General features: G+C 43.3%; 2 protein-coding genes across 4 annotated transcripts; one reads left to right on the forward strand and one right to left on the reverse strand.

The window, feature by feature from the left end:
- The first annotated feature begins 29915 nt into the window (after positions 1-29915).
- Positions 29916-44805, forward strand: HSF2 (heat shock transcription factor 2). 3 transcript variants are annotated; one of them, XM_064170200.1, is made up of 13 exons: positions 29916-30130; positions 33359-33467; positions 33665-33792; positions 34593-34717; positions 35128-35203; positions 36771-36832; positions 36931-37015; positions 37862-38031; positions 40464-40733; positions 41269-41374; positions 42784-42837; positions 43430-43514; positions 43651-43856. In XM_064170200.1, the coding sequence occupies exons 1-13, from the start codon at positions 29990-29992 to the stop codon at positions 43719-43721; spliced, it is 1482 nt and encodes a 493-aa protein (XP_064026270.1). In that variant the 5' UTR covers positions 29916-29989; the 3' UTR covers positions 43722-43856. The 3 variants fall into 3 exon arrangements, with proteins under 3 accessions (XP_064026270.1, XP_064026268.1, XP_064026269.1); XM_064170198.1 differs by lacking the exon at positions 43651-43856 and adding an exon at positions 43865-44805 and having other exon boundaries at positions 29925-30130; XM_064170199.1 differs by lacking the exons at positions 42784-42837; positions 43651-43856 and adding an exon at positions 43865-44805 and having other exon boundaries at positions 29925-30130.
- A 910-nt stretch (positions 44806-45715) lies between these two features.
- SERINC1 (serine incorporator 1) lies at positions 45716-58299 on the reverse strand. Its single transcript, XM_064170108.1, has 10 exons — positions 58146-58299; positions 54113-54274; positions 52262-52455; positions 51609-51688; positions 51280-51417; positions 49870-50039; positions 49659-49749; positions 48473-48614; positions 48157-48387; positions 45716-47282 (listed from the first exon to the last, which is right to left on the reverse strand). The coding sequence occupies exons 1-10, from the start codon at positions 58182-58184 to the stop codon at positions 47144-47146; spliced, it is 1386 nt and encodes a 461-aa protein (XP_064026178.1). The 5' UTR covers positions 58185-58299; the 3' UTR covers positions 45716-47143.
- Positions 58300-71302: the final 13003 nt, after the last annotated feature.

Here is a 71302-nt window from a genome sequence, read left to right on the forward strand (position 1 = left end):
TGCCCCTTGGCTCTGCTCTCCTCAGACCCCACCTGGAGCACTGTGTGCAGTTCTGGAGCCCCCAGCACAAAAAGGACATGGAACTGTTGAAGCCAGTCCAGAGGTGGGCCACGAAGATGCTCAGAGGGCTGCAGCAGCTCTGCTATGAGGACAGGCTACAAGAGTTGGGGCTCTGCAGCCTGGAGAAGAGAAGGCTTTGAGGAGACTTTATAGTGGCCTTCCAGTATCTGAAGGGGACCTACAGGAAGGCTGAGGAAGGGATTGTTCACAAGGTCTTGTAATGACAGGACAAAGGGTAATGGGTTTAAACTGGCAGAGGGGAGATTCAAACTACATGTTACAAAAGAGTTCTTTGCAGTGAGGGTGGTGAGACCTTGGAACAGGTTTCTCAGGAAAGTGGTGGCTGCTCCCTCCCTGGAGGTGTTGAAGGCCAGGTTGGATGAGGCCTTGAGTGACCTGTTCTAATGGGAGATGTCCCTGCCTATGGCAGGGAGTTGGAACTGGATGATCCTTGAGGTCCCTTCCAACCTAAACCATTCTAGGATTCCATATAATTTATTATGGGTTACTATTACATTGGGAGGGATGAAAATGAATCTGTCCAGGATATTTAGAAGAGGTAGGAATAAAGCAAGTCTGGGGCAACAGCAGGCACCATTGGAGGAAATCTGTATCCTACAACATAGTGATTGGTGAATCACGAAGCACACTTTCCACTCTCCTGAGCTCCATTGAACAACAGATTGGTAGGGATTGGAAGGAGATAGGAACAAAGAAATGTCAATCACACTCAAAGTACATTTTCAAGGTTTTTTTTCCCCCAGAAAGGTGCTTGCTTGGTTGTATTTATTGCTAAGCCACAGTAGATAGATGCAGTGAATAGCTGCTGCATTTTGTTCTCACTTTGTTGGCCCCACCGAAAATTTGTAGCCTATTCCTGCCAAGGTCTGGGAAGAATCAGACAGAAGGTTGCATAATTCTGTATCCAGTAAAACCCAAAATAAAAGCATTTAATTGACCACAAAAATTAGTTTTGTCCTCATAACATCTTTCCAAAAAATACTGAAAGGAAATTATGTCACTGAGGATATTTTGTATTCAAATGTGGGTTTTTTTGTTTAGCTTCTCATCACAGCCAGCTAACTGTCACGAAAGCACTTTGATATTTACAGTGGTTGTTAGCATGAATGATCCCAAAATGCTTTGGTTTGGGGTGTGTGTGTGTGTGTGTGTTGTGTTTTGGTTTGGTTTATTTTCAAATGGGAAAATATTCACCACTGAAATGGTGAATTTGGCTTGGATGAAGGCAGGCAGCTAAACAAATGGGATATGAACAGGCTACACAGATATAACATGGCCAGTGCTTACAAGCAAAGCTGTGTGCCATGAAAGTGGGACCAGAATGGGTTTAATATCCTTACACTGTTCCTATTTTGAGGGTTTTCTGCTGAGTGAGGTCTGTACACTGAAAGCTTAGCAGAGATACACCTACGAAATTACAAGCCTTGGTCTAAGGTTCCAGGATATAGCAAACTTAATTCATCAGCCTTTAAGCTTTCATTGCTCTTGCCCTAATCAGATGTAAATTGAACTTGGGAAAAAATTCAGATGTAATTCTCCAACTTGCAATAAATTAATTAATTCAGCAGTATGCTGTCCATGTCCTCTGTGTAACTATATCAGGTACCTGGCAAATGGATGGTATAATTTAACTTCCATGGATCTGAGACACTAATGGCTAAACCTACAGGACTTAGGTTCTTCTCACACTTTCAGCTCTGACAAAAGCAACCAAGATGAAAACTTTTCACATATGACCTGTAGCCCTTCAAAGACATACTTAGACTCACATTGTTCTTGATTCTAATAGATTTAAATCTCCACTGGAAATTGTCCTGTCAAGATGACAGCAATCATATTATTATAATTTCTGAGGGACCAGCTCCACCTGGCTACAGCCTCCCTTCAGGTAGTTGCAGACAGCAATGAGCTCTGCCCTGAGCCTCCTCTGCTGCAGGCTGCACACCCCCAGCTCCCTCAGCCTCCCCTCACAGGGCTGTGCTCCAGGCCCCTCACCAGATTCAGCGCCCTCCTGTGGACACCTTCCAGCACTGCAATCTCTCTCTTGCATTGAGGAGCCCAGAACTGGACACAGCACTCAAGGTGTGGCCTGACCAGTGCTGAGTCCAGGGACAGAATAACCTCCCTTGTCCTGCTGGCCACACTGCTCCTGATCCAGGCCAGGATGCCATTTGCTCTCCTGCCCACCTGGGCACACTGCTGGCTCATGTTCAGCTACTATCTATCAGTACCCCCAGGTCCCTTTCTTCCTGGCTGCTCTCCAGCCACTCTGTCCACAGCCTGTAGCACTGCTTGGGGTTGTTGTGTCCAAAGTGTAGAACCCTGCACTCGGGCTTGTTAAATCTCAATGTTCAGATTCAGTCCAGTCTGCCTTAAAGGAAAGGCTGTAGATAACAGCAATCACTTGTGAAATGTGATGTCCAGTTTACCAAGCAATGAAAAGTTCCTAGTACTAAGCACTACCTAAAATCCCATTCAAGGATTCACTACTGAAACCAAGCAGAGGTCAGCAGCTTGTATGATCATGAACTTTCTGGACAGAAAGTAGTTCTGCTCAAAAATTCAACAGCTGCCCATTATGAAAGTAAGAAAGATTGTGATGACAGGATTGAGAATCTGAAACAAAAAAAAACTGCCCTGGAAAGAAGTTATCTAGAGAGTTGGTTGTATTTAATGGACATGAAAACTCTATTTTGTACAAAGAGACATCGGATGCTCCTTTAACTCCTAGTCTTTTTAAGCCAATAAAAGACAAAGCTAGGAAAAAAAGCTTGGTGTCCAGACATCTGCTATCTCACCCTGTCATACTATTCCTTTTAGAAATGCAACCTGATGTTCCTGACTTTATTTCAACCCTCAACCTCCTCACTCTCTCATTTTCCCTATTTTCTCCCAGGTCCTGCTGCTGAGGCAGTGAGTGTGTGGGTACAGCCCACATTGATGCAAACCCTACACAAGATGCGCTTCTGATCACCTTTCAGAAAGTCCAGTTGAAGATTTAAACATTTAATCTTTACCTTCTTATTTGTATCTGCCTGTGAAGGCCTAGAGGAGAAGAGTTTCTGTCTTCCGCAAAAGCAAATGGAGAGGACTGACAGCGATGACTGCCAGTCATCAAAGGCTGGTTTGGGTGCATTACACACCTAGCAAGGGAGTCTCCTTAGGCAGTAGACAGAAAGGAAAGGTCAGAAACAGAAGAACCTGAAGGTAACATTACTTACTCCAAATTGTAAGCAGAAAATGTCCAAGTTAACTTGACTCCCAGTGACGCATCCTTCAGATCAGAGACAGCACAGATTAAAATGACCTGGTTGATTATACAAGCTAAAGGTAAAGCTTGCAACCCCCAGAATATGAAAGGGGAAGAAAATGCAGGGTGGAAATAGCCTTGAAATGATGTTCATATAAGTTACATATTTTCAAATCTGCTTGGCCTTACGGAGTTGCTTCCAGGATGCCAGCAGAGCAGGCAGCTGCAGCAGAACTCCTGGAGGGGGAAGCATCAGAGGCCTAGAAAATTTTAAATAGAAAAGCAAAGCCTATCTCTAAGAAGGAGATAAAGGCTTAAATCCACAAAACTTCAGTTCAGTTTTCTAGTGTGGCACTGAGGGACTGGAAAGATAATGACTACAGCTCTGTAAGGGTCCTCCCTGGGTGCAGGATGTTCAGCGTTTAAATTAACCACCCAAATGAGACAAGACAGAGTAGGCTTCGTAGGAATCCCACAGCACAAACCTGGAAGGGATTGCAACTGCATTACAGGATAAAATAGCAATTAAGAAATTAACTTCTTCAGGAAAAGTAAAAGGTTATTTATATATCAAAAATGCAAAAAGTAATTTCTTAGCAGCAGAGAACGGGAAGTTGCTGTTGGAGTCATAGTTCTGCTGAAGCTGACTGGAAGGTTACAAAGGATCACAAGCTAAACAAGTGTTAACAGGATCATGCTGTTGCCATAACAAACTCTCTAAAAGGCAGAAACCACACTAGACTTTTAATTGAGATTACAGATGGCAAGATTTATAAAGGGATCCTTCTGTTCTGCCCAACAGCAGCAAGAACACTGATGTACAGTACAGCTCTTGACCATAACTCAAGGAAGATGCAGAACAAACAGACAAGCGTAGAGCAAAGCAACAAGAACAAAGAGAGCTAGAATGCACCTTTGGCCAGGGGAGATGGACAAAATTAGAAGAGAAACTGGGGGTAGACACAGTAAATGTTTCAAAAGCAGAAAAAAAAATCTAGCAAGCAAGCAAGCAAACAAAAAACAGGAAGGGATTTGTTTATTTTCTGATGTCATTTAGGTGCCCTAATGTATCTCACTTGGCCTTGGATGCCTGCCCTGCACAGTGTCATGTAAGGCTTGTTGCAAACAGGTTAAAACTCTAGAGAAGCCAAAGAGCATCTAAAATGTCACTAGGCACCTTTCATACCAACCTCTCCTACATGAGAGATGGTGACTGGCACATAGATGATGCTGTGGGGAACAGACCTCAAGGCTAAGTTAATATTGAGCAGTGTGCTCTCTCCATATGCTCCATTCACTTTGGGAATGATTTCTTTCACCCAAAAGTCTTCTGTTTCAGATATATTAGATGATTTGCACTCTAGAAGCACCTCCTTGCCTCTGTTCTTCACAAGAGGAGAGTGACAAAAGCAGGTGTAGATGTGTGTAAATATCTAGAGTTATATGAGATTAATTCTCCCATTGTACAAATATTAACTCCCAGGTCACCCAATATTTTCACTCCATCACAAGTAATGGTCTCTATGCAAGAAATAGAGAGGGAAGTTCTATGACCTATGCTAAAAAGAAGGTCAGATTGTAAATCCCTTGTTTATTCCTTTAACCTGCTCAGTATGAGCACCCTCTACTCTTCTGTACAGTGTGCCACTAAACTTCTTGAACTCTGATAAGAATCACCATTACACACTACAGAAGTCATAAATCAGGGAAACAGTGTGCCTGCTCTGAAGGCAATGTCATTTCCCAAACCAAAAGAAAGGGCAATTTTAGCTGTTATTCATTCAACAGAGAAGTCAACAACTGCACTGTAATATGGTTAAGCTTGGCATTTGATCTCTATATTGTGCGTTAAGCCTCATTGTCAAATGCTCTCAAGAAGACCACATAAAGACTGCATTTCAGCCTCAGTAAAAGGTAAGAGGTTTTCCATCTCTGGAAATGGAGAAATTCATCCCCAGTAATTGGCCATCCACCTAGCAGGAAATAATTCAAAGTTCAGTTCCATCTTTGTTTTGAAGGAGGGAAGATAACATCTAAAAGATGGCAAGCCATTGCTTCTCTGCAGGAATTTAGTTTCAGCTTTTCCATCTTGCCTGTTTCCTCTGTGTCAGACACCATTTAAGTGAAAGAATGCGAGACCATTACTGTGACTTTTTCTTTCTCTTCTGGCAATTAAAGAAAATGAAACCCAGTACACCTGCCACTGCTACTGGCAACAACTTAGAATCATAGAATCAACCAGATTGGAAGAGACCTCCAAGATCATCCAGTCCAATCTATCACCCAGCCCCTTCTAGTCAACTAGACTATGGTACTAATTACCACATGTAGTCTTTTCTTGAACACCTTTAGGGATGGTGACTCCACCACCTCCTTGGACATCCCATTCTTCTTCAAAGAAGCTCTCAAAGTAGTCCACAAACTCTCCCATCTTCGTACAACCTCCTTTATTTTCAGTCTAAGCAGGGCTTTAGCAATAAAAGAATCACCTGCATTTTCTGGAGACTTCCACTGTCCCTTAGCAACACAACACAGAGCATATGTAGAACGGATGCACTACAGACTTGTCCTGGGTATGGAATCATAGAATCAACCAGGCTGGAAGAGAGCTCCAAGCTCAGCCAGGCCAACCTAGCACCCAGCCTTAGCCAATCAACCAGACCATGGCACTAAGTGCCTCAGCCAGGCTTTGCTTGAACACCTCCAGGGACGGTGACTCCACCACCTCCCTGGGCAGCCCATTCCAATGCCAATCACTCTCTCTGCCAACAACTTCCTCCTAACATCCAGCCCAGACCTCCCCTGGCACAACTTGAGACTGTGTCCCCTTGTTCTGTTGCTGGTTGCCTGGCAGAAAAGACCAACCCCACCTGGCTACAGCCTCCCTTGAGGTAGTTGTAGACAGCAATGAGCTCTGCCCTGAGCCTCCTCTTCTGCAGGCTGCACACCCCCAGCTCCCTCAGCCTCTCCTCACAGGGCTGTGCTCCAGGCCTCTCACCTGCATTGTCGCCCTTCTCTGGACACGTTCTGTATCTGTAGGCTACTACTTGGCTTGACTCTGATTCCTTGGAGACTCTTTGGTAGACACACTTATGAAAGAAATAAATTTTCTGACACACTAAAAGATGACGTCCATAATATTTTTGATTATCATTGTTGCAATAAGTAGAAGTAAAGGCATCCAAGCAAAGAAATTAAGTGAAGCTGCATGTCTTATGCATGCAAATTCCCACTAAACATACAGTAAAAATATTCAGGCGCTTATAGATCTTTGGATCTTTGCTCTCTGCATGCATGTGAGTTTTGTTCTTTACATGAGCCATTTTAGCACCATGCTATTAGGCAGCTGAAATGTTCCTGCTAGCATTTGCACAACTCACATCATGCAATGGAAAGATTGATATACCAATAACTGCACGTTCAAGTTTCTGTCCTTCATTTGTACCTCTTCAGTACCTACAGATCTGAGCACAGTCAGAAATTAGACAGGGTCTTTGCAATGTTGTATGGAAGTGTACAACAAGTGATGGCAACTGAAACAAAACTGATTTCACTCACATGGATTCTCTAGCCAGACCAGGGTCACTTCAGTGAGCAGGTAGACAAGGGACACCAGCTATCCATCACATCACCTGGCATTTTAAACTGGCAATCACAGTGGGTTTCTGGCCTGTCTTTTGTACCTGCTAGGGCTTGACAGGGATGGTGATACTTTGCTTTTTCCATTCTGTCACACCTATGTACATCATTATATAACATTCCATTTCCAAATGTAGCCTACTTTCTAGCTTGAGGAAGAGGAGGCTGAGGGGAGAGGCCGTTGCTGTCTACAACTACCTGAAGGGACATTGTGGAGAGGCTGCTTCTGGTCTCTTCTCAGAGGTAATAGGAGATAGAAAAAGGGGGATGGCCTCAAGCTGAGGCTGGGAAAATTTAGATTGGACATTAGAAAAAAGTTTTTCATGGAGAGAGTGGTCAGGGACTGGAATGAGCTACCCTGGGAGGTGGTGGAGTCCCCAATCCTGAATGTGTTTCAGGGTGGTTTGGATGTGGTGCTTAGGGCTATGTTTTAAGGTGAATATTGTAGAGTAGGGTTATAGGTTGGACTTGGTGATCCTTTTCCAGCCTGGATGTTTCTGTGTTTCTATCCTTCATTCTCCTTGTTGGGATTTCTAAGAAGGTGGGAGTGAACACACTCTGCTCTTCACCAACTGCTAACCTGGGTGCCATGGACACACAGCAGCCTTTTACCCTTTCTTGTTTGCCATTTAATTTTTCTGGTACTTTGATATCCAGACATTCTCATTCATGTCAGTCTTAACATTTCCAATACAGATCTCTACATTTCTAATGCTGAATACTAGTAGGGTGAGGTAAAGATAAATAGTCTTATCAGCCCTTTGCCTGTTTAGCTACGAAACAGCAGATCAAAATCCTTTCCTCACCCAAATGCTTAGTTCAGAGAGCAAAAACAAAACGAAGACATTAAATGACAGGGCCAAAATGAGAGCTAAAATTCAGCTCTATTTCATATATTGATATTCCTTTGACATTAAGAAGAAAGGACAGAAGCAGTAATGCTGAATTATCACAATCACTAACAGTAATTCAAAGTCTAGGATAAAGGAAATCCATTTAAACAATAAAATATCACTTACATTCATCAGCATGTCTTTATAAAAGGCATTACCACTCCATCAACATGATTGTAACAAAACTACATCCAATATGATCCACATCACCTGCCTGATACTCTAAAACAGCACAAAGAAAGCACAGACACCCAAGGCATTCAGGGCACCTTGCCACAGAAAATGTGGAAGAGTCAAATAGAGTCTTGAAAGATGTTTTTTTTTCCCCTGGGGCTGGTAATTCACTACATCTCACAGCTGCTCAAGTGCACTGTGTGTTGAGTGTCCCTGTAGATAACAACTCCAACCATTTCCAAATAAAGCAAATGAATGATGGACTAATGGTCTAGTATCAATCAACAAACCTTAAAAGACTTTTGCCCTTCCATTCAGCCTTTCAGACAGGAGTTTTTATGCCACCCTCACACCTTAGTTACAGTGCATGTGCCATTTCAGCATTTAGAAATGGTCAAAGATGTTCACAGCCTGTTCTTTAAGGGACAGGCTGGTGGTTTTTCAAAGCACAGCTCAGTTCTTCAAGCAGTGTCATATCTGAGACAATTGTGCCATCTCTTTCACAAACCCAAAGGTGAGGGGTTTAAAACAGCCCATAGCACCAGTGCTCCTCATTCTTTCTGCCAAAATGGTAGAACAGGACTAAAGAACATCCTGGAGCAGTGGAGGGAGGAAAACTGGCAATTCTAGGAAAGTAAGCGGAAAGGTCTGCTGGGTTAGCATGTTCTTCACTTCAAAAAGCTACTGGGGAGTCTGGATGCTCTCCAGCAGAGAGAAAAGGGAATTTTGAGAGAGAGAAACTTACCTCCTCTCAGGGTGAGGGAGCGAAATTAAGCCTAGCAAGCACAGTACCATTGTAAGATGCTGTCCTCCACCACACTCTAAAGTGCTAAGAAAAGACCTGACTGCACAAAAAGCCTCAAAGACCTCAGCTTGCAATATGTGGTGCAGATCCTTGATCACTACTGTGGAAGATTCAGGCATTGTCTATCATTTTTTCATACTTGTACTAAGAGTACACTTGAAAATAAAGTATGCAGGGTGATCACTTGTAGAACATTCTGAGCAGAAAAAGACTAAACACAGGCTTTAAGAAACTCTTATTTTTAGAAAACAGTTGCTGAGGCATAAAACTGTAGGATCAGAACCTAAGTTTCAAGTGTTACCTAAATCTTAGACTGTAACTAAAACTTGTTTGAATACTAAACCCTGAATCATGAGCAGGTACATGGTCTTCAAAGGCACACTTTTTGTACTCCTTTATTCCTCCCACAAATGAGTATCTCTGGTTCCTTGAAATGACAGCTGGCATTCACGTGGAAGGAAGGAGTTTCTTTTTCCACTATTACCTCACTGTATACACCAAAACGTTGCTCTGAGATGTGATTTGATTTGACACGAAGTGAGGCAATGGTGAAAGGGCTTTTTCAAGGTTTCTTTCAGCTTGGGTGATTCCTGTCAATTTACAGAACCGCCACAGAGCAAAATGTTTTGTGCATAATTAGCAGGTTAATTACCCATAAGCAGTGAGCAATTTGTATTACCTATGTGGTTAGCTCACCACACTCAGACCCACGCTGGTTGCACATGTCTGTGTGGCCTTACAAATTAAAGGATCAGCCCTGCAAGGTACTGTCTGTCCTCAAGTCCTGCTGTTGTTCCAACAGTGCACACCTAATCCAAAAGAGATTCCTGAGGGATGACGAATGTGTGGTGGAATTCGGATAGGATGCCCTAAGACAATGTACTTTAGAAAATAAAACAATCAAGAAAAGCAAAGAGGCAGATTTAAGTAACTGAGTCCCACCAGAGCAAAGTGAAATATGTGCTGGGTTGATTATAATCATCTTCCTTTATTGTTTGTTCAGTATTCATAACCTGACAGGAATCATCTGCTGTTGGAGGAGCTGGGACAAACACTACTGCAGGACTGCTGACCATAAACATCCCTGCTCACTTCACCTGCACCTACCCCATCCTGGGAATCTTGGAGAAATTCCTCATTTTGCCCAGAGACCCATTTCCAGAATTTCTCTCAGTGCTCTTTAGTGCACCTCTGTGATTTTCAGTCACACAAAGACTTCCACACTCGATTTGTAGGCCAGCAGAGTTGGCTACTCCTTATTAAAGAGGCTTTTCTGAACACATTTGGAGAAAGCTGTGGAATTTTACAATATTGACTACAATGAACCAACATTTCCCCACACATCACTGTATTCCCAACTCCCAGGAGAATCCATGAGGTCATCTGGTGTTCACCATGACCTGGAACTGTTGCAGCACAGCACAGCACAGCACCCACATTCATGCCAGGAAGGCAGTGGTTCCTAACCCATTCCCCACTACACTCAGGCAGAACACTGAAGACTAAATGTCTCCAGGGGTGTCAGAATGTGGTGAGTTCAAGGCACGTTCGTACCATCCAGCTGCCTCCTCGTTCATCCAGCCCTGCAGCCCATCCTGAAGCCACTGCTTTGACAGAGATTTCCTTTTCATTTAATAAAGCACTGAGGTGAGCTACAGGACAACCTGCACCTGGAATGGGCTGCCCAGAGTGGTGGAGTCACCATCCCTGGAGGTGTTCAAGCAAAGCCTGGATGGGGCACTTAGTGTCATGGTCTGGTTGATTAGACAGGGCTGGGTGACAGGTTGGACTGGATGATCTTGGAGGTCTCTTCCAACCTGCTTGATTCTATTCTATTCTATTCGAATTAGAATTTATTCAACTGAAGTGAAACCCAGGAGGAAATAAAGTGTTCAAGGCCTTGTGTTCAAAAGGTACATTGTGAGAAAGGCAGGAAACCATTCAGAGATGAGAATAACCCCCTTTAAGTCATCCTAAAGTGACTTTTCTCACCAAAAAGAGCTTGACAACTATTTTGAGAGGGTTTGTACCTTCTTTACCACAGGATCAAAACAAGTCTGGGCAGGCTGGAGTCCTTAGATTCAGCACCTCCAGGTTCTTTGTCCTCTTTCCTGTGGTTGTTTCTCCCCAGAACAGAAGGAGAGAGAGCTGAAAAACATGTCTGGGCAAGCCAGGACACAGAGAAGCCTATTTGGGCCTCTCAAGCCTACCATGACAGTGAGCCTGTGGAAAGGTGTAAAGAAGCATTAGAATGCCAATCAACCTAGACTGATGAGTGAAGCATATGTGAATGAGGCAGGAGGAAGCAAAAGTGCCCTGAACTACACGGAAATGTTACACTACAGTCCAAAAGAAACGTGGCTGGGTGAAGAACCCTATTTTATTCAATAGCCAAGAGCAGGTGATGTACTACAGTAGGCATAAGACAACACTAGGTCCTTCCACTTTCGGCAAACTCTGTCCAAATCTCTTAGAATCATAGAATCAAGCAGGTTGGAAGAGACCTCCAAGATCATCCAGTCCAACCTAGCACCCAGCCCTAGCCACTCAGCTAGACCTTTATTATAAAACTATAAGCTCAGCCATTAGATTAGTGCTTGTGCAAGATGATGCTCCAAACAGGGAGCAAACCTAACACCTGGCACGCCACAATTCTTCGGTTGAACATTTGATGGGGTTTGACCTCCATTTCTGAAGTCATTAGCTTCTGTGGGTTCAAACAAGACCTTTACATTTTATTGGAACACAGATTTACGGACGATTCATTTACCAGAAGCTGTGTGACTTGCTCTCTGTTGCAAATCAGCTATATGTTGCATAGATGTGCTGCCTCGCACTCAAAAGCCGTGCTCAGAATGTTCGTCTCCCAGCTTATTTGGCATCTCTCAGCACTGAGGCTCTGAGCACTGGAATAACGTCAGCACCACCTAGAGGCACACGTCGAAACCATGCTAATGTTCTGAACCCACAAAGCAAAGCTCTGCCAAGTTCTTACACCTCTTTAGTTAAAAGAGATTCCCTTTGGCCCATGGTTTTGAGGTGATTCCCAGTACAAAATTGCCCTTCAACACCCCCACCGAACAGGAGATTTTAAATTGAAACAAAGGACATTTTCTTTGCTATCTTCCACCCTCAAAGAAAGAAAACATGAAAAAAAATTAATTTCATAGAATCAAACAGGTTGGAGGAGACCTCCAAGATCAGCCAGTCCAACCTAGCACCCAGCCCTAGACAATCAACCAGACCATGGCACTAAGTGCCTCATTTTCTTGAGCACCTCCAGGGACAGCAACTCCACCACCTCCCTGGGCAGCCCATTCCAATGCCAATCACTCTCTCCGACAACAACTTCCTCCTAACATGCAGCCTAGACCTCCCCCAGCACAACCTGAGACTGTGTCCCCATGTTCTGTTGCTGGTTGTCTGGGAGAAGAAACCAACCCCACCTGGCTATAGCCTCCCTTCAAGTAGTTGTGGACAGCAATGAGGTCTGCCCTGAGACTCCTCTTTTCCAGGCTGCACACCCCCAGCTCCCTGAGCCTCTCCTCACAGGGCTGTGCTCCAGGCCCCTCACCAGCTTCAGCGCCCCCCTGTGGACACATTCAAGCACCTTAACATCTTAAAGATTTCAGTAAGAATATGCCAATGTAGAACCACCCTTAGCATCCCTTTAAAGCTCAGAGACACTTTGCCTGCTTGCCACTGTCTTATTTTTTGCCCCGTATCATGCCAGTGACTCACAGTCAAGCTGTGTTCTACACCTAGTTTATCTATAAGTCCTCATTTACAGTGGAGTTTTAAGGTTGTAGAGGGGAGTTTTGCAGCTGGTCCTTTAAAACATGACTTTGCATTTCATCACTTCATTTTTTCCTTACACCACAAAACAATAAGAATCATCTCTTGCTAGAGCTGGGGAAAGCAGGAGTGGTCACTGGCATTGACCATAAGCATGCCACATGCCCTGTCTGCACCCACCCCACCCTGGGGACTCTTGGAGGCATTTCCTACTTTGCCCACACACACATTCCCAGAGGTCCTCTCAGTGTCCTTTAGCACATGACTGTGGTCTGCAGTCAGGCAAGGATTTTCTAGCACTCTGTTTCCCAAAACTACCTAATTTTTCTACCACTATTTTATTTCCTGAATTTCTAGTGCAATATTCCAGATCTTCACCCTCTCAAAATAGCTGTCAAGCTCTTTTTGGTAAGCAATGTCACTTTCAGCTGACTTACAGGGGGTTATTCTCATCTCTTAATGGTTTCCTACCTTTCTCACAATGTACCTTTTGAACACAAGGCCTTGAACACTTTGTTTCCTCCTGGGTTTCACTTCACTTGAATAAATTCTAACTAGAATGGAATAGAATGGAAAGGAATAGAATAGAATTAAGCAGGTTGGAAGAGACCTCCAAGATCATCCAGTCCATCCTAGCACCCAGCCCTACGCAGTCAACCAGACCATGGCACTAAGTGCCTCACCCAGGCTTTTCTTGAACACCTCCAGGGACAGCAACTCCACCACCTCTCTGGGCAGCCCATTCCAAGGGCAAATTCTCAGTTACTATGTCCAGGTTCTCTAATGTCCTACCTGCTTTTTGAAAGGTAATTAACACAATATGCTGTTTTTCTCAGATCAGAGGCTCTTTGATGAAGTGTCTCAACCTGCACTACGAGCAACTGTGTCCCACTGTCACTAATATCACTTTGCCCTCCAAAGATTGAGTAGCGATTGATACTTTTTGTTTATTTTAAATAAAGTAAAATGTACAAGCCCAAACTTGTGATTCAAACATTACTAAAACAGTCCCAAATAAAAGCCCATGCTGCTGGATTCCTGCTGTGCCATTCTGGGCATTCAGAGAGCTAGCCTGGCAATTTCACTGGTAGGAAGAGCAACATGTTGCTTGGAAATCTGTGCTAACCTTCCTGATAAGTACAGAGCAAGAATGAAAATAATTAACTCAATTTTGGAAATTGCTTAGCATCACCTAATATTTTATATAGTTTTGGTATTTCAAATCAGTTCTATTAATGAAGACTTATTAAAAATCTCTCCTCTGTATCCTGTCTTCTATATATGTTAACCTTCACCAAGCTACTTCATTTGTTTTGATCTGTTCCTGAGTCATTTGGGGTTTATTTCCTATGTAAAGTTTAAGCTATGCAAGCTGAAATCTGAGAATCTGGAACTGGTGAAAGTCTGTCCCCTTATCCCTGAAAACACATCTTAGTTATTTTAGTTGCATCTCTATCAGATTTGCTGTAGTTATCTTATATCTGCTTGATGGTCTCATCCAATGTAGTATCTTGGAGCACAGCTGCAGGGGATGATTAGAAGCAAAGGCAGGATTAATCTTTTTCAGCTTCAAAGCCCAAGCCTTAAAGCACACATACCTTTGAGTTGAAAAGATTTGGTTTTAAGGCTTGAGTTGTGAACCTGTCAATCAGATGATTGTTGCTGTTATTTTTGTGCAGGAAAATGTAGTTTCCTAACTAGTGGTACACCCTGCCTATTGCTGAATTTATGAATGCATTATAAATCACTTTGCTTCTCACCTCTCTTATCAATTCTCTGCATTTATTTTTATCTTGGGTTTTTGTTTTTTTTTTTACAGTGGTGTTTCCCTTTTAAAAGATTGTAACTTCATCATTTCATGACCATTTTCAGAGCTTCCTTCCACTTCAATTTTCCCAGCTAGTTTTCTTTGATGGTTAGAGTCAAATTTAGAGGCATCTCATAGCTCTGCAAGCTGTAAATCAGCCCAGCAAAACTGTTTTACTAACTTTTCTCCTTTTTTAAGAGGTACATTCCAAGACCTGCCGTTGGTTTTGTCTGTTTTCTTTCTTTGTACAAATGGCCTAAACAATCAGTCACATTCCAGTAAAACTAAACAACAAACTGTTCCAAATATTGTGCCAAGTTTCATAAATATCTTTAGTTATCATAGAATCATAGGAGGATTTGGGTTGCAAGGAACCTCCAAAGGTCATCCAGTCCAACCCCCCTGCAATCATCAGGGACATTCTCCACTAGATCATGTCGCTCAGAGCCTTGTCGAGCCTGACTTTGAATATCTCCAGGGATGGGGCTTCAATTACCTCCCTGGGCAACCTCCTGCAATGTTCCACCACCCTCATGGTAAAGAACTTGTTCCTATTGAATCTAAAAATCCTCTTGCCTAATTCCAAATCATTGTCCCTCATCCTATCACTCCAGGTCTTTGCAAATAGTCCCTCTACAGCCTTCTTGTGGTCCCCTTCAGGTACTGGAGGGCCACTATCATATTTCCTTGGATCTTTCTCAGCTTCTTCAGCCTGTCCTCAACAAAGATTTAGTGGTTCTAACCCCAGCACAGAAGGATGGGGGGCAGGGGCACATGTCCAGACAAGCCAGAGTCCTCCTTTCCCACGATTGCTTCTCCCACAGCAGAAGGGGAGAGAGCAGAAGAGCATGTCTGGGCAAGCCAGGGCATCAATAAGCTTGTTTTTGGCTTATCAGGCCTACCACAACAAGGCCTTTAGCAAACATTGATGGAGAGCATCAGTTAGTATGGCTACTACTAACTTATTTTGGTTGCAGAATAACTAAATAATAGCTTAATATTATTAATACCTGTTGTGTGACCACAGCTTCTGTCATCCTCAGTATTTAGACCGTGGTACAAGAAAATTTGTCATAGCAAGCAACCCAAGACATTTTCTTCCATTCAAACATGTCAGAGGACTCAAAGGCACAAACCCTGCTGCCTCAGAAGGCACAATCATGTCTGATGCTGAACTGCTGGCAGTTCTTACAAGTCTAACATCTGTGTCTGAAAAGCTCTATAAACAGCACTCTCATTTTGGAATGCAAATATCTTATTTCAGTTAATGTGAATGTTTGGTGAGCACAAACTTCCATGTTCTGCTGCTTCAACCTCATTCTAGCTCGCAGATGCTGTCACCCAGCACCCAGGTTCGCTTGGGGACTGCTTGGCATAGTGATACTTGGAAGTGCTAAATCTTGGAATTATGTCTTGTGAAGGCACACAACTCTCACTAAACCAGTATCTTGATTTTTTATTACTGTCTCTTTGCAGAGACTGCATGGCCTATAATAAAATACATCAGATGAAGCTTGTGGAGGGAGGTAATTATCTTTAATTAGACTGGTTTATAATGGGGCCGAGTGTCATGCAAGCTTTTGGTCACACAGTGACCTCAGAGGACTTAAGTGCCTAGATGCACATCAGGTCTTTTCCCAGCTATATTAGTTAGTCTAATAAAAGGTATTACCTCTCCTTAGAAATGCTGCTTGACTTGCAGCCTTCATCATCATCTAATGGTGTGGGAGCATGGTAACCATTACTGATTCTGCTCCTCTGTGTGCTGCTTCCAGTTGCCTCCTCTCTTATTAGCTATATGCACTTCACAGGTCTAGGGTTATTGTATTCAAGATGTGATGAAGTCCTCTTTACTCAGTGTGATCTTTGAGTAAATTGTGACACACAATTTAGCTTGTCTAAATCAAAAAGGATAATTTCACTTTGCAGCACCTCTAGCATCTCTCAGCATCATTTTACTGCATGCTTTTAATAAATGAAAGCCAAGTTTATAAGCCTGGGAACATTCAGGTATACATTTATCACTATGTCATGTTTGCTTTAAAACTTATCTGTGTTCATGAGCAATGATGGCATTTATTGTTGCCTTTCAGTTACAAAGTGAAGGATACTAGAAACATGTTTGTGATGCCTGCCTTAGACAGGATGCATTTCCTGACTGAGATGATACCTAAAGTGAAAAGCAGTTTAATAAGGTGTTCAGGTGTGTCAGTAATGATCTCTACACTTAGCTGATTTATCTCCAGAGATCCCTCTGACTTTGTGTAAACAGATTTTACTTCATGATAAAGGAAGTATTTGATGATTGTTTTGATGAGTTCAGTGTTACTAACAAAATCACAGCATCTCCTCACTCTTACTTATATACCTCTGACTCCTGAGGAGTATATTAGTATCCACCTGTAATTGCCAGCTGGATGGACTTCTAAGACATATTTTGGTTTAAATAAATAAGACTATCTGACAGGGATTGATATTACTACTCTTTGGAACACCTTACTTTAAACCTGATTACTCTGAGCTATTTCAGGTGGAATATTTAATGTCTTTTCTCATAAATGAGCATGTGATTGTGTATATATAAATAATATCAATATGACAAGTCTGTCTGGCAGCTACAATGATCAAGAGTATAGAGCCAGCAAGGCTGCTTTGCTCATGGTTTTTTGCCATCATGACTTTAGATGCTTAGCAATCCCTCTAGTGCATTTGTTCCATTAGTAATGAAAAGCTTGTGCTGGCAATGTGATAGTACAGGGATTTCCAGTATGGAAACTGATGATGGGTGTGTGTGTGTGTGTGTGTTTAACTGCAATTTAATTGTGGTTAAATTGAGAAAACTGTTTTCTTTTGGTTTTAAGATCAGGAAATCTGGCCACAGTACATAAACTGTGTCCATTTACTTTTCTCATACAGACACTCCCCAAGACTCCTAATTAATATCTGAAGAAGGCAATTTTCAGTGTGCTTTCCATGTAAGTGACATTATGATACTTTAGTAGTTAATAGAAGAATGAGGAAGTGTTTGATTTGAAGCTATAGCATTCTCCAGATACTACAGGCTTTTATTGTTGCCACTGGTGTGATGTTACCTCGAGTAATGGATTCAGTTTTGAGGCCTTCACTACAAGAAAGACATTGAGATTCTGGAATGTGTCCAGATAAGGACAATAAAGTTGGTGAGGGATCTGGAGAATAGGTCTGGTGGGGAGTGGCTGAGAAAACTGGTCTGGAGAAAAAGAGGCTGAGGGAAGACATCACTCTCTACAGCTACCTGAATGGAGGTTGGAGCAAGGTGGCTGTTGGTCTGTTCTCCCTAGTAACATATCATAACACGAGAGGAAATGGCCTCATGTTGCACCAGGAGAAGTTTAGATGATATTAGAAGAAACTAATTCACTGCAAAGGTTCTCAAACACTGCCACAAGCTGCTCAGGGAACTGGTTGAATCCCCATTCCTGGAGGTGTTTAAAAGCTGCAATGTGCTGAGGGACATGGTTTAGCACCAGCCCTGGTAGAGTTGGAGTTGATGATCTTAAAGGTCTCTTCCAACTGAAATGATTCTGTAATTCTGTAACACAGAGGTTAAAACAGAACCTGCTCCATAGACACTCTACCTGAGGTGCAACACGAGTCAGTCATTTAAGCAAAAATAGTCATGAGCTGTGTACAACCCAAAATCTGCTTCAGCATTTGCATTTCAGCTCCTGTCTGGCATGGTTAGTAAATCTGCTAACAAGGAAAACTCTTTAACTGGCTATGTGTCATTCTAATGTTTGTATAAAATGCAAGATACTGAATTGTTAGATGAAACTCATTTTTATGTTATGCACTGAAGCACATGGCTGACTCCAGTCACCTACACTGGCTTTTTTTAGCAGATCTGAACTTTTGCCGTCGTTAGATTTCACTGGAAGACTCTAAATAACACTGTTTGCTGTTGCACAGCAGCATATGGTGCGTTAATGCTTTCTTTTTATTTTTAGTATGCCAGAACTATGTGTTCCTCCCTCTGGCATGAGCTGGCTTTCCTTGTGCACATTCCTTGCAGTCCATCTGCCTATAAATGTTTTTCAGAGTGCATCGAATGATGATGCTAAGATACTGATGTGTTAAGTCATTAACAATAAAAACCAAACATCAGCTGTGGCGGTGGATTTGGCCAGCACACATTCCACTACCACTTGAAAATCAAGTAGCCACTACTTCTTAATTAGGCTGGGTTTTGGAGGTTTGTCCCCTAAAGTCAGCGTTTGTCCCATTTGGAAGCAAACTGGAAATGTCTTTTAGAATGCCTTGTGTCTCATGGAGAGGAAAGATTAGTTGTGATCAGGGCAGGCAGTGTAAATGAAGTGCTCTCAGCTTTGGGGACAATCCCAGTGGTTTTTGCAAGTCAATGTGAAATGAAGGAGCCTAAAAGAGGCTGCATGCGTGTTAGACACAATTCAGCCACTAAGTTTCATCTTCTGTGAGATGGGTGATGCTCATTGGGTAATACACAACACAAAAGCACCAGAGGTTGCCACCTCTTCTTGCTTTACCTCAATGATTATTCAACTAACAAACTTACAAGAGTTGCCAAGTTGCCTTTTTTTTTTCTCAGTGGGCTTCTCAGGACTACAGAGCATAATTCAGGAGTAATTCTTGCTCTGACAGAGCCCTGAACTCGAACTGCTGTTAAACAAGAGTCCAAGACCTTGTGATTTCATAGTGAAAAAAAAGGGCTAGCTAGAATACTTTTTTACATCTCTACCACTGCTCTGACTGCTTGTCCTAGAAGCTTCCTCTTTAGAAAACAGAACTGGTCAGGCATACACAGTGCCTGCCAGCCTCTGACTCCTGCCATCTGCATTATAAATCCTTGTTTACACTGCAGTGTTTGGTATGCTTCCTTCAGTGACTGTAGTTAAATTAACATTGTCTATCAACGCCTATGTATAAGCATAAAACAGGTCTAGAGTTGATTCACAGCAATATCTCTGTGTTCTTTACTAGCTGCAGATCAGTATCTAACTAGTAGAGCAACATACACCCACTGCCTGACATGTAGTAATACTGCAGTATTTAACAGCAGCATTTTCTATCACAGTTCATTTTTTCACCAGGGTTTTGAGGTGAGAGTTCTGCACTGTGTTGCTGTAGATAGCTTTGTACTTTATTCTCATCAATAGCTGCTCAGGGGTGAGCAGAAACCACAGTCTTAGTGCAAACCTAGAGTACACCAAGAACTGCTTCATGTGGATCAGCAGAATACTGCTACATCTGGATCTGCAAGGCAGGTTCTGTCAGAACCCTTCAACACTCAGATGCACATTGCCTCCAGGCTTAGATCTTCTTTGGCAGAATGCTTGGGAAGTGGGTTTTAAATACCTGTGCATAATATGCCACTTCTAGCATGTCCAAAATTTGGTATGTTAACCCAACTCTTTTGTAAAAGCATGTCTGCCTGACCCCATTCATATTAATTTCCTCTATGATGCATCCTTTCCTGCAACTCCCCATGCTAGTGAGTAAGCATGGCAGTGTCTAGCTTATGTGAGTGATCTCAGATGGGTATTTAAGGTGCTAGACTCTGGTTAAAGTCCTACTGATTCTGCACTTTAGGTAGTAGGGTGACTCAAAATGCCTTTGTCAGATGTCTTTAACCTCTCCAGCTGTCCTGTCAATCAGGAAGAGTCAGAAGGTGGAGTCTTAGACTCACTAAATCTGGAAGGCTCAACTGTTAGCACAACTGATTTGGCATCTTGGGGCAGGATGTGGATGGGTGAGATGACAGCAGCCTTTTGCAGTGCTGCCACACCTTGCAGAGAGGAGTTTCTCAGTCCTTTGTTTTCGTCTATACAGACAGTGAAAACAGTATTTTCCAGGAGAATGGAGCTGACTGAGGGCTGATAGTAGGAGCAGCGTTTGTGGGAACAAACAGGCTGATTGTATGGTGAACATCTTGTTCACCTTCTATGAGATACAGTAAGCTGGGTGTTTGGGGGAAGATGCTGAACTTGCATCACATGCATGATACAGGAGGCAACTGATCTGCAGTCCCCTAAGCTTGAAAGAAAGTAGGTGATTAAGGCCAGCCAAATCTCCATTAAGCCTTGGGCATCTACTGCTAAGTAGAAAGATACAAGGATGAGGTACTTACTGGGTTCATGTGCTCAGTCCTGATGTATCCAACACTATAGTCTTTTAGAGACTTTGGGCATAATGGTGTAGTCACAATTAGAACTTCATTAATTTGCATGACAGGATGTACAGTATGGCAGCAGGATCAATGTCAAGCAATTTAGAAGTAGCATAATGTAGCATTTATAGAACAACTTCAGTTACAGTTTCTAATCACCTGGGCCCACTGCAGGTCAGGTCAAATCCTAACACATGGTTTGCTGTATTGACACAGCAATCATAATCCAGACTCAAAACCATATAAAAGAATGTGAGTTGTACCCACAGCCCTGGAAGAGGCAGACAACAGTGAAAGTGCTCCTAGTCACCAAGTCCTGGGTCTCACTGTCCAGCAGAAGTTTGGGTCTAAGTCCCCCACTGCTGGATTTTACAGGCAGTGCTGTGTGTGATGCTTATGCTTCCCTCAGGGTCATCAACATCAAGCTGGCTGTGTGCCTGGCACCTTCAAGGCTAGTAAGGGAGTCATCAGCCTGGTGTCCTGTAACCTTGGGGCTGGTAAGGAGAAGAAGAAATCTGCTTTGTCTACTTGGTTCACAAGACCTTCAGGGCCTGATGAGGGAAAGGGAATAGATACATGACCTGCATGATCACAGAGAATGGCTGATTGCTTTATGCTGTTGGTATGCTAACCACATTCTTACGGGCAGGAGCAGGGGGTACTGACCACACACTTGACGCTGCTTTTGGTAGCACTAACCCATGGATGTTAAGTAGAAACTCTTCTCTCCCAACAGGAAAAACAAAAGGCTTCACAGAAATCTTCCTATGTAAACTGGCTGGAGCCTGGACGTGAGACTTCTGGCCTTTCCCACCCTGGAGCCTCCAACAGGAGATCTCTGTGCTTTGTGGTCACTTGGCAACTGTGTACACAACACAAGAGTGATTTTTCTCTTTTCAAGTTACATGAGCTTGATTTAGCCTTAGTTACAAACTGCTACAGCCAGATTATGCAGATTTGGGGTTTTCCTTTTTCCACACAGGCTACAGTTCTAGCAGCACATTACTGTACATTTTAAAAGAAGTTTTATGTCTATGAAACAGAGAAAGGTTGGGGGTTTGTGTTACTTCATTGATGGTTACCCTAGCTGCATGCCTGAGCACATATGTGTTTTGGTTTTGCTTTTAGAGTGGTGCTAAATTGTTACGCAAGCAATGCTTTCGTTTTACTTCCACAGTATCTCCTGCTGGCTTCAATACAAACAAGATTTAGCTGTTAACTTTATCATTCCATTTTAATTATCCTCTTAAAAATACAGCCTTTAAAGTGATAATCATAAAATTTTCAGCTCTTTTTTTGGAAGATTTATTGGGTTTAAGCCAGTTGGATTTAGAATACTCCGATGAAAAGCTGTGGAAAGAAATGAGCCAGCATGATCCAGTTGCTAAGCCTGAGATCTGCTTTAGTCAGGGTCAGAATAAAATAAAATGCAATCAAGCATTCACTAACTGGGCAACAGTACCTTGAGAAACAAAGATTTTGAAAAGTTTGTGAGACTGCAATGCTGAAAGGGCAGAACAACCTTTAAGTGTAAAGGCTTGCAAAGGAGAGAATTTATGGGATCAGATAAATGAGCAGCCCCAGCTGAAGAGAACTAGAGGGTAGCATTTCCTGAAGAGTAACATGGGGGGGAAAGCTTTGTTTCTTCACAAGGAAAAAATCATGTTTATTTGTATGGAGTTTGTTTAGCAGTATAACTACATTTGTAAGTGAGGTATCCTAGTTATCCTCTCTGTGTGTGGCTGGCTTGGTAAAAGAATTTAGCATAAAGCTTTACAGCACAGATTCTGGTTTATAATGCTTGTCACTAATGCAGGAGCACCTTAGCCTTGCTCCTCAGCACTCAGTGACAGACCTTAATGATAATTAAGGATATGAAAGAAGGACTAACATGTTAGTTGTAATGTCCCTAAAGGAGGTGACTTTGAGATCTAGAGAAGGGGAGAGGAGGAAGCGACACATTGCTGAGCCTACAGTAAAGTTTCAGGATAAGGCACTGAACATGTGCAAACCACAAGCAGAATCTTCCAGAACTATGAAGTCCAGATGCTCTGTTTGTGTTTAGTCCTCATCTCTGCAAAACACAGAAGACTACCAGCTGCAACTTTGTCTTTTTGTTGGCTTTTTTTGCTTTGCATATGCTCTCAATGGCCAAGTTGTGTGGGGAAGAACAAGCAGCATAGAGAGGGGCAAAAAAAAACCCCACACTGATATATAATAAAAAATAGGCTTGATTACATTTCACAAACTAAACAAAGGTGCTGACAGCTGCAATTGCAGTTGCAGCATAGATAGCATTTCAGTCACCAGCTGGCCACTGAACTGTGGTGCCTGCCCGCTCCAGCAGCAGTTTTAAGCAAACTGGGAAGGAAACAGCAGAATCCTGTGCAAGTTTACTTTCTCCACTATCTCTCACAGTACAGGAGAACTGGTAATTTGAGTCATTTTTAGAAATCAAGCAATTATTAAGTTTTTTCTTTACTAAAAACTTACAGGAATGTGAACAAGCACTGAACAAGAGCAAATTATGTGAACTGGGAATATTACAGATTCACCTGCTCAGGCTCAGGTAAATTAGACTGAGATTAACCAGATTGGTTTGTTGTGGTTTCAGTCTGTGGCTTTTCCAGTTTAAACAGGCTGAAGAGAGTTGTTAAATAGCCATTAGCATGATCAGCAATAGGACAGGACAGACCCCTCAACCACAGAGCAGGTGCTTTTTGTCCATTCATATCACATCTCTGAATGGTCTTTAAAAAGCAAAGTAATCTAACACCACAGGATCACAGGATACTAGGGGTTGGAAGGCACTCAAGGGGATCATCGAGTCAAACCCCCCCTGCCAGAGCAGGACCACACAATCTAGCACAGACCACAGAGGAACACATCCAGACAGGTCTTGAGAAGGAGACTCCACAACCTCTCTGGGCAGCCTGTGTCAGTGCTCTGGGACTCTTACAGTAAAGAACTTCCCCCTGTGTTGAGGTGGAACCTCCTGAGCTGCAACTTACACCCATTGCTCCTTGTCCTATCCCAAGGAGCAAGTGAGCAGAGTCTGTCCTCCCTCCTGACCCCCAGCCCTCAGATAGTTACACACATTCATTACATCCCCTCTCAGTCTTCTTTTCTCCAAGACTAAACATTTGGAGGTCCCTCAGCCTCTCCTCATAAGGCAATATAGTTCATTCCTGAAAATGAACTTAATCTTAAAACTTAATAAGAACACTGATGATCTTTGCTTGTTCTCAAATACATGGTTAAAGTTGCCCACTGGTACTTTGTGAAGAATTCTCTGCTTTTAATAAGAGTAAACTGATGCAAGGGATGTTCTTTGAAGAAAGCTTTCCCATGCTCTAGAATTTTGATGGCAAAGCAGTTATTTTATGAAACAGCATGTGAAATGGAGGCCTTTGAACAAAAAACTACATCACAGATGTAGTATGTGCTCGCTAAACTAGCTTCAGATTTAGATAAAAGAATCTCTTCATACCTTAATTTGATTTATGAGCCCCTCACTGCCACAATGTTCCTAACTTCTACGTTACAAAATCCTACATGAAGGAATAAGAAAATGCCAGATCTGGGTGACCAAATAAGCACACATGCTTAATCTGTTTACTTTTTTACCACAGGAAGCTTTTCCTCTATTACTAACAAATGGCCACAACAAACTGCTCTAGAAGATCTGTAAAGTTTTCTGCCAGACATGTTGCCTTCTTTGCTTCTTTTTTCCACAAAGCCTTCTTTGCTTATTTTTTTTCCCACTAATATACCCTTCCAAAAGCATCCATAAAAAAAGACTAATACTGCAGAAAGCCTTAAAGATCAAATAGTCTGGTTTGAACTTGAAACTTGTTCTTAACATGTTAAGAAGCAGGTTTAGATTCAGATTTAATTGTTTATTTTTATATCTTTATTTAAGAGGAGGGGAAAGATTATGGCTTGAAGTCATATCATATGAGAAAACAGCTTTTTAAGGTACACTCAGCATTTTCATGGGGTATAGAAGATCTTCTCTAATTGGTAAAAGCCTAACACAAGTATTCCTCAGATATAAGCGAATAGAAATGCATACTACTTCTGTGCCATTTCCACAGCAAGCTGTGTCGAAAGGTCAGTGGTAAATATGAATGTAGCTCTGAATTTCCCTTTCAAAAAAATAAGAGCCATTGATCATGAATGGAAGTGGGATTTGGTTATCAGGGCTTAATTTTAAATATCCTGCAAGGAACAGTTACCATAAATTCATTTTAAAGCTTGCTGCCAGTCTTTATTGTATCTTTGACCACTAGATATTGGGTGTGCTGATTGTGCTGTCTGCTCTTCCTGCAGGGCATATGGAGAAGACAAGGAACAATTAATCACTTAGCCATAAAAAAAAAAAAAGGTTAAAAAAAATGACCAGAACTTGAATGAGATGCACAAGGACAGCATAAAGCTAACTGAAAGGACATTGGCTTTGAAGGAACAACCTCTTCAGCAGCTCTCTGAAGCGTCATCTGCCTTGCCTACTCTAGCCAGTTTCATCATGAATACTGTCCCACGTTCAAGCACTAATACAAACTAGGCCTCTTAGGGCCACTTTTAATTCATGGAGATCCTTACAGATCTGCAGAGCTGGGACTCCTAGGAACATTTTTAGCTATTTAAATGGCATAATGGGGTTTTGGTTTTGGTTTTTTTTAAGGCTTGCATTGAATCTGTCTTTGAAGGTGCTGTGCACAGTATTCCATACCAGAGACATACCAGAGGGTTTACTTGCAGTCCTCTTTGCTTGTTTCAGGGTAAATGTGTGCAACCTCAGTGACTGATTGATCTTCTGCTTTTATAGAGATCGATACAGACAAATCAATGAAGATTTGTCTGTGCCATGCAATGAAGAATGTCATGCATTTCAGCACAAACGGTAGTCGCAAAGAGGAGAGTACCACATCAAAACATCACCTTACCTTTAGCTCTTTGTCATTTTCACTTGCTTGTTTTGCATCATCCAGTTTATCTGAAGGGAAATCCATAAACAGGTATACTTTGGGAAGCTGGCTCAGGTTTTACTCAAGGTCTGATGTAGCAGGAATTCACACAAACTGCATTTCATACTTATAGAGAGCCCACAGCAACAGCCTCTAAGGAAAGCTTGGCTGTTTATCCTTGCTGTATACTCCACTACGCTGGATGAAACTAGGAAGTGAGTTCATAACAGAAAAGTGTTGTTACATGAGGGCTGTTTTGTGCCCTCTGTCCATAAGTATGCTGTAGGATAAAGAATCCACATTCCTTTTTTTTTTCTTTAACTCTTAAACCACAGCAAAAGTGGACTATCAGTGCCCAAAACTCCTTTAAGAGCGTATGGGACAGCTATGGGGCTTGCCTGCCGCTCTAGCATGAGAGGAAAAGGTGGTTGTGATTCTAAGCATATGTGATGTGAAAATATACATGTAATGATATGAACATATCTACCTTTGTTCCCTTGGCTTCCTGTCCAGGTCTGTGGTGTTGCTATCTAAATAGCCTCTTTAGGAAAGCTTTAAGAAAGAGTTCCCTGTTGGCACTGCTCCCTTAGTCCTCAGGCTCTAGGACTCAGCTGGAACTTCTGCAAGGTGGGGAATTATGCCTCCTAGGAAGGAGGAACAAAGCTGGGGAGGAACAGCATCTCCTGGGGCTCAAGGGGTTAGTTGAGGAATACGAAAGAGACCTGTTCTTTCTGAATTCCCAACACTTCACAGCACTCACAGAGTTTTACAAGGTTATGTTTCCCTGATGAGGCAAGACTGAGAACTGTACCATGAAATATTTAAATAGCTTGCCCTGTCTCAGAACTGGCAATTACCAGATTTCTGCAAGCTGAACGGAGGAAAATTTTATTGCAGAATGCAAGAAGATGATTGATGGCATTGCTCATGAAGATACTGCGATGGCAAATAGCCCCCAGTTAAAGACTGGTGAGTTCTGCAATTGATGACTTGAGAAATAACGTAACATGAAGCTTTATGAACGTGGGCAGGCAATTATCTGTGCTCAGACCTTGTAAGATAATAAGCTAATTGAAGGGCTACTTGAGTTGTACATCACTAACATTTTATGCTAAGTGTTAAATTAATAACTTCCAGCTCATAGGCTGAAAGGCTTCAGATTTAATTATTTTTCTAATCTGAGGTTTAGCAAGAAGGCTAAAAGACTTCCTTTAGCTGTAGGATATTGGAAAGGCAGTTATGCAGTGGTCTTTCTCACCAAGATCTCCTAATGAAATGCAAAAAAAAAACCTCAAACCAAACAAAAAAACAAGCATGTGATGAGTTAGGGCAGATCACTCCCTCAGTAGAGTAAATTCACTACAACTCAGAGTTTGGAAAGTCAAAAAAGAAAAAGAAACTGTATTTTGTTTTACAGTTTAAACTAAATATAACAGTATAAGGAGAACAAACTACTACAGAATATAATAACCTTCAAGAAGATAAGGATGGGGTCAAGTGGTGGCAAAGCAGCAGGCACAGCAGAAGCAGCAAAAGGGGAGATACAAACTGTGCTCCCAGCCATAAAGTTTTTGATGCTCCAATGAATTTATATCAACTTATCCATTGTTGCCATTTTATGGCCTATCCCTGGAATGCTCACCTCTCCACTCAGAGACTCCAATACTCTTCCACTTCTAAGATACTCTGTTCCCAAATGTTCAATGTCTGAGCTAGAAACCTAGCTCAAATGGCCACAAAATGCATGGCTCCATTTTGCTTGAGCAAAAGATAGCAATTACAGCAGTTTGCCTTTTGAAACAACTCAACTGTTTCTGAGCACAACTTGAAAGACTCAACAATTCTGCAGAGCAACTCCTGTTTCCCAATGAAATGGAAATGTTTTTGCATTGAAAACTAAACCTGTAAGATAGAGAGGAATGCTGTGTCTAGATTAAACCACAGCCATATTCCCTCTGCTTACCTAGCATTTGTAGATGCATAAATGGAACCTAGGAGCACCTCACTGTGTGTACATCAAGAAGCAAAATTCTGTGGACAATTGCTGTAAACTTCTGCCAAAGTTTACACAGCTTCTTTTAACTGTTATCATTCCAAATACTGACCCTGACAGGCTAAGCCACACTTAGTAACTGACTTCTCCTTTCAGGAATAATCTAGTGAATGCCAGTCCACAAGTTTGTTACAGGCCTGCCAGTGCTATGAAAAATAAGAGGAGCTGTGTGCTGTACAGCTTGAGATGGAAATAGTTCAATTCATTTTCCTGCAGACTACCAGGCTAAAGCTTATCAACTGTTTTTTTCCATGCTGTTGTGCTTTATTCTCACTGAAACCTGAAGCACATCAAGCTGACCTTGACTATTTGGGACTTGAGAAGTCTCAACAAAATAAAACATCAGTAACACTGCCAGTTGATGAGGATTTGTTGTGAAAACACTGGGTTTAGCTCCAAAAAACTCAGTAGAATATGTAAAGGAATTAATTTTGTTGCATTTTACCATTCATTAGGCTATCTTCCATGAAACTTACCTTAAATCAGTTTCTTTTCAGAGTCAGTGGAGCCCTCAGGTCTGAAGTCTAAACACAACTTGCCTTGGAGAGAGGTCTCCTCAGGGATTGCCTGGCTTTTTATTCTGTAGAGGTTGCTTGCATCTCTCTGTTGTGCACATGCTCATTACACCAGAACATCTTCTTTTTCTTAGATGATGTGTATAATGATTTCCCATGCCACATGTGTCCACATTTTTCAGCTGATTAGCTATTTCTTAACTCTCCTGCCCAATCTTTCTGAAACCACAGGACTGGGGAACCTTTGTAAAGGCACATCCTGTGCACGTGTGAGCTGCTGCTGAGACACTGACAGCCTGTTCTGCTGCCTTCTCTAGATCCCAGGCACAGAAGACAGTAGACTGCTGAGAGAGAACTGGCAGAAGTGACTATTTCAACTAGCTGTGAGACATTTGAACAGTTTTGTACTTATTTCATTGAAAATGTCATCAAACAGCAACTTGAAAACTTGGGAATCCAAGGGGGTTTAAATGTATTTAATTATTACAACCATCAGAGGCTTGGGGCTCCAGTTATACCTTCATTGTCAAGTAACTAGCCAAAAAGGAAGGCAAGCAGCAAGTTGAAGGGAATGGTGCTGCGGCTTTTGTTGGTGGTGCTTCATCTGTAGATGTAGTCTCTATCTCCACTCCATGTTTGGTACTGTCTGAAAGGATCACTCACATAATCTTTCTTCAGCTGAGGGACTCACCAAGGAAGTGGCACAGCTGAAATTAAAAGCTGCATGATGTTAACAGCAGTTAGTTCTGTCATGTGTGTAACGCTGGGCCAGAGAGGAAGGTCTGACGGAGGGAGGATTGATGAGCAGTGTGCCCAGGTGGCCAAAAAGGCTACCAGCATCTTGGCCTGTGACCAGCGGGGCCAGGGAAGTGATTAGTAATTGTCCCCTTGTGCTCAGCACTGACGAGGCCACACCTTTGAGCACTGCACCTGGTTTTGAGGCCCTCGCCACAAGAGAGGCATTAAGGCGCTGGAGCAAGCCCAGGGAAGCGCAGTGAAGCTGGTGAAGGGTCTGGAGAAGAGGGCTGGTGAGGCGCAGCTGAGGAAAGCAGGATCGTCTGGTCTGGCGAAGGCTGAAGGGACAACTTCTCACTGTCTACGACTACCCGAAAGGAGGTCGTAGTGAGGTAGATGTTGGTCTCTTCTCCCTAGAACCAAGTGATAGCATGAGCGACAAAATGGTCTCAAATTGCACCAGAGAAGACTTATATTGTATGACACAAAGAAGTCACTACTGAAAGGGCAGTCAGGCATTGGAACACGCTGCCCAAGGAGCAGTCAATGTAGTCATCATCCCTGGAGTTGTTCAAAAGACGCGCAGAGATGGCCCCTCGGAGCCTGTTATAGCGGGCACGGCGGTGCCAGCCGGGCCGCCTGACTCCACGCCCCGGGCGGGCTGCCCCAACCCCGCACTTGCCAGAACGTTAACCTCTGCACTGCCTCACAGCGGGAACCAACCCCGCACGCCGCAGAGCGCTGCCTTCTGCGCTGCCTCAGAGCGGGAACGGAGCCTGTCCCCGCCCCTGGGCCAGAGCCGCGCCCCCATTGGCTCCGGCCTCCCACGCGCGGGCGGGGCGCGCTCGCCGCGACCTCCCTCTCCCCGGGCGCGCGCTGTTGTGACACGTGAGGGAGGTGCACGTGGGCACGTTACGTAAGGCGCAGGCGGCAGGGGCGTGCCGAGCCGGCGCGCACGCGCGCAGGGCAGTGCGCAGGCGCGGTGCGGGCGCGGCGCAGGCGCGCTCGGGAGGGGAGGGGGAAAGGCCGGGCTCGGTTCTCCTCCCCCCGCGCCCCACCCCCGGCCAGACGGCGGAGGCTCCCAGGCGACAATGAAGCAGCAGCAGCAGCAGCCGCAGCCTCTGCAGCCTCAGCCACCGCCCTCCGCCAGCGCGGGGGTCCCAGCCTTCCTCAGCAAGTTGTGGGCGCTGGTGAGCGAGGCCCCCAACAACCGGCTCATCACCTGGAGCCAGGTGCGTCCGTGGGGCGGTGGGAGATGTCCTCTTTCCCACCCCCTTCCCACTTCCACCGGCGGCACCGGGCATCCTCTGCCGCGCATGAAGGGAGCCCTGGGCTTGTTAGGGGAGGGCCGGCCGGCCGGTGGGCCTTCCGCAGGGCCTGCGGGAGGCGAGGGCACCTGGGGAGGGCGGAAAACTCGTGCACGGCCGCTTGGCTTGATCGGGCTCCTCTCAGCAGGCCCCGCCCCGAGGAGTTTCTCCTGCCACTGCCGAGCAGCCGGGGTTGGGGGGTAGCTGTTTGCCGGTCCCGAATGACCAGGCTGGGGGCTTCCCGGGAGGACGGGCTCTCCCTGAGCTAAGGGCAGAGATGTGAGAGTGATCGGGTCTTTGGGTTCGCTTGCACGCGGTTCTTATTAAGCCTTAGTACGGGGAGCGCGGAGCCGCAGCGGCTTTTGCCAGCGCGGGTTGGCCAAGTCGTGAACTGGGCGGGGGACCCGTGGACAGTGTGACAGCGTCCTGCTCCGGGCTGAAAGATGACAGAGAAATGAGGGTGTTCGGCGTCTCCTGGACGCCAAACAAACCACACCGCCCTTCTCTCGTATGACACCGATCCGGGCCTAGCGGCGCTCCTCCTGGAGCTGCCCGCGGAGGCGGCGAGGCCCGGGCTGGCGGGAGCTGCGGGCACGTGGGACCGACAACTGTCGCGATGGGGTGGCGTCATCCCGCGTGTCGTGGCATGTCCACCTGCTGGCGCGGGGCTCCCCCCAGCACCCGTTACCGTCCCCGGGCTTGTGCAGGGGCGCTGTGAAGGGGGTGGGTTGCCGCCACCCCTGAAGAAAGCACTGCTGGGGACCTGGCAGTAGTGCCAAGGCGCGATGACACATCTCAGCTTGCTTCAGTAACAAGCCTCTGTCCTGACAGCTTCAGGTTCAACGTGCTTAATGGCCATATTGATAGACGTCTAAGTTGGTTGCGTTTTAAAACAACGGAAAGCCTGTGTTGGATGTCCTCTCATCCAGAGTTCTGTCCAGTGGTTACTCTCGTTTGAGTTTGTAAGCATCTTAAAGTATTGTAAGGCAGGAGATAACCATCTTAAATTGCGTTGAAGGGAGGGCAGGTTGGCTGCAGCATCCTTAACCTTTGAGCTAAATGCCGAGCACATAATTTTATTTACTTCCTTTTCCTCTGTGTTCCACAAGATTTTTTTTTAATAACACGTTTTAAAAGTGCTGTTCTCAAGCTTATCTTCAGGTGGTGTTGAGATGGCAGCTCTCAGCTGAGTTCATTTTAAATGTTCAAGCAATGATAAAATGATGTCTTAAATGTTTTAATGATGAGTTACCAGGAGCTTCAGCCAAAACTTCCTGAAGAAGTAAATGAGTAGACTCATTCAGCAGTTTCCCTTCTTTTCTGGAAGGACATTGCTAACAGCTACATGATGAATGGCTGGATGTTGTCTAGCCAATGTCAGAAAGGCCATCTGACATTCATGGAAACTTTCCAAATTCATTACTTATGTTTATCTGTAGTAAGCACATCAAGGCTTAGGTGTCCTTGTATTTACTTAATTAAAAATAAAGATTAATTGAGATTCTTCTACAAGGCCATTTGTGGGAGGAAGGTCCACAAATCACAGTTAGTGTTACTGGCATCCAGCAGTCCATGGGGGAGGAGGGGTTTGGGATTCCTTGGTAACACAAGTCATGCCATGTTTTTAAAGTATGCCATGATAACAAGGGTACAGAAAGTGCACCAAACATAACAGGGATAAAAGGGTACAGTTACTGTAGTGTTTCACTTTTCTCCTGTATAAGTACTTATTTTTACTTTCTAAGGGTAAACACCATGAGAAATTGAACAGCCAGGTTTTGTCTTCTGTGTACACTTGTTGTCCGTGGAAAGCCAGACAAAGAGCACCGGGTAAAGTACTTGGAAGAGCTCTGTGTGCTGCAGTCAGTAACACTAGGACTTGAAAAAGGTGTTCAGCTGAAGGGCTTGCACAGCTTTGCTGTAAGTGAGCATCAGAACAAGAACTAGTAGATGTATTTCCCAGATACTTCTGTGCTGTTCTGAACTACATCAAAGCAGCGATAAGTGAGATGCTGCCTGAAAGCTGTCTGTAAGCATCACAGGCCACTGCAGTGACATTTGTTAGAGTACCTTCAGCTCATGAGTTTCATTAATGTGTTAGGTAAAACAGTCTGTTGCTGCCTTTTGCATCCCCTTTCCCTTTCACTTATAGTTCTCATCTGGAGTTATGTGGGCGTTACTGAGAAGTTTTCATCTTCCGTTCTTTGTCTCAGTCTTAAGCTCCTAACTCATCCAATGGCAAGCCATTTATGAATCCTGTTTCTGACAGTCCTTGCTGGTTTGTTAGAAGCAAGGTCTTGGGCAAGGATATTCACAGGATTGATTCTTCAAACTTCTTGGTGTCATAGAAGTGCTGGCATTTGGAGGAAAAAAGGCATGTGACTTGTTGAAACTAAAGGGCTCCTGAGGAAAAAACAGTATCAGTGTTGGCATTTCCAAAGATGATAGGCTTCTCCTTAAATACAGGGTGAGAGTACTGTGGGTGTACAGGCCAAAGCTAAACCGTTTTGAAGCAGCTAATTTAGATTCTGGCATTTTTTTTATCCTGTAGTTAATAGAGCAGAGTCACTGAAGAGCAAAGAGCTGAGCCTTCTATTTTAGTCTGTGGACAAAAGATCAGTCATCCCTCACAACTGTCATCGCAGGAGATGGTCTTGAGTATTTACCTTTTTGGTATCTTTAAAACCTGGTGGACACTGAGCTCTTTGACAGCTGTATCTACTCTACAAGTCTTAACCAAACTAGCATGCTTTAACACAGCAAAGCAGAAGGGACTCTCACCTGGGTTTTTTTTCACTTTGCACAGTCTCTATTATTCTTAAGGCTTTGAAGCTACGTACAAAACTGATAGTATTGGCCTGTAGTGAAGCAGTGGTAGTTGTTGGCAAGCAGTTAATTAATTTCTTGAGGAAGCAATGACTAAGGCCAGAGGTGTTCCCCTTCAGATATGGATAGCAGTGTAAATTGATAGTACTCTGTTGCTTTGCAACCGCGGGGTTTGCACAGGTTTTGTTGTGGAAAATCGTAGGCAAGCAGATCGGTTACTGCTGCATGCACAAAGGAAGCATTCCAATCCGGTGATTAAATCCAAAAGCCCAGCATGTTTTCTCCAATGGTCTTCAAGTACCTTAAATGTATCTCTTTCTGTTTTAGAATGGTCGGAGTTTTTTGGTGCTGGATGAACAGACATTTGCAAAAGAAATTCTGCCCAAGTACTTCAAGCATAACAACATGGCAAGCTTTGTCAGACAGCTAAATATGTGTAAGTTCTGGGAGGGAGTTGTTCTCTAGTGTAGTTCTTGGTCCTTCAGAGTTTCCTTTGAGCTGTGCCCCTGTGTTTTCTGCAGCGAGGATACTGTCTTATCCTCAAAACTAGTAGAGATAGTTGGAACAACATAGTTTGAATTTCTTGCTGTGGCTTTTGAGAGGTCAGGGTTTTTTCTGCTTCTTTTTTTTAAGATGGGTTCCGTAAAGTTGTCCATGTTGATTCTACGATTGTCAAACTGGAACGAGATGGTCCAGTAGAATTTCAGCACCCTTATTTTAAGCAAGGCCGGGAGGACTTGTTGGAACACATTAAAAGGAAGGTTAGTGAAAATTCTGTCTGTGGAAAACTTCTAAGTTTGAATGAATAGCAAAGTTCATCTCAAAGTGAATTGTAGGGTTATAAGTGTAAATAAGTTCAGAGTTTGAGGAAACAAACGGCTGCTTTTATGTGTCTTACACTTGTTTGAAGATACTTGGGGCAATTTGACTAGGTTTCTTTATATAACTATGAGTCTCATAGGTGCAAAATGACTTATGCAAATAGTATGTTTTGCAAATGGGTATTAATCCCATCCAATCTGCTTACTTGTCTGGCTTGATTCAGACCAAACCTACTCCAAGCATTATGCTTTCTACCAAAGAGGGCAAACCCATATATGTTTGTTATGCTGTTAAATGATTCTGAAATGTGCTCTGTTGTTATTGTGAGTTAGATGAATATAGACATCAAATAGAAATAAAGTAACTTATACTGGTGACAGGGATGTACTTAACACTGGGCTATTGTGAAGCAGTTTTGAAGCAGTAGAGCACTTAGAGAGCCCAAAGAATCTAAATGTACCCAAATGTTTGAGAGACCTAAGGCTAAATGTGGTGACAGTAGAAAGAGGACATTTTCTTGTGTCCCTTTTTTTTTGTGCTTGATTTATTTATTAACTTTGAATCATAGAATCAGCCAGGTTGGAAGTGACCTCCAAGATCATCCAGTCCAACCTAGCACCTAGCCTTATCCAGTCATAGTTTAACAACAGTAGGATAAAATAGACTTGATCACCAAAAGAAAACAATTGCTAACAAGAAGTAAAGGTAAATGTTCTTTCTGGGTTCTAATCTTTTTAAGGTTTCTTCTTCAAAACCTGAAGAGAGCAAGATACGTCAGGAAGATCTCTCCAAAATAATAAGTAGTGCTCAAAAGGTGCAAATTAAACAAGAGACTTTTGAGTCTCATTTGTCTGCTTTGAAGAGGTAGGTTGCTCCCTCATCAGCTGATTCCTAAAATTGAGCAATTCTGATTAATAGGTATTGGATAAAGACATATTTTTGTGTGTATCTTGATTGTTTATTGCCTAACTTTACATATTGCTTTAGGAAAATACATTTCAGTAAAAGAATTGCTTACAAATTGAATATTCTCATATGGCTAAAAGCAGCAAACAATGCTGCCCTTAGAGGAACTGGCCAGTAGTGGGTCTCCATTTTGTAATTGCTGAGGTCATCGCCCCTGACTTCCTCTCCCTCTTCCTCCCCCTTCCCTTAGCATAAAAACCCATTTCAAAGACCTTTAATGAAGCCAGTTGAATTGCATCAACAATTATTTGTGTAGAGGTTTTAAAACTTAGTTTTGGTTTCACTTTTAAATCATTGTTTTCAAACAGGGAGAATGAATCCCTTTGGAGGGAAGTGGCAGAACTGAGAGCAAAACACTTGCAACAGCAGCAGGTTATTCGGAAGGTAAGGCTTCATTCAAGTGCTGTAGGTGAAAGAATGAGAGCTTCTGAGCTAGGAATACTGTGCCACATATTACCTTGCTTTGTCCTCATTTCTTTTTCAGTGTGTGAAATGTTTTTTTTTTAGTAGAAAAAAACCCTGACAGGGTGGGTGTATGGTGAAGCAACCATCCAGTGTATTTCACCACAGAAGCAAAAGATGGAATCATAGAATCATAGAACCAACCAGGTTAGAAGAGACCTTGAAGATCATCCAGTCCAACCTATCCCCCAGCCCTAGCTAATCAACTAGGCCATGGCACTAAGTGCTTCATCGAGTCTTTTCTTGAAGACCTCCAGGGATGGTGCTTCCACCACCTCCCTGGGCAGCCCATTACAATGGCTAAACTCTTGAGAAGATTTTAAAAGAAAAGTTCAATAATATCATACAGCATTCCTCCAGATGCCCTTGTTCCAATTTTTGTCACTTAAGGAATCAGACAACCAACATTCTGTGTTGGATGATCTCAGGAGAAATATCTCACTGCAGGAATGACAAAGTTCTGTATTGGAAATTCACTACTGTCCTCCTGCTGACCAACTGATGGTGGATTTCTGAAGTTACTAGAAGAATAGATTGACAAAATGTTAGCTTACCTTAATTTAGAAGATTTCTGGTCTACAAAATTTGATGCAAGTGTGAGGAGTTTACAGCTTTATTTTTAACATACTGAAATTAGCAACTCTGAAAGCAGTGGTGGGTTTTTTTTTTGGTTTGTTCAAACCAGATACATACATTTAATCCTTAAGTTTAAAACACAAGGGAAGGAAGTCTAACATTTCAGAAAGAAAGGCAGGTGATTATTACTGGTAAGTGTACATGTAGTTTTTTTCCCTGACTGTCAAAAACACCTTTCACCAGAACCAGTATTTACTGCTTATATACACAGCTGAAATCCGTGTGTGAATTCTGCCATTCTTTATTGGAATGCTTCTGATAGTTCCAGTTACTGAATGTTTTCTGTGTTGTATGATGCAGTGTTAAAATCTACTTGTATCACCTGCTATGTGACAACTGAATAGCTCTGTTCTTTTTAACATTGCTGGCGGGGTGTTGTATTCTACCACAACCTTACATGAACTGTTGAGAAAAGTTAGTTACTGCACAAAAATGTGTTCTGCTGTTCATGTATAGACTTTATTATTGAAGTCTCCAGTTAGTGTTGTATTCTACCACAACCTTACATGAACTGTTGAGAAAAGTTAGTTACTGCACAAAAATGTGTTCTGCTGTTCATGTATAGACTTTATTATTGAAGTCTCCAGTTAGTGTTGTATTCTACCACAACCTTACATGAACTGTTGAGAAAAGTTCGAGTGTTACTGCACAAAAATGTGTTCTGCTGTTCATATATAGACTTTATTATTGAAGTCTCCAGTTAGAAGGGTATTTTGATGCTCTGGAAAAACCAGCTGCAGAGCACAGTATCACAGTATCATCAGGGTTGGAAGAGACCTCACAGATCATCAAGTCCAACCCTTTACCACAGAGCTCAAGGCTAGACCTCTCAATGCTTTGCTTTTTCTTCCAGATTGTACAATTTATTGTTACCTTGGTGCGCAATAACCAACTAGTGAGCCTGAAACGCAAGAGGTAAATATGTAGTCCAGTCAATATGCTGACAAATTTGTTAGCTAAAACCAAAGAATCAGATTTGAGATGGGTTTCTTCCTTTACTCTTTGTGATTTAGGCCTCTCCTTCTGAACACTAATGGACCTACAAAGTCCAATGTATTTCAGAAAATCGTGAAAGAGCCAGCTGACAATAATCACCACGTAAGTTTGCTTTTATGCATGCTCTTTGTTAGGATGAAGAAAGGAATGGAGGGGACAGGCAGATCAAGTAGCTTGTCACATGGGCTATGGAACAGCTGTGTACTGAGAGCTATCAGATTTTAAAGTGATAGTGCCATGTTGTGTTTTCCTTCAGAAGACAAGTGTCGATAATCACCATTCACTTTTCAATATAGCGTGGGCAAGGCAGTTACCAGTGTGTTAAATACAGCCTGGTGTCATCCTACTGAGGGCAGTTTGCCTTGAATAATAGTGCTGCTAGAAATAGAATATGTGTGTTATGTCATTATCTCAGGGAGTTGGGCACCCCTTGACCCCACATAGGGAGAAGAGTCCAGCATGTTGCTCTTCAGGGCAGCATCCAACCCAGCAAAGTCACATCAAGTTCCTGTGCCATTGAATGTATCATGCCATTGAGTTGTTTTCTGCTGTCCAAATAATGGCTGGTAGGGAAATCATTAGACTCAGTGCTGTAGCATGGCACTGGAATTAGTAGCCTTGTAAGAAAGTACAAATTAAGTGGCAGTGACTGCTATAATTTTTAGTTGTGTGGTGGTGTTTTTGTTGCTTTTACTGACAGTGCTAGTGTATTTTTATTTCTATGCCTGTAGTATTTGCCAAATATTTTTTCCTCTAGTTGTTGTTTTCCAGCTTGTTCATTTACTCATGGGTGTTTTCTATTACACGTTTTCTATGAAATGGACTCAGATTAAATGTAATCTGAGTTCACACCTCTAGAACTGAAGCATTGTTAAGATACAATGATGACTGTGAGAATGCTGAAGCTCATTGTTATGTTGTCCCCTCATTCTTTACAACGACTCTCAGGTACCTCTCAACAGAAATGAGGGCTTAAAACAAAGGGAACAGATTTCAGATGACATCATTATTTATGATGTCACCGAAGACGTGGGTGATGAAGAAAATTCCATGGGTGATGAAGAAAGTCTTCCTGTTACACCAGAAACAAGTGAAGATACCACTTCAGATTCTTCCAAGTAAGAAGTCACTAGAAGAATATGTAGAGATATGATTGGCTTTCAGTGCTATATAAGTTGCAGCATTTGCCTGTCATCATGTGTAAGACTCTGTATACACCTTTGTCCTTTAACAGTATCAAATCCAATACAGATTGTAAAGAGTGATTCCTAACTCATCAGCTTCCTGTCTTTAGAAGGCTCACTTGGGCCCTCGTATCAGTTAAGAATTCTCAGCTAATCACCTCGCACCCACAGGGATAAGTATCTAAGATTCTTTGTCAGTGGACCATTGGCAGGAGTCAGCAGAAGTGGATGCCTGAACCCCAAATCACAACCACCCCTTCTACCATCTCAGTTTTCCCCTCTAGCAATTGCAACCAGGCAAACTGCAGGTTTGGATGTCTGCCAAAGGAGCTAACACCACACAGCCAGCTGAAGCAGTTGCTCACCCAATAGAGCAAGGGCTCTCAACCTTGAGGAGTTGCCTTCTAGGGAGAGTCTTCAAGGTCCTGCCGCTGGGAAGAGGACCAGTTTGACTTGCTCTCCAAGAGGGCTCTGCTGATACCTTAGTCAAATCAAGTCTGTGATCATGTATAGGCAGTGGCCTAGAAACTTTTCACTGGCTGACAGCCTTGTCTGTCAAGTGCAGGGCCTTGCCTTTGTGGTCCCTCTGGCCAGGTGTGCACTCACAAATTGTCCTCATCCTAGACTGGGTCTTGGAATTTATCTCCTTTCAGTAGTTGAAAATTGTTGGCTTTTGGGAGCAAGTGCCACAAATACAGCCAAGGAGGACTTCCCTTCTTTTTACAGATGTTTGGAGACAGTTATCTCTGCATGCATGTATTGGTGTGGTCTTAGAACTTCATTAACCCACATTCCAGGTGTTTTTTTTGTCCCAGGTGCTGTGTGGTTATGTTCCTACCTGTCTGTATTTTAGAAGGAGTTCATCTTTCAGCTATGAGCAGTTGAAATTTGGTCTTGGGATTGGATGCAGCTCTTAACCCTGAATTAGTGTATTGATTGGGCCTGTATTTATCTTGGGAAAAAAAAGTAGTTATTTTTACTTAACATCCGAACTAGTACTATTGTTATGGTTCAGCTGATGTCTGGGAATGCAGTCTCTGGTGGAAGAGCTTCTTGAATGTAAGGCTGTGAGAATGAAGCATCAAAAGCTACTTAAGGGATAAGAAAAACAGAATATGGATGAAAGCAAATTTTGGAGAACAGGTCTTGCAAGGAGTGGTTGAGGGAGCTGGGGTAGTTTACTCGGAGGAAAAAGAGGCTGAGGGGAGACCTTCTTGCTCTCTACAACTACCTGAAGGGAGGGTGAAGCCAGGTAAATGTCAGTCCCCTCCCTAGTGACAAGTGGTAGGACAAGAGCAAACAGCCTCAAGGTTCACCAGGGGAGATTAAGTTAGATATTAGAATAAATTTCACTGAAAGAGTTCTCAGTGGCCCAGCTCCTTGGGGAGGTGTTTGTGTCCCCATCTCTGCAGGTCTTTCAAGGAGTCAAAAACGTGGTGCTGAGGGAAATGGTCTAACACCAGCCTTAGTAGAGTTAGAGAGTGGTTAGACTGGATGGTGCACTTAGTGCCATGGTTTAGTTGATTGGATAGGGCTGAGTGACAGGTTGGACTGGATGATCTTGGAGGTCTCTTCCAACCTGGTTGATTCTGTGGTGGCAGTAAAAGTTTCACCTCTTCTCACCTATTACCTTGACAAAGTGTGTGGCAGTCTAGTTACAGACAGAGAGGGGTTCTGGGAAGTTGGCACTGACCATCTTTCTTTAGAGTTGCTGTGGGTATTTGAACAGAAGGAATGCAGTATTATGTGTTTTTGTGTCAAAATACCAAGTTGTTATGGTTTAACTCCAGGCAGCAGCTAAGGACCAGACACCATCTCGGTGGTGTGGGGAGGAGAAATCAAAACAAGTCAAAGTTGTAGTTCGAGATAAGAGTAGTGCTAGTAATTGAAATAAATCCAGAATGTAATAATAATGAAAAGGAAGATAACAAAGAGAGAGAAATAAAGCCCAGGAAAAGACAAATGGTGCACAGTGACATTCCTGACTGCCCACTGGCCCATGCCCAGCCAGTCCCTGCTGACCAAGTCCTCCCAGTCTCCCTCTCTGGAGGTATTCACGACCCACTTGGATGTGTGAGCTTGCAGGTGTTGTAGTGCAGGAGAGAGCATTGTTCCTATAGCTTTTTAGTAGCTATTTCTGTGATCTAGCACAAGTGCCTGCCAGCTGAGCTGCCTTCACTTACAGACCATTGCAGCACTGTTATCAATGGAAATAGATTGGCTACCTTGCTGTGTTTCATATTAAAAAGCAGTGGGGAAGTGTATTTCCTTACTCTTTGAGCTTGACTAACATGAGAAGTAACTAAACCTGTGGAATAGTACCACTTGAAATCAGTGTGTGAAGTGCTTTGTTTATCTCATTACAGCTGTAGTCGTTCTCCTGACATTGTAATAGTGGAAGATGATAACGAAGAGGATGATGCCCCTGTCATTCAAGGGGATAGAAGCACTGAATCCGTTGCTGTGCCAGCTCACGATCCCCTCAGCCCTGCCAGTGACAGCACAAGCCCACTGATGTCAAGTGCTGTGCAGCTCAATAACCAGTCAACTCTAACTGCAGAAGATCCAGTGTCGATGATGGATTCCATACTCAGTGAGAACGGAGTCATTTCACAGAACATAAATCTCCTTGGAAAGTGAGTGGCCTGGTTGTCAGGGCTTCTTTAACTATTAGAACTGGTTGACTGAAGTAAAAAGAATAGTAGCTTCCATTGAGAGCTGTAAACTGATGGTTCACCTTTATTCTAGCCAGCTTCTGCTAGTATTTCTACTTTAAGTATCTTATGGTGAGACCTCTGATTTTGCTTGTGGAGTGATTGAGTTGGAGTGCATAATTTGACAGTGTGATGTTGTGGATATTGCTGTTTAAACTGTCAGGGTTTACCTGCTAGCTCTTGCAGGTAGATGAGGCTCATTAGGGCTACCAGGATGCAGGAACTGCACCTCTGTTGGTGTCACATCATAGTGTTACATGGGTGTGGTAACTGTTTTGGAACACTTGGCTGCTCAATACCTGTCATTTTATTTTCCTGGAGGTGGTTTCTAATGAAGGACTTCATTCTAGTCGTGGTGACAGTTTTTTTGATGCATGTAATATAGCTGTGTAAAGCTTAATTGTGGATTTCTCTCTCATTTTTAAAGAGATACAGCAACATAGTACTTGTCTTTTAGGGTTGAACTTCTGGATTATCTTGACAGTATTGACTGCAGCCTAGAGGACTTCCAAGCGATGTTATCAGGACGACAATTCAGCATAGATCCAGATCTCCTGGTCGATGTAAGTTTCACTGCTTAAGTATTTTTGGCAACACTGCAGAAAGTAGTGTTTACTTCAAAACATGTTAGACGTTTTTGTTTTGCCTTTCTTCTCTTTGGAAAAGAAAATACTTAAGTATTTGCAAACGTATTTCTGGCCACTGATAGAATTCTCAGTGCTACACCACTGCTGAAGTGTTTGGCTGAAGAGTAGCTTTCTTAATGGAATCATGCTTTTATTTGTTGCTATGTAAACTCAGATACCAATTGGTTTAATGCTCTCGCTTTGAAAAGAACCCAGCTCATCATCTGTGGTCTTCTCAATGAACTGGGCTTAAAAAGGCTCTTGCTACTTATTTTGCAAGTTTCACTACCATCTCAGGTTAGTTCTTAGGAGAATATATATGATCTCAGCTTCATTTCAGATGTATGTCAAGTACAGTGGTCTAGATGGGTCTGGAAGGGACCCATGCATGTCATCCAGTCCAGCCTCTTTGCTGAAGGCAGGGTCAGTGTGAAGGTTAGATCATGTTGCTCAGGATATGTCAAACTCTGAAGTCTCCAAAGATGAGGTATTCCACAGCCTCTTGGGTGCCTCATCCTTTGTAAAGCATTTCTTTACATTGGTCACAGGTTTCAATGCTGCAGCTTGTAGCTCTTGCCTCTTGTGTTTTATCCACCTCCGTGGAGTTTGTCTTCTCTACAGTAGCTCTTGAAAAGCAATAAATGAGTGCAGTTATCCTCCCCTTCCAGACACGGTCACCCAGGGTCCCTCAGTCTCCTGTATATCATAGGCCCCCAAACATCTGTGGCCCTCCACACTCACTCTAGTCTGAAAACTCTTGTCCTGTGAGCCCTAAAACTGGACACTCTTAAGTGGCCTCAGGTGCTGTGCAGAGAGAAGGAAGCGCTTGCAGTGACCTGGCTGTGCCATGCCTGGAGCTGAGCACAGCTCCCTGGAGCAGCCCCTGCTGCTGGCTTATGGTAGAGTGGTGTTAACCACAAATCTCATGCCCCAGTCCAAGAAGCTGCTCCCTGTCCTGGGCCAGTGCACAAGGTCATTGTGTCCTAAATGTCTCCGGCCATTGAACCTGCTAGGCTGAGTGCCTGTTGGCCTCTCCTGCTGTGCTGAGACCGCTCTTCACAGCAGCTCTTCTTTCCCCCTTACTGGTGCTCTTTCCAGTTCAGTGTCACTTGGAAACTCAAATGAGGGAACATCAAGAGTTGTTTCCCATGTTACTGAGCTACGTGGAAGTTCTCCAGAGCTGCATTTCTTCACAGAAGTGGTGACTACCTGTAAAGAAAGTAGTCCTGATGGAGAGTAAAAATGTCAAGTACAGGGACTATTCTTGCACATGCAGATGTGATGTTCTTGTGTTCTTAACAGCAGCATCCAGATTTCTAAACCTTGCTGTGTTTTGTCTTGTTCAGCTTTTTACAAGCTCCGTGCAGGTGAATCCCACAGATCATATCAGTAATACCAAAGTAAGTCCAAAACCATTGCTCAGTGTGCACAGTAGTGACAGCTACAAACTTGGTATTAATCCTTGACTCCTTACTGCTATGACAGTACTTTTTCCATGCTCTGGCTTCGAAGGGTTCCTTGAGAATAGGAAGGCTGTGTATGAATCCATCCTGTTTGCTGGGTTTCAGACAGAAAAAGAGATAAGCACACTAACTCATCGTGTCCTTTAGAACTCCTGTTACCTTGAGGCTGGTAGCTGTGACTGTACCAATGACTTCACTTCTATATGCTCTAAGCTTTTAATGCTTGCAGACCAGGCACACACTTTGTCAGAATGGTCTCTCATGGGAAAAGAAACACAAGGATAAACAGCAGAGCAAACCTGTAGCTCTTTGAATTTGTCCTATTCATTTATGAGCATTACTGGTCTCTTGCTTGAGTAAGCCTGTTTCCATTTCACATGTCCTCAGCCAAGGTCTATTAGTGTAACTGACACCACTGCATGCCTTTACAAAATAAACATTTATGCTTTGCTAGTAATTGTCCAGCTGTGTTCTAGTGGCACTGGGAAAGGCTTTAAGTGTGTGTTTAAGATTCTGCTTTTGTTTCCAGATGGAGACAAAGGGAATAGAAACTACCAAGAGCAATGCTGGTCCAGAGGCCTCACAGGAAACACAACTTTCCAAGGCCAAATCAGGTTAGTCCAAGTGTTCATTGAAACAGTTTAACAAGCTTTGTTTGAAAAATCCCCTCGGTTTGCTCCTTGTCTGATTTTTGTGTCATGCTGATGAGCAAGTAGCCAAAACAAAACGCTTGCTGTATTTGCTTTGTAGAGTTTTGGCACTGCACCAGAAACGGATGTCTGCAGGAGAATCTGCGTGAATTCTGTGATGCAGGAGTGTAATGATTCTTGAGTCGTGCCTTTAAAAGAAACACCTAGTGTGGTTTTTATTGCTTAAATAAATTGTGGATTAGCCTTTGTTTTCCCCTCCTGCGCATAGAAAGGTGTGTGAGCTGATCAGGTTTGGGGGATTGCTTTTCCTGCAGATAAGCAGCTGATCCAGTACACGGCGTTTCCACTCCTTGCCTTCTTTGATGGGAACTCAAGCTCTGACTCGGAGAGTGGGAGCTCTGCAGGTGGAACCCCTTCCTCTGCTGGCAAAGCCCCAGAAGTGGATGAGCTCCTGGAGAGCAGCCTGGACCCCGAGCCCACCCAGAGCAAACTGGTGCGGCTGGAGCCACTGACGGAGGCCGAAGCGAGCGAAGCCACACTGTTCTACCTGTGTGAACTTGCCCCAGCACCCATGGACACAGACATGTCCTTCCTGGATAACTAATGTCATGGGAACTCTGTACATAGTTATAAAGATGAACTATTTATTTAGGATATTGTTTGGTATCTGAGTTTTTGTAAATCACTGTTTTATGTAACCAGATGATGTGGAATCTAAAGAGCCTTTCCTCTATTACTTCCTGCAAGCAGTTGTTTAACCTCGTGGTTAGACAAGCTGGCAACACCAGGCCCAGCTGTTGCTGCAGTACTGTCAGATCCTTGCTGTTACACATCACCAAATATCCAGGTAACCCAACCCTTGTGGCTACAACAGGGGTTTGATTGATGGTTTCTTATACTTCTGATCTTACATAGGGTGTAAACTACTAGTGTGTGGCTAGGGAGCACTGACTTTCTGTATCTTGGGTTTTTGTTTCTATTTTTTACTTTTTGTTTAACAACTGTTAAGGTTCTTTAGGGGTGGGGGGACCAGGAGCTGATGTAGGCTTTTTTTTTCCCTGCTTCAACTGGGAACAAAGTGCCTGTACCTTGCTAAATCTTGGTTCTGCCTTACTTTCACTTCAGTGGAAGTGCTCACACATAGCACAAACCGGGGAAAATCTTTTGACAGCCACCAGGCTCCTCAGCTGCATGAGTACTTTGAAATTGGACCACCTACTCTGACAAAATAAATGTTAAGTGTGATACTTAACAAGAGTTGTCTTTCATTCCCTGGGCCAGGTAGGTGTGGATTTAGCAGCCTGTGGTTTTCATGCCTCAGTAGCTGTGCAATGAGGTGTGTACCTACGCACATTTAGGGGCAGTTAATTGCCTAGTCTCTAAGCGCCAAGGTTTATGTTACAAGCCTCCAAAACAATGCAGCGAAGTGGTTCCACACAGGATTGTGCTCTCCTTTGGTAGCTGTAGCTTCCAAGGGAAGAGCTCTAACCCTCCTCAAAAGCAACCTCTGTTGCTTTTACTGAAGCTCCATGTTAGTTCAAGTGCCTGCTGTAGTATTGCACAGCCAGAGGTTATTGCCACTGTGTGAAGGTGCAATTGCCATACCTTTAACTAAATCCTCTCAACCCAAGCTCCACATCAAACAAACAAGTTAAACCGTAAGTAAAAAGGTTTCTTCCCTCGAAGGTGTGGAGGGGGAAGCTGGAGAAGTTCCTCTAAAATGTTCCCATGAAGGGACAAACTGGCTGCTAGTAGCTCCTTGGACAAGTGGCTAGATTAGTACAAAGTTGAATCCAGACAGCTGCCTGCTCACTGTCTGAACTCAGAAACTACTGCTGCCTTACAGCTGGTGTTCAGCTGTTCTACTCAGCCTTACCAAACCCAGGTGTAACAGAAGACAGCAGCACGTGCTGCAGTCTGTGAAGCACATTTTGTGTCTTTAGAGATGGGTGCAAAGGGCACAGATAGGAACTGTCAAAATGTCACACTGGGCCTTGGGTGATCCCACAGAGCACTAGGACCACCATCTGGGGGTACCGTGCAGCACCGTCAGCTGCTGCTTGTCAGAGAAGAGGCTATAAAACATCCCAGGAGCAGCAGCTAAGAACACAAAATACTGTGCTATCCCCATCTGGCAGCAGGAAGAGACAGGAAAAGGCACTGGCCATCTTCATCCAAATTTATTTATTAATAAGGTAACAACATATTCCAAATCATGACAAGCCTTCACTAATTGTTACATGACTATCTCACACTTGATTGACACGCCAGGCTTCTGTAGTGTCTGTGATGAGGTGCAGAATTAAAAACTTGGAGAATAATAAGCCACAGGAATTAACAGCATAGACACCACAGTAACAGATCAGCATGACATCTGCTGAGGGCTCCAGGGTCACTCCCAGTCAGGCTGCTCTAGGCTCATGTTGTAGCAAATAACAGATCAATAATGCAGCTCACAGACTTCAACTGCAAAGCAGCAAGCACTAAAGCATTTAAAAAATCCTCACTGCACAGGAATTCTACAGTATTTTCATCAGGCTTAGCCTCATGCCTAGGTTGAGATTTCCCAGGCTCATGTCCAGCTCTGGCAGTGGACAAGAAGCAAAATACTGAATCCAAGATTTCAAACTGTAGAACCCCCAGTGGACTACAAAACACTTGTGTTGAAGCCTCAGTTAAAGCAAACCTCCTTCAGTTACTGCAATCTCCCTGCTCCTTTTCCTCTGCTTTTTATAACCGCAACGCTCCCAAAATTCCTCTCAAGAGCTTGCACAGCTCTCACCCTCGGCTCCCTGCCAACTCTGATTGTAGCTTAGTCAAGAGAGAAAGTGGCACAGGCAACAGCAATAAATTACAGCACAGCTACCCCACTGAAACTACTTTAAAAACTAAGAGCGATAATACAGAGACAGGCATTGTAAACAGTGTCTTAAAAACATGCTTCTGAGCATCTGATACTGGGTTGGTTTTACCCAGGGGTGTCTGTTCTGTCTGCAGTGGGACCCACTAGCAGCACAGGACATCAGCTCTGCAGCTTCAGGTGCAGGTTTCCCCATTTAATACCCCTGCTAAAGGCATTGCTTCCCTCAGCATGAATAAAGGGGGGGGCAGTTAGTGCCAAAGTGCTGCAAGGTGTCCAATCAACTCCAACATGCACAATTTTGAGTCTGACAATGCTTACTCAAGCCTTATTTTGCAATCAAGGCAACAGGGATGATCAAGGCAGCCCCTCCTTTCCTGACAGAGCCTTATCTAACACTGTCTCTTACCCTAATACTTGCACATTTTTCCCTAATACTAATGCAACTGAGGGGGAACAAAACCTACTTTCAATTGGTCTTCACCTTACATCTAATGCTGCTGAAGCACTCGGCCTATGAGTAATCCTATGGAAACCATCATTGTAGCAATTGTCACTGAGCTCAGCTAGAAAGTCATCTAGTGAAATGATAGAAGACATGGTTCAAGCTCATCATGCAGGGCACATTACATGGACAGCACACACAGGTATTTACAACTGCTCTACTGCCTGGAATACTGCTTGTCTGACGGGCACCGGGAAGCCAGCACAACTCCCTAGAGAGCAGCACAGCTTAGTCAAAGTCACGGTTTGTAAGAACCAGCGGAGCAACCAGCGTCCAGACGTACAGCACGATGCCGAGCCAGCTGGAAGAGATCTTCACCCAGACAGATGGCCACTTGCTGGTCATTGTCTCGTAAGAAGAATCCGGGCTGTGAGAAAGGGAAAATAAAAAGAGCTGATCAGCAATGTTTGTACTTGTGTGGCAAGCCACTTCCTCAACACTTTTCACAGGAGATCATTTTCACTTCAGCTCCACACCTCAAAGGAAAGCTCTACCCTTTGTCACAGGAAGGTGCAAAGCAACAGCAGCCCAAAAAATATTTAGTACGAGAAGCTGACAAAAAGCAGAGATTCTTAGAAGAAACTTCTTAACAAACTTATGAAAGGGCAGGAAATGGATAGCATTTATAGCTACAGAGAAGGCACTTCAGGTGGTGTCACCAGTGCTGAGTAGATGGGAAGGACAATGTCCCTCAACCTGATGATATAAAATGTCCTATTTCTCCTTTTTACACTTCTCTGTACCAGACATGGGCCTGGTGGTTACTGATTTTTAGTGGTTATAGAACTGAAGACTCTACTCTGCTCACTTCAGCAGGACATATTTGAGATTGATTGGCAGTGGAATGGGCTGCCCAGGGAGGTGGTGGAGTTGCCATCCACAGAGGTGTTCAAGAAAAGACTGAATGAAGCACTTAGTGCCATGGTCTAGTTGATTGGCTAGGGGTGGGTGATAGTTTGGACTGGATGATCTTGAAGGTGTCTTCCAACCTGTCTGATTCTATGATGTAGCCCAGTGAATCAGAAAAACGATCCTAGAAGTCATGATAGGCAGTTTGTGAACGAGGTTGGCTACTCCATTTTCAAGTACAACTCATTTAACTGAGGTAAAATGGAGTACTTGCCTTGAGTAGTCCCATTCAAGATCTAGATTCCTCACAGCACACAACTCCTGTCTCCTCCTCCAGCAAAAGACAGCATCTCGTGTGTTCATCAGCACAATGTATTGTCAAACATAAATACCTGTACCAGTTGGTGAGGGTCATCATGATATAGAGAGATGCCAGGAAAAGCATGAAATGGAAGAAGGAATAGCTGTAAGTAACTCCATCCCTCTCATTATCTATGGCTCGGTGAACATCATCATCATCATCAAGGGAGCCATCACTCCTGGGCATCCCATCCTCAATCAGTGTGGATTCATTACTGGTCAGCATCAGCTTGTTCACTTGGCTGTTGTTCGATGTCCGGATGCTGCATGCGACCCAAATAAACATCACTTAGTAACTGCCACGAGGAGCAATGCAAGTCCACAGGATGTCTTTTAAAGGAATCTTACCTCGAGTAGAGAACACACAGCAAAAACAAAACCAGTCCTACAATTCCCTGTGCATCCCACCACTGCACCACCTGACCTTGGGTTGGGATGGTGGTGCTGTTGTAACCAATGATGCTCAGCAAACTTGGGTTACAGCGCCTGTCTGCGGGGGAAAATTCCAACAGACATCACCAAACAAGGACAGAACAAATACTCAATAGTACATTTCCCTTCCACACTGAATGCATAGTGACAGAAAGGAACTTTGTGACTGTGACAGTCTGGAAGTGAAAATAGCTCTGAATCTAATTTTAGCCTACTGAGTCTCTCTAAAGCAGACACACGACAGCATGTGGCACAAAAATCTCTTTGAGCACATAAAAGGATTTTAAGCTTATAGAAGATATGCATCAACTGCTTTATTGTTCCATCTCAACAAAATAAAAATGCTCTGCACAGGCAGCTTTAGAAATTCTACCACTAGGAAACAAGTTTGACAAATACTCTACAGACAGGGCACCAGAGGCAGCTCAGAAATCAGTTTGCTATTATCAGGTTCCCAAACCACAGCATCTACAGAAAAGAAATCAACAGCTGAAGGCAGCAGACACTCATTCCCCCGCAATTCCAGCAGGAACTGGAGATGACTCTCCTGTATGCTGTTACACAGAGGCACAAGATTGGCCATAACTAAGATAAAAGGGCCAGAGAGGAAATTATAACCCCCAAATCAACATTTGGCTGCTTTTTTAGTGACTAGAATTTCTGAACTTATTTAAATGTATAAACAGTTTTTCTAGAGATGCTGTTTCCAAGGCACAAGAAGCACTGAAAACATTATTCTCACTTAAAAATACATGAACAGTGGCATCTCTGACACCAGGTAAGAAACCTAACACTTGGCAGGGAGATGAGCTTTCCAAACACCTTGAAAGAGCTGCAGCAATTTGTATAGTCTGAGCTTTAGAATATTGCAATCCTGCCAATAACAGGTAGAAAATCTTCCATATGATAAATATAAGATCAAGTAAAAAACACATTATCTCTGCAAGAATTGCTTCTTCAGTATGATCATGGAAAGAGAACACAAACCAATGAGTCCTGTCCCTAACTTGTGTGGGGCACAGTTACCTATTCTCATATTGCCTTGTAAAAAGGTGAAGACAAATATACTGAACTCAGTACAAGCTCAATATGCTCTACTGACCTGGTTCATTGGTCATAGCTGACCATGTCAAATACATTGTGTAAATGGTGATCACAGAAGACTGCAGCAAGCCAGATCTTGGCTGAGATTCCTAGACAAAGCAGCCATGAAATAGCAGGGTTAGGCAATCTAAAGTGTCAGGCACAATTACATTATAGGTTTCCAGGACAAGTAACATAAAAAAAGTCCTGAAAGGTAAGAGAATTCCTACCTGAATCTTGGGCAGAATGGACATTACAGAGGCTCCAATACACAGCAGCATGTTGACACTGATAAATGCCTTGTTTTCAGAACAACCTTCTGGGTGAGTGTAATATACATAAAACAAGACAATAGCGACTAGAGACAGCAGGTAATTGACAGCTGTAGCTGACAGCAGAGCTGTGAAAAGAGGGAAAAAAAGAGAGTTCAACTGGTTAAGATTTAAATATTGTGTGTTTATCAAGTTTTGGGTATGGCTAACATGATTATTAGACAGCAGCTCTGGGCACTGAAGTGTGGAGGAATTTCTCCATTCTCAAGAGAAAGAACACATTAGGTGGGAAGCCTGAAGCCATACTTGGTTCTCCAGTGTTGTAACAACAAGCAAGAGTAGCAAGTATGAAGGAAAGCAGTTGCACTATATATACTTGGGCTAAATATTTAACAAAGAAACTGAAGAACTACTTCTCCAGGAGGAAAAAACAAAATCTTATTTCCAAAGTCCATCTGATTAAAAACAAGGAAGGAATCACAGAATTGTCAGGGCTGGATCCTCAAGGATCATCTAGCTCCAACCCCTCTGTCATGGGCACGGACACTTCACACTAGAGCAAGTTGCTCAGAGCCACACCCAGCCTGGCCTTAAAAACTTCCAGGGATGGGGTTTCTATCACCTCCCCGGACAACCTGTTCCAGTGTCTCACCTTCCTCACGGTGAAGAACTTCTTTGTAGCATCCAATCTGAATCTACCCACTTCTAGTTTTGCTCCATTCCCCATAGTCTTATCACTACCCAACATCCCACGAAGTCCCTCCCCAGCTTTATTGCAGGTCTCCTCAAGATACTGGAAGGCCACAGTAAGGTCTCCTTGGAACCTTCTCCTCTCCAGACTGAACAGCCCCATGAAAGACTGAAGTGGCCACTACAAAGACAGGCTGTGCTGCCTCTCAAACCCCTAAATTCCCACATCCAAAACATTATGGAAATTAACATACGGGTTCTCCAGTGAGACAACTTGCACTCTCACAACCTTGGCCTGTCACTCTGCTTATTTCTTGGAAGAATAACCTGCACAGTGATTTTATGTCCTTATGCTCAACGTGAAGCAGCAGCAAGTAAGTTTGAACAGCTCAAAGGTGTAACAAAACTCATGGTTGAAAAGATAAAGTTAAAACTGACAGTTCTGTGTTATCACAGACTGATGCTCTGCTCCCAGGCTTTAGATCTCCTTACTCAGAGGCTGCTTTAATTAACCTGACATCCAAAGGACAGCAAGAGAGCAGAGGTGAAGTCTACCATCTGAGACCACACTTGTGCATGAAGCAGCCCTCTTGTATTCTGGCAAAATGCAACTGCTCAGCGAGTAACTTATTAAATATCATGTGCAATGAAATTTAAAACTTGACTGTAGTCCCTTACCTGCATACCAGCACCTTGAATTTCCTTCCTCCATTTTTTCAACCCAAGATTCATTCCAAGAGTGGGCAAAGTCAATAAGCAAGACCAGCTGAATAAGAATAAAGCAGAATGCTCCAGCCATACCTACATAAAACCACACTACAAGAGAAACAAAACAAAACCAGTTCAGATTCATAGACCATTTATCACTTTCTTAATATCCATAAACACTGAGAAGTGCTATAGTTACACAGCTACAATTAAAACTAAGTTATCAGCATGCACTTAAGTTTTGTTTTAAAACGAGCTATGATTTCACTGTGGTACAACAGAAGACAAGACTCCCATACCAGTTGTAAATGGTCCCTCTGGTATGAAGAAAGCTCCAACACTAATTGCAAGTGCTGTTGCAAATTTAAAGAACCAGAATCTAAAGGGAGAAAAAAAAATAAACACACACAAAAGAGTCAGGCAACTGCTGAAGTCTGCTCTAACTCACAGAAATTCACTTCCTTTTGAAGTAGTATAAAAATATTACCTGCCCAAAACTTTTGTTCTCCAAAAAATTGTACTTTGACTGTTCAGAAAAGAGCAAGCCCTTACAAACATCAAAGTTAAGTGGAATGTAATTCCAAGGGGACAGATGAAGGTTTTGAATCTTTCTGTTGGAAAAAAATCTCAGTGGAACACAACTTAGTACCAAATTTCACCTCTGACTTTTCTTATCTTTGGACAAAGCAGAATGTCTCATCTTGGGAAGCCTCTGGACAAGCTACCCAAAGCTCTCAAAAAATGACAGCTATTTGTCTTTTCATCTTACAAAAATTACTCTGCTCCAAGATAGCAACTTTGAATGCTCTCTACTGCAACAACACTCCTCTAGCTAGTATGAAATGCTTTGTGGAGCAGTAAATGTGACCAAAGGTGCTTGGCCATAGGCCTTCTTGGCACAGCAGCAGTATCCCACATGCATGCAGCACTCATCTCAGTTCTCAGTTCTTACCCATTGTGCACTGCTGCTCTGGGGTCATTGCTGCTCTTCACCTTGATCATCAACAGGGAGAAGAGAAGGAAGAACATGGCCATGCCAAAGCACACACGGTACACAGCTTTGTAACCAACCAGCACATCACAATTCACATGGCCATGCACACCAGGTATAGTTGTTCCCATCCCTCCATCACAAAATCCAGGAATCTGTGATAAACATAACATACTTCAGTCATCTCTAAGAGGCCTACTGGGAGTAAATACAGGGCTAAATTAATGTGTAAATAAAAGTAAGTATTAGCAATTTATTAATATGGTGACATATAGAATCAACCAGGTTGGAAGAGACCTCCAAGATCATCCAGTCCAACCTATACCCCAGCCCTATCCAGTCAACTAGAACATATAGTGACATTGCTAGAAGATCTGTTACTGAACAGCTGTATTGTTAGCTATAAGACAACCAGAACAGACAACACGCTCAAATAAAAAATATCCCACATAGGCAAACTCCAAACAAACCCAGAAATTAATTATATTAACAATGGGGTTTGCTTTGTCTTGTTTTGTTTTGGTTGGTTGGGTTTGGAGTTCGTTGTGTTTTGGTTTTTGTTTGTTCGTGGGGTTTCTTTGAGAAGTTCTGAGATTACTAATAACAAAGAAACACATTTTTCATTTGTTGATCTGAATAAGGAGATAAATAGATCTGGGATTTGGTAACCTTGAGTAGGAAGTTATATCAGGTTGATGACACAGCCTGCCTGCCTTTACTTTACACAGAAACAGCCTCCTCCCAAAAAGCAACACCACTGTTAATTACAAGTATTCTGAAAATATTTTCCTGTCACTATTAGAACAGGAGCAACACTTTTTTGAAGTCAAATCACACTCCAGAAGGTTGTAATTTTCTTTCCTAGGTAATTAACATGGCTCTCACCAAACCTCTAACCTGGTTACTAAACCATATTGAACATTTACAGATTAATCACTTGAGGAGGGGAGAAAATCAAAAGAATGCCTAACAGAAGCTACTATCTACTAGGAAATAAAGACAGCAAAGCACAGAGTTCGGTGAACCTGTAAGCTCTCCCATAACTCACCTTATCATGCTGTAATTTTACATGCAGTGTTGCATTTTTGTGTAACTAAAAAACTGTAAAATGCTGTAAGCAAATCCTAATTTCCTTAGTGAAAAAACACTTTTTGCTGATGGTAGTAACATATTTTTGTTAGGCATTTGCAGACTTTATATTAGAATTCTAATTAGTACAGCACAATGAAACTAGAAGACACCTTTGATTGTGGCTATGTTTTTTGTAACAGCAGCCAAAACCAATCAAGTACCACAAATACAAGCTTCAGTTTGAAACTTCAGATACGTGAATTACATTTTCTTACTTGATCCAAGATTTTATTTCTTCTGCTCTTAGCTCTTAAAGAAAAGGTGTGACTTGGTTTCTAAATAGTGCTTTTCATCTTCCATCACCCCTTTTTTACAGTAAGGGTGATGAGACACTGGAACAGGCTGCCCAGAGAAGTCATGGATGCTCTTTCCCTGGAGCATTCAAAGACAGGTTGGATGAGATCTCAGGCAATCTGGTCTAGAGGGGGTGTCCCTGCTCATGATAGGGCGGCTGGAACTAGGTGATCTTTGAGGTCACTTCAAACTCAAAGCATTCTATGAATCTATGCAGTGACTGTCCCAGGAGTTCTTTATTTGATCTACCATCACATTAACAGTTACTGTGAAGCAGAGGTGGCAGCACAATCACATACTTTGAAGTAAAACACACGCTTTCAAGATGTCATTTACAATTATGTGACATTTGTTGTACCAAACACATTAGAAGAGAAGAAATCTGACCTTCTTCAGCTGCTCTTCCATGCCTGGTATTAACATCATGCAGGCAACGCTGACACCAACGAGTAAAAAGAAGGCATAAACCAGGCGAGTTATGGTGGAGTTGTTTCCACTGGGACAGCATCGGCAGAGCAGGCATGGGGCACTTCCACATAAGCATGGGATCTGACAGAGAGACAGAACACAAGCAACATCTTTAAAGAGTCTTGCACTGTTGGATATCAATATTTAATCAGGCTGTGTAGATCATCAGATGTTATGATGAAAGCAACTCATCCCATGCATCTCATCAGTAGTGCAGACTAAGTTGCTGCTACACATTACAGAGCCTGTAACAACCTTGGCAGCACTTCCTAGTGCACCACTGCACAGTGACATTAGGGTCAAAAGGAACCACTGGCTCATTCAGAGGAAATAAAGACTAGGCTCATTTATTCTCTTGAACTTCATTACATTTCAGCTAAATAATATGCAAAGATTGCTTGCAGCCAACAACTACATTCTCTCTTCCACAGCTGCAGAGATTAAACCAACACAAGATTGAAAAATAATCCAAGCACAGCTGCCATTGAGGTGCACTTTCAACTGGCAGAGCTGGGCCACAGTCCTCAGTGGGGCCATAAGCATTACTGGAACACAAAAACCAGCTGGAACAGTCTAAAACTTGGGTTGAAATTTAGCATATACCACAGAATCCTGTGAGGTGGCAAAATTAAGTCATGCAGTGTGCAAGTTACAAACCACAAGAATAAAGTAAACACACAGCACACACTTTATCATCATCACTACTAGATACTGAGAGTGGACAGGGATGCTGCTCAAGCACTTGGGGAAAAAAAACAGGACATAATTTACCTGAATTTAATGCTTAAATAGAAAACTCTGGAAAGAAAAGGAGCAGATAGTGCTATTTCATTAGTAGAGGGCATATGTACCTTATCCCTTTGCAGTTTTCTGCCACTTGCTGAGTGACAAGCAAACATGAGCCAAAAGAGAAAAGGTACAGCAAAGATGGTTTGGGTTTGCTTGGGTTTGGTTTTTAATTTACAAACAAATTATTTTGTCTAGAAGACATGGGAAACCCCAGTGAGCAGTGATTAAGTCTTGGAGGCTCTGTATTTTTCAGCTGAGGTGAAGTGAATGCCAGTGACCCCTGTCTGTGCCACATCAGGCTACCACACCAGCTTTTGACAAGCCCCTGCAAGGCAGTAGAAGCCAGCCTCTCCTCCAACACACATGCAGGGACACCTTTGCCAGTGAGGTGTCCACCACCACATCACAGACACAGTCACACAAGAAGATAATTAGTTCCACAGAACCACGTGCCCTGTGCATGTCAATCATCCAGTATGCCTGGCATGTGTCAGAAAGAGCTCTTCAAAGTTCAGTCATATGACAAACAAAAATGACAGCAGTCTGCTGCTATTGGACAGACCCCAGGGCTCACAGTGTCGCAGCACTTTCCTAGCCTCCCAAGAAGCCCTCAGGAAAAGGCTCAGATTATCTGTTCTTACACATTTAAGCAGACTCACACACTCAGCCCAGTGGAAACTGCAGGGGGAACATGTAGCAAGATGGATACTGCAGAAGAGAGGAGAAAGAAAGCCCCACAAACCCAGTGAAAGTCAAGTGTTACTGCCCCTGATGCACACAGAACCAGTTTTTACTGGTAAACATAATCATCTTACTGGGGTAATGACCAAACTATTATATACTGAATTAAAGTCACAAAAACACTCCTCCCAACCCTGCTGGGCCTCATCAGATTTTAGCTACATCACCCTGCTCATATGTTTAAAGGAACTGATTCAATCACAGTCTTTGCCTCGCCAGAGAGTATTGAGGTGAGCAAAACAGCAGCTTAGCGACTTCAGGGAACAATGCAATAGAGGCAAGTCCCAGTGGAGTGAAAATGGCATTGCCTGTTCAACCTAGGTCGTCAGTATCAGAAGACTTTCAAGATGACTTCTGTGTGCTCCTAAAGCCTTCCCCTCCATCTCAATCCCCATAATTTTTGCTCTTAAAAATGCTGAACTGAAATGCTCCTTGATCAGCACACAGTAGGGCTGAGCTGCAGGCAGCAGTAACACCACACTAAAAATCCAGAAGGAGGTAAGAGATCAGGTATGAGGTCAGGTGCAGAGGTCAGTCACCCAGAGCAGCTCTGCAGGGCAAAGAGAAGCTACACAGCTGAAGAAAGGCAGGCAGCAGTGTCTCCCCAAAGGATGAGCAGTTTCCCTGGCCCTGGCACTGTCTGCTCTAGCACACATTCCACCACATCTGGTTCCCCTGCTACCTCACCCCCACAGCTTGCTTCTTTCAGAGCCCAAATGGTGTTTATACTGACATATCCTTAGACACCAGCACAGATTTCTGATGCAACAACTAACACGTAGGCTTTAAACTGCTGTGGTTTTAAATGTGGAAAGAAAAATCAACACTTGAAAGCCATCAGGGGAAAAACAAGCAAACAAAAATGAACATATAAACCCCTCTGCTTTGAGCATTTTAAAGGAAGGAATAGTGGTTAGTCACCCACACTAGACCTTATTTCATCGAGATTGCAGAAACAAAGACTCAAATCCGAGAAGGATTCTTTGTGCACTACAAACCAGTTGGTTATCAGAAAGGCTTGAAAATGCAATATAAATTAATTCAAGTATTTGAAATAAACCCCAGGTACATTGTTCCTTGGCATTCAACAATAATTAAAAAGGTTAGCTCGATTCTGCTAGTAATTAAAGCTTATCCATTAAATAGTGTTTGAAATGTTAATTAAAGCAAAATAAACACTTGAAGTACTTCATTAACAGGATAGCATCGGTGTTTTAGTCACTTATTTGCAGGTGTATCAGCCTGGAAGCTTAGCTCATACAAATTTACCAATTCTAGCAGCATTTCATAGAATTTGGACAGAGAGATGATGCTTAACTCCTAATTAAGTACTGCTCTGCACTGTATATTTTGATTGCACAAAACTCAGCAGTTTGGGTCAATATGAGGTATTGTTATGCCACAAAACTGACTACACCAAGTCCTTAAACATACATATTTTCATTTAATCCAAGTACAGCAGACTATTTTTGGAATGGAAAACGCAGGTTTTTGCAATCCCACTGCCATTTTAAAGGCAAATGTTTAGAGATTCACAGTCCATGCGACCGCATCTATTTGCATAGTGACCAGAGTTGGAAAGACAAATCACTTCACAATACGACAGCAATGCATCAGCTGAGAAAAGGACTGCCATGGAGGAGCTCTACAACTTCTCTGCTTTTCTTCATGGTGTCAAAGGTTTCTAAACCATCTCAAAATGCAGTTTCCCATCAAGAAAAATCACCTGACAATGCTCAGCGCGGTGATGACACATCACTACAGAACACTGAGCAGTAAGAAAAGGATGGCTCCGTAAGACAAAGATGCTAAAAAGGGTGGAGCTGCTCAAGACAAAGCAATAAGAAATAAATTAAACACAACCTTCAGAATCAGGGAAACGTGTGTTTTCTTTTTCCCGAAAGAGTCGTCAAACTTTAAAGCATTTCATTTGATTTAAATAGCTTTGGGCAGGAGGAATTTCAGCCGACTGTGCAGCACTTCCCACAGGGCAATACCGACTAAGCGACGCCCAGCAGTGCTACAGGCCTGCCTGTCCGAATACCTACGAGGCTCCCCATCACCCTACCAAAACGACTTCAGCGGATTCCTAGAGATCCTCGAAGTCCGAGCCGGGGGGAATCACCCCGGGGCGCGCCCCAACACCCGCCTGCTCCTGCCCGGCGGGGAAGGAGCCCTGCCTGAGAGCGGGGGTGGCGGCCTCTCGGGGCAGAGAAAGCCTGGGTGGGAGCGAGGAGGAGGCCCGAAGCCTGCTCGTACTTGAAAGGCAGAAAGGCAGCGCCACGGACACCCCCGCCCCTGGGAGACAAAGGCCCGGCGAGGCGACGGGCGAGGCCCGAAGTGTGGGGAGGAACACTCCGGCTACGGGCCTGCGCTGGGCGAGGAGGGGCACAGAAACACTCGCCGCCCGCCCCCAGCTTACCCAGCTCGCCAAGGAGCAGAGGCCCAGGACGCCGCCCATGATCCGCGGCGGCTCCGGCTTGGACACCGATTCCTCAAAGATGGAAGCGCGGCGGGCGCGGCGCCTCGGCGAGTTGTTTACCGCTGCCCACGGCACTTCCGGCCGCTCTGACGGCAGCGCACGTCACTGCCGGGCGAGCCGCGGCGGGAGCCGGGGCGCGGAGTGCAGAGGCGGAGGGGCTGGGCTGCGGTGCTGCGGGCTGCGTCTCGGTCTGGGGCTGGTCACTGCTCATGATAGGTGTGAAAGCGCGGCACATCTTTGCCTAAATATGTAAACTCTTGGATTCTGTAGCAGGGCAGAAGGATCTGTAATCTCCTCAGTGCGGCTCCTCAGTCCCATAAACGCTGCATCCTTAGCTGGTTGCTTATGAGCAGCCTCCCTTTCCCAAGAAGCGTACCTGAGCCTTCTGAAAAACTGGAGTGCTGACTGCAAACTCCACAATTAATGGGTATAAGTCATAGAATCAGCCAGGCTGGATGAGATCTCCAAAATCATCCACTCCAACCTATCACTCAGCCCTGGCCAATCAACCAGACCATGGCACTAAGTGCCTCAGGCTTTTCTTCAGCACCTTCAGGCAACTCCGCCACCTCCCTGGGCAGCCCATTCCAATGCCAACCACTCTCTTTGTCAAGAACTTCTTCCTAACATCCAGCCTAGACCTCCCCTGGCACAACTTGAGACTGTGTCCCCTTGTTCTGTTGCTGCTTGCCTGGCAGAAGAGACCAACCCCACCTGGCTACAGCCTCCCTTCAGGCAGCTGCAGACAGCAACGAGCTCTGCCCTGAGCCTCCTCTGCTGCAGGCTGCACCCCCCCAGCTCCCTCAGCCTCTCCTCACAGGGCTGTGCTCCAGGCCACTCACCAGCTTCAGCGCCCTCCTGTGGACACCTTCCAGTACTGCAACCTCTCTCTTGCATTGAGGAGCCCAGAACTGGACACAGCACTCAAGGTGTGGCCTGAGCAGTGCTGAGCACAGGGGCAGAATAACCTCCCTTGTCCTACAGGCCACACTGTTCCTGATTCAGGCCAGGATGCCATTGGCTCTCCTGGCCACCTGACCTCACTGCTGGCTCATGCTCAGCCTACTACCTACCAGCACCCCCAGGTCCCTTTTTGCCTGGCTGCTCTCCAGCTATTCTGTCCTCAAATAGAATCGTTTTGGTTGAAAAAGACCTTTAAGATAGGTTAGATGGAAGATGTTCTTCACAATGAGAGTGATGAAATACTGGAACAAGGTGGGGTTGAGGCCCCATCCCTGGAGACTCTCAAGGTCAGACTTGATGTGGCCCTTGGCAGCCTGACCTAGTTGGAGGTCTCCCTGCTGACTGCAGGGAGGCTGGACAGGACAGTGTTTGAGGGTCCCATCCAACTTGATGTGGTCTGTGATTTGGTGAATCATCAAGTGCAGCCATTATCTACCAAGCCTGGTGCTAAACCATATCCTTCAGCACCACATCTCTATCTATGCTAAATCTATCATTCATTATTTATTTTAAAGGCAATCCTATTTTCAAAATCAGATATGAAAAGAAATGGCTAAAAAAGAACTCTTGCAGGCAGAAGGTTTAAGGCACTGCTTGTTGTCCAGTGATGAAGGGGAGAATGGGAATAATTAACAAAATGGCTATAGCTGTTAGTTTGAAATGGAAGTTCACAGATTTAATAAACTGAATGCTGAACTGAAGTAAAATGCAGCATGCCTGTCCTAACCAAAAGGTGAAGAAAGCTTTGCAAAGCCTAAAAAACCAGCAACAGAACAAGGGGACACAGTCACAAGTTGTGCCAGGGGAGGTCTAGGCTTGATATTAGGAGGAAGTTCTTTCCAGAGAGAGTGACTGGCATCAGAATGGGCTGCCCAGGGAGGTGGTGGAGTTGCCATCCCTGGAGGTGTTCAAGTAAAGCCTGGGATGGGGCACTTAGTGCCATTGTCTGGTTGATTCGATGGGGCTGAGTGATAGGTTGGAGTGGATGATCTTGGAGGTCTCATCCAACCTGGTGGATTCTATGATTCTATGATTCCATACTTGGGAGACGGAATTTATGTTAGGGTGCATCTGCTCCTTGGCTGCTTGGCTTTCCAGTGGCCAGCAGGCTCTCCTTGGTTTGTTCCAAATAAGCACCTCTTGGTCCTGAATAGAGACTGCAGCCAAAGTGCATCTGAGCTCTGATGTGAGCGTGGAGTCTGAAGCTCAGCCTAAGCCATCAGCCTGAGGCTTGGCCATGTAGCAGGACCTTCCTCTAAGTTAGACAGAGTAATAGAAGCAGATTTGCAGCTGCAGCAAGGAGGAGAAGAGACATGGGCAGAGAAAGGCAGAGAGTGCTGCTTTCTTCTGCTGTCATTGGAGTACAAGACCGGGAGTGGCAGCGAAGCAGGATTTGGTACCTGTGTTCCATGTCTCCTTAGAAGGGCAGTGGGAAGGCAGGAAGTGGGGAATAATGTTTGGGCCCCTTTAGTTTGGCCAGTAGATTCTCAACAGTAATTCTTAATGATCACTTTTGCTTGTGCTGCTGTGTTGTGTTCGTTCTCTACATTACATCAGCACAGTAGGTCCTGCAGCTGCATCATCAGTACACAGCACATCTTTTCTAAAGATGAGTTTTCATTAGTTATTGATTTTTTTTCTGCCTCAGTGCACTTTTTCCTTACAAAACCCTCTGATAGACAAGGCAGACTATTTCTGTCCAGACCAACATGATCCAAAATATTAAATCGTATCATTGTTCTCTGTTTCTTTTCATTCTCTTTGCTTTCTTATTTGGATTGTCTGCTGTGGCAATATCCTGAAGTATTGTGTGTGCTTCACTGAACCAAGTCCTCCTGCTTCTTCATCACACAGCTCTTCTAAGAAACTGTAAGAGAGGAACTACTACAGGGATTTATCTTCTGGAGATTGACTCCACTTTCAAGCCATGCAGCATGGCTGGCAGCTTTAAACCATATTGTGAAATCTCAGTGGTATTGCTCAGAATTGTTCTTTGGGGATTTGGAGGTCTATTTTGACTGTTCATACACCGCCCAGGAAACACTTTTCGCTTTCCTAACCTTCAGTCATGGTGGTAAATACTTTCCTTAGTACTGGAGTTTCTTTTAATTAGTTGCTGTCAGTCTATTTGCAACCAGAAAAGGTTTGAGTCCTTTCTTCGTTTTCACTGTGGTGCTTCAATTTCGCTCAGTTTGAAGGAAAGAGGAATCCTTTATACTCAGACACCTGTCTCATAGTTTCCCCAGTATGATCTCCTGCTTCCTTGTGAGCCTTTTGAGTTTGTATGGATATGAAAGCCATTCTTGGCCATTATTTGAGTAGTTCTGTGAAATTCTTTTAGAAAATATCAGGACCCAAATAGCTTGAAGTATTTTTGTTTTTTTGGAGTCTCAACCATATTCCCTGGGCAACCTGTTCCAGTGTCTTGCCAACCTCATTGTGAAGAGCTTCCTCTTCATGTCCAACCTAAATCTACCCAGTTTCAAACCATTGCCCCTCCTCCTGTCACTGCAAGCCTTTCTAAACAGTCCTTCCCCAGCCTTTCTGTAGGTCCCCTTCAGACAGTGAAATGTAGCTATAAGGTCATCCTGGAGCCGTCTCTTAGAATCATAAAAAACAGAATCAACCAGGTTGGAAGAGACCTCCAAGATCAGCCAGTCCAACCTAGCACCCAGCAATAGCCAATCAACCAGACCGTGACACTGAGTGCCGCATCCAGGCTTTGCTTGAACACCTCCAGGAATGGTGACTCCACCACCTCCCTGGGCAGCCCATTCCAATGCCAATCACTCTCTCTGACAACAACTTCCTCCTAACATCCAGCCTAGACCTCCCCTGGCACAACTTGAGACTGTGTCCCCTTGTTCTGTTGCTGCTTGCCTGGCAGAAGAGACCAACCCCACCTGGCTACAGCCTCCCTTCAGGTAGCTGCAGACAGCAATGAGCTCTGCCCTGAGCCTCCTCTTCTGCAGGCTGCACACCCCCAGCTCCCTCAGCCTCTCCTCACAGGGCTGTGCTCCAGGCCCCTCACCAGCTTCAGCGCCCTCCTGTGGACACCTTCCAGTACTGCAACCTCTCTCTTGCATTGAGGAGCCCAGAACTGGACACAGCACTCAAGGTGTGGCCTGACCAGTGCTGAGTCCAGGCTGAACCTGTAGCTCTCTCAGTACTAGAATGTCAAAAGCATACAAAGCATTGGCACAAAATTTGGAAGAAACAAAACGTTCAGCCTTCAAAACTCAAAGGAGAAAAGCGAGGCAGGCTTTTGTTCTCTAGACATGGACATGGATCTGAAGATCATCTCCTCCAGAGGGCAGTGCAGCTTAAAGAATGGAAATGGATCCCTGGCATGTTTAAATGGAGCTCGGCAATTTGAAGAGGTGGGTTTTAAATCTCAACAGTGTTAACAGAAAAATAGCCTACAGGGATGCATTTTCTGGAATAAATCTGTATACACAGTACAAGTCTACACTTCACTCACTTTAAGCCATTTTTAATTGAAATGTACCAAAATCCTTCCCCCTCTTCCCCCCTCCTCCCCCCTTTTTTTGGTCTCTTAATCCTCTAAATGAAAAGTGATATTGAAGTAATATCTGTGCTATCAGATTATGATACCCAAGGTTGTCTCTGTTGTGAGAGAAGTGGAGCACAAAAGAATAAAATTCTTGTTTCCAGTGGACTGTGCAAAGACTCAGAATGGAGATACCAGAAATTAAATTCAGTTAAATTCAGAGGCCATATTTAAAGACTGACCTAGATGTAAACCTAATACTGATTCAGACAAACAGATAGCACTATAGAATAAATGTTTCCTCTTATCTCTCTCTTACAAGTTGTTTTTACTTCGTTCTAACAATACCTGCTTCTGCAGATCAAAATCAAACGATGCAATGGATTTAAATGTTAAAGCATTCTGTGTGTTTACAAGAGTACTTTTTTTCATCTCCCCCCCCCAAACACTTTACTGACTAGAAACTGATGGACAACATGCATATTTTTTTTGGTAAAGGTACATGGTTTTAATCTTTAGAAAAGGATGAATTATTTGAAGCTGTTTTGTACAGCTCCTGTCACGAAGCACAAAAGAAAACAACCCAAAATATCATCAGATTGTGCAAATTGCTGTCGCTTCACTCACAGCGACAGAAGATTAAATGCAGATTGGGTCACAAGTGTTATTAACATTCTTATTAAGCTTCATCACAGTCATTGCAAGTCAGAGTGAAAAACTAATTCCTACCTCTGTCGCTGTTATTGTTTGCTTGGGAAAAAAATGCTCTCTGAGGGTAAATTAACAAGACAGTTCCACATCACCACATAATGCTCCATGTTCTTAACGGGAAAAGACAGAAATGTTTGTAATAAAATCAAGCTCCTTCAATTTGTACAGCATAGCATGGTTCAGTGTTTCCAAATAATTGCCATTTTGGAGACTGCTGCTAGCAGTGTACCAGCATGTGATGGATGACTTTAAAATCCAGTTCTGACAACTTGCAGTCTATCCTTATCTTGCCTCGTGGTTCAATCGTGAGCAGCTTTGTGTTTGTATTATTTGTCTTGGGAAGAAGTCTAAAGAAACCTGTGGAATTTATCACGGAATAGGTTTTTTTCTCCCTCCCTTATTTTTCACCAGCCAGTGAGATTTTAGAACTGGTTCACAGCATGGTGGCAATTGGAAAATTGAAGAGGTCCTTTGGAGATCATCTAGTCCAAAAGCAGATGCACCTAGATCAGTTTGTACAGGAACCAAAGCTGTGCCAGGGTAGGGTTTAAATTGGTCATTATGGAAAACCTCTTTACTGAGAGAGTGGCCAAGTGTTGGAACAAGATGTCCAGGGAGGTGGTGGAATCACCATCGCTGGAGGTGTTCAAGAATAGTGCAGATGTGGCTCTTCAGGACGTGTTTTAGTGTTCATGGTAGCTGGGTTGTAGTTGGATTCAGTGATCTTAGAGATCTTTTCCAGCCTTAATGATTCTATGAAAACTCTTAGAGAAAGTTAAGGTATTTTTGAGAAGATAATTTGTAATTTTTGGTTTTATTTCCTATCTGAAGGGATGCTGTAAGAGCTACGCTGATAGACATCAGCTGTTAGTGCTCTATATGATTAGTGATCATCCTTTCATTTTCAAAGGCAGTGAGGACATACCTCCCTCAATTAATGAGTTTTGGCAAAACAAAGTTTGCCAGTCAGGAGGGGCAATACATACATTCTAATCTTCATAAAACACAGCCACGGGGAGATAAAGCTGTAGGGATGTGTATTTGCTCCCTAAAAACGTTTACCTTTTGCAGCAAGAAGAAAGCAACAGCTAGGGATCGTTTTGCTGTCAGAAATGATGTCAGGCACTGTGGCTAATTTCATAGAAATGAATAACATCTATAGGAACAGATGCTGTCCACTGGCTATTTGAAGCCAATTAAAACATGAAATTGCTGAACTGCTAGCTGTTGTGTAACTGGCTCTGGCAGCTGTCCTAGAAGCCAGAGGGCAACAAACATGATGCCAGTTTTTGCCAGGGCTTTGGGGCACCTGCGCAGCTCTGCCCCCCCGGGAACATAAGCTTCACAACTCCAGTAGCATTCTTGCAGAAAATTAGCTAGCATCTGAATAAAGGTGATTTGGCTTCTGCAGTGTACCTGGACTTCTTAAAAGCCTTACACAAGGTCCTCACTAAGAGCTTTCAAAGCAGCTAATCAGTCATGAAATGACAAAAGAGGCTCCTTTTTCCATTACTAGCAAGATCCATCAAGGGCTATTAAGCATAATTCTCCAGTTGCAACCTCTATTCAGGAAATCTTTAAAATGGTAATTGCTAGGGCCAGGATGGCAGAGTGTCACCACCTGCTTGCCCCTCACCTCTTCCCTCAGGCATCTTCTACTGGATGCTGCCAGGGATATAATGCTGGGCAACAAGACTTCTACCCTGACCTAATGCAGATTCACAATATTCTTAGCTAAGAGCATTACTCGGTGCAGGATGTGACCATCTAGGTTATTACTCTCTTTTGTGGTAAAAAGAGGCTTCCCTACATCACAAACTTAGTCTAACACAGACCAAGTTTCCACATCAATAGCTGCTTTTCTGGAAGATATCAAGCTTGGAAAACTTTAGCCCTTGTTGCTGTAGTGTAACATAGCAGAACTCTATTGTTCCTCTTGGGTTTTAGAAGATTCTGGAACAAGGAAAGTAGTTCTTGCAGTTTGAGAAGTTGTAATAAGACCTCCTCTGTAAAGCTGTGGGAGACCAAGAGGAACATGAGCTGGCCTTCAACTCATGAGCTGCATCTGTGCAGGGAAAGCACATGTGGAGATTGTACATGTGAGCTGTAGCAGCTCACATGGCCACAAGCACTGCATTACTGAACGCAAGGAGATTTCAGACTACAACATGAACTCTGCATCTGTGTAAACTCATACAGGGAGAGCAACATTTTTCAAGTCAACTTCTGTAAATGTAAGCATTCTCCCTCCCTACAGCTTCTTTCCCACTGTGACCATACACATGTTAGTTCAGCTGGAGAAGCCAGAAATGCTCTCCCTTAAAAAAAACCCTGTTCTTTATCCTGATACCAAACAGGCAAACTGCTCACTCTGTCTGTACCATCTCCTGGGGAGCTAGAACCATTCACTGGTAGGTTTGAGTACAACAAATTGCCTGTGTGCAAGTAATAGTGAAAACCACCACAGAAACACTAACCAGGGTATTCAAAGTATTAAATCAGTGTTTATATTCAGAATCTTCCATCTTCATACAGAAATTACTTTTAAATAGGGAGTAGAAGAATCAATGTTTTCAGAGATGAATGCCTAAATTAATATGCAATTATCCCCTCTATAGTCCCATCAACTTCAGCTGAGCTTGCTGACTCTCTAGACCACTCAGGCCACCTACAAATCAAGCCTAGTTTTAGGTCCCAAAAAATAAAAAAACAAACAAAACAAAACCAACCAACCAAAAAATAACAACAAAAAATACACCAAAAAAAACCCCACCAAAACCCAATTTTAAAAAATGCTTAGAGCCCAGATTAATTTTTAACTATTGCTTATTTGTTGTGACAGGCAACTTGTTGGCCAGAAACCAAGGTTAAGCTGTTTGAATATCACAAAAGAACAAAGGAAGAAGAAAAAGAAAAAGAGAAAAAGAAGAAGAAAAAGAAGAAGAAAAAAGAAAATAAAAGAAAGAAAATTGAAATAAAAGAAAGAAAAAGAAAAAATAAAATAAAAAGAAAAGAAGATGAAGAAAAGAAGAAAAAGGAGAGAAGAAAAGAAGAAGAAACAAGCAAAGAAACAAAAAACTACACCCAAACCCAAAACCATCTCTCTGCCATTTCCTCACTGACCTGACAGAATGAGGTTTCTGAGTTTCATCATTCCTGCCACGGAGTAAAGAATGGTATTGGAGCAGTCACCTTGTAATAATGATGCAGGAGCATCTTTGCACAGCAGCAAGGTAAGTGAATATTTGTCACTTTGCATACAGCAAGGTCAGCTTTGTCTTTGATTTTTAGACTTATAGGAGCAGCTTTATTAAAAACACATTCAAGTGAGTTAACATTGCCTAAATTCTAAATGTCATAGCAAACAAGCTTTCCAGTGACAACCTCCAAATCATTTGGTTGTGAAATTTGAAGACCAGCCATCTCTGCATGTTGTGAACTGTCCCGTGGTATGTCTGGAACTCTGAAGAGGAAATAATATCTTGTAGAGGGTAGTTAGAGGAAACATATCCCTCAGGGATTGTGAGAATGGAAATAACCTCTACACAGTGATGATTAGCAAATTGTGTATGAATCCCAAGTTTTTTACTGCTGCCAAATTGTTGTGACAGGAACTTCACAATGAATGTGAGTTATGAAAAGATCACATGCACCATTTTAGTAGTCATTGAACTCTTGTGTGAATCATTAGAGCTGTTTTCACAATCTTGGAAAGTCTGCAAGCAGAGGTGCTGCTGTGTCATGTTAATAATGTAGGAATAAGTTGGAGCTACATCCCTTCATTGCTTCTGTATGAAGATGTTTTCTAATCAGTACCATCTGCCTACATTCCATGAACTACATGCACACACAAATATGATGCTTGTTGCACCTGTTTTGGTAGCTTTGTTTGGACATTCATATTTTAATCACCATTGGGAGAGAAAGAAGGATGTGGACATGCTGGAGCATGTCCAAAGAAGGGCCATGAGGATGCTCAGAGGGCTGGAGCACCTCTCCTATGAGGACAGACTGAAAGAGTTGGGGCTGTGCAGTCTGCAGAAGAGGAGGCTCCCAGGTGATCTTATTGTGACCTTTCAGTATCTGAAGGGATCCTACAAAAAAGCTGGGGAGGGACTTTTAGGCCAGCAGGTAGTGACAGGACTGGGGGGAATGGAGCAGAGCTGGAGATGGGTGGGTTCAGACTGGATGTGAGAAGGAAATTGTTCAGCATGAGAGTGATGAGAGCCTGGAATGGGTTGCCCAGGGAGGTGGTTGAGGCCTCATCCTTGGAGGTGTTTAAGGCTAGGCTGGATGAGGCTCTGTCCAGCCTGATCTAGGGTAGGGCGTCCCTGCCCATGGCAGGGGGATTGGAACTAGATGATCCTTGTGGTCCCTTCCAACCCTGACTGATTCTATGATTCTATGAAATATTTCAGTTCTGCTTCCTAAAAGGTCATCTCTCACCCCAGCTCTTCACTTCATCTTTCTGTTGACTAGGTGCTTGCTCAGACTGCCTGCCTGCCTCAAAATTGATCACATCTCAGATATGTACATCTTTAATTCCTTTCCCTACTGTCTCATTACCTGATATAATGTTTTGGAGTTCCAAATCCACAGTGATCATTCTCATAATGATTTTCTGAATTATTAATATTCCCATTTTACAGAAGCCCAGAGAGCCTTGTAGAAGGTTATTTAGGAGGGTAAGCCTGTATCTTCAAATCCATCATCTATGCCCTGGTTATGTTCTCTCCCCAAGCTTTCTAAGGAACAAAACTTTTGCTTTCCTAGTATTTTCAGATAAAGATAATTCTGGTTGAGACTAATAAGCACAAAGTTAAGACTTTTGATCTTCAAGGCTGCTTAAATTTTAGATGAATCTGGTGACTGGGTGAGGAGGAGGTTTTTGTTTGGTTTGATTTTTTTTTCTTCAGGGGAAAAAAAAGTCTTTTTAAAGCAGAGAGTATTTAATGAGGGAGCAAGAACAAGAATATAGGTGATCAGTCAGACTGCTTGACAGCTGAATTATAAAGATTAATTCTCCAGTAATGTTGGAGAGGCACTTTTGAGAAACTTCCTAGAAGAAATTAATTCACTGATTCACTGAAGGTTTCTAAATGGTGAATGCATAGAAACAGTCTGTTTTGTAAAGGTAACTTGACTCACTCCAAGGAGCTGATTCATTCTGAGAGGTTCTTTCACGAAACATCTTCTCCTGGCTTTTTATTTGTGTGTTGTTTCAATTGTTAAGACAAAATGTCTTTTCACCTCTCTTCAGAACTGTTTTTTTTTGCTGCTCTTCAGTATCCATGTACTTCCCTGGAGATTTCTCTTGAGTCAGCCGTGAAATGAGTACCCCTCAGAGAGATGCAGTGCAAGTTCATTACTGCCTACCTTATTTATGACTTAAAGATCTCCACATCTAAATTGTTAACTCAGGCTCAAGTTCATTCTACTCTCTCTTCAAAGTGACTTCCATTGCATGTCATCTTTATTTGGAACATTTTTAGTCTAGGTTACTCAGATGCCAAACTAAAATGACAACTAGAGCCAAATTAATAGATAGTCATTAATAGATGCCTGTAATTATTTTAGTTCTATGACCACCTTGTGATTTTCATTTGTCTTTAGTGTCTCTGCTGATTTGTGCTTCATTCCTTATTAATGTGTCTCAGGGCTTGTTTGCTCTTCTAGCTGTTACAGCCACTGGTTTGTAGCGTTTTATAAGCTCCAGCTCCTTCATGCAGTGCTTTCTGAGAGATCTCTCTAGTTAGTAAATATGAGGAAAAGCCTCACTTCTGAAGATAACAAAAGTAAGATGGATACCTTCAGGTGGCATTTGTGGGACTGGCACTCTGAAAACAGCAGGGCTTCAAATCCCTGAAATGTATACTCAAAAGAGAAGTTATCACTTGCTTTTCATCAAAAAAAAAAGAAAAGAAGAAAAAGGAGGGGGGAAGGGGGAAAAAAAGAGAGAGTAATGTTGCAAGGCAGTGATGGAAGTATCAAATATGTTATAAATTGCATGAGAAGTGAGACCTGACAGAGATGATGTCCCTGTAGCCTGTGTACTTGTAACATAAATGACAAGACAGTGACCAGGCATTTGATGAGGAAGTGAAAAAATGTGTTAGTTTGGAATTATCAGAGAGCATTGCAGCTGTTAAAGCCTGGAGATTATTCTTTGGGAGGGGTTTCCCTCCTTTTTCTTTCTTTTATTTTTGTCCCCTCTAAGTTTTCTGCCTTCCTGGCACCTTTCTTTAGTGATTACAGCTTACTCCGGGCATCTGATAAGGCTGCTCCTGACAGAACAACTTCCTGACATTCCAGCTGGGCCTGGTTGATATCCTCACACCATTTGATCATTTTGTCTATCTGCTATGTTATGCAGAGGACAGCTAGCTCAGAAGTCAACATGGCCAGTCAGAATGTTCAGGGGTACACACAGGATGTGTTGTTACTACAGCAGCCAGTGTTAGCAGCTCTGAAAGGTTGAACTGACTTGAGTCGCAAAGAAACACCTTGCAGACAGCCATAGGAGTACATTTCATGCAACCTGCATGTACCTTTCCAGTAGAATGAGGGAAGAAGAATGAAAAGATAAATTGCAAAGAAAGTGGTGGGTTGAAGGTGTATTTGGACCAAAATCTGATACCCTAGCAATCTGTCTATCTTCCAGCTGAGCTAGCTGATTAAAGAACTTCTGCCAACAGAATGCCTGGGGTGACTGAGCAGCCAAGATAAAATCATGCACACCAAAGAGTGTTGAATAGATACTTCACAACACAACCCCCAGTTTCCATTGTTTTTCTCACTGTTCTAAAGCAGGCACACTACAGGAGCCTGCACTGTAGCTTTCCTGTGCCTGGTGCTGCAAAATTCAACTGTTAGGGAACAGGTAGTGAGCCTGGCAACTTTTCTGCTCTGCTGCTCTTGTACTAGGAACTTAGTGCTGTATAATGGAAAGAATCAGTGTCTTCTCTTTAACTACTCAGGCATAAGCTGGACATTTCACCCCAGAAAAGTGCACTGTTTGATCACAGTTCACCTGCTAATGCATAGCTCTGCATGGTCATCCCAGTTTTTGAGGACCCCCCTGGCAATTAAGTTAAGCCTGTGTAGATAGCTGCAGTATATCCGAGTCTGAGTGGAGACTATGCTTGCATGATACCACTCTGGAAATATCTATTAGTGCTCGTGGCCCATCCCACTGCCATTTGCTGCCCCAGTTTACAGCATGGTCCCACAGCCAGTTGCACAGAACCACTGAGGAGATGATGTACCATTTCATGAAGCTAAACCTGACCATCTGTGAAGCAGATGTAGGGAGCAGAAGACCTCTTTAACTCAGTGTTGCTGTCAGTGCACTCACATAATGAAAACACTGCCTGCATTTCAGTTATAACATCATAGCAATATGTCTTAGGGCTGGAAAATATTCCCCAAAGCTCTGAAGAAGTTTGTGAGCACCACCATGGAGGATTTTCTGAGCCTGCACACAGCCAGTGCTCTTCAGAGGGCCAGCAAGTCATGTTTGAGACTGTCTTGCCTTTGCTGTCTGTTTGAGAATTGACTTTGAGCTCTGCTGCTATGCTTCAACACTTCTAAGCAAACAAAAAAAGTATGTCTATTTATTGATCTGAAGAGGAGATATTTCCTCCCCAGCTGGGTGAAATGTGGAAACATAACCTAGGGAATGGCTGTGAACACATTCCAGTTCTGTACTAAATTTTGGACCTCATCTTTTCCCCCTTATTTCATATTTTCACCTCAGTTAGCTTCAGCTGTGAGGGCTGGAGTGTTTATTTCAGAGGTATACCTTACAGAATCACAGAATGTTAGGGGTTGGAAGTGACCTCGAAAGCTCATCCAGTCCAGCCCCTGCCAGAGCAGGATCACCTAGACCAGGTCACACAGGAACGCATCCAGG

The sequence above is a fragment of the Pogoniulus pusillus genome, chromosome 33 (assembly GCF_015220805.1).
Source record: "Pogoniulus pusillus isolate bPogPus1 chromosome 33, bPogPus1.pri, whole genome shotgun sequence".
Taxonomy (NCBI): Eukaryota; Metazoa; Chordata; class Aves; order Piciformes; family Lybiidae; genus Pogoniulus; species Pogoniulus pusillus.

Bases quoted from the DNA above. Each gene is read 5' to 3' on its own strand.
- HSF2 (XM_064170198.1), top strand. From the start codon at position 29,990: ATGAAGCAGCAGCAGCAGCAGCCGCAGCCTCTGCAGCCTCAGCCACCG. The intron at 42,838-43,429 runs GTAAGTCCAAAA...TTTTGTTTCCAG, and splicing joins ATCATATCAGTAATACCAAA to ATGGAGACAAAGGGAATAGA. The intron at 43,515-43,864 runs GTTAGTCCAAGT...CTTTTCCTGCAG, and splicing joins ACTTTCCAAGGCCAAATCAG to ATAAGCAGCTGATCCAGTAC.
- SERINC1 (XM_064170108.1), bottom strand. From the start codon at position 58,184: ATGGGCGGCGTCCTGGGCCTCTGCTCCTTGGCGAGCTGG. The intron at 51,418-51,608 runs GTATGGGAGTCT...TTTCTCTTGTAG, and splicing joins AGAGGGACCATTTACAACTG to TGTGGTTTTATGTAGGTATG. The intron at 50,040-51,279 runs GTAAGGGACTAC...CTCTTTTCACAG, and splicing joins TTCAAGGTGCTGGTATGCAG to CTCTGCTGTCAGCTACAGCT.